The sequence below is a fragment of the Bubalus bubalis genome, chromosome 12 (assembly GCF_019923935.1).
Source record: "Bubalus bubalis isolate 160015118507 breed Murrah chromosome 12, NDDB_SH_1, whole genome shotgun sequence".
In the NCBI taxonomy this organism is placed as follows: Eukaryota; Metazoa; Chordata; class Mammalia; order Artiodactyla; family Bovidae; genus Bubalus; species Bubalus bubalis.
The window spans coordinates 39,018,730-39,090,818 of NC_059168.1; positions in this window are offsets into that span (position 1 = coordinate 39,018,730).

Consider the following 72,089-nt stretch of genomic DNA (forward strand, 5'->3'; position numbering starts at 1 on the left):
GGCAATGCCAAAGAATGATCAAACTACCTCACAGTTTCCCTCATCTCACATGCTAGTAAAGTACTGCTCAAAATTCTCCAGGCCAGGATCAATAGTAGGTGAAATGTGAACTTTCAGATGTCAAGCTGGATTAAGAAGAGGCAGAGATCAAATTGCCAACATCCGTTAGATCATCAAAAAAGGAAAATAACTCCTGAAAAACATTTATTTCTGCTTTATTGATCCAAAGCCAAATCCTTTGACTATGTGGCTCAAAACAAACTCTAGACATTTTTAAAGAGATGGGAATACCAGATCACCTGACCTGCCTCTTGAGAAATCTGTAGGCAGGTCAGGAAGCAACGTTTAGAACTGCACATGAACAACAGACTGGTTCCAAATAAGACAAAGGAGTACATCAAGGCTGTATATTGTCACCACTTATTTAACTTCTAGGCAGAGTACACCATGAGAAACGCTGGGCTGGATGAAGTACGAGCTGGAATCAAGATCGCCAGGAGAAATATCAGTAACCTCAGATATGCAGATGACACCACCCTTATTGCAGAAAGTGAAGAGGAGCTAAAGAGCCTCTTGATGAAAGTGAAAGAGGAGAGTGAAAAAGTTGGCTTAATATTCAACATTCAGAAAACTAAGATCATGGCATCCGGTCCCATCACTTCATGGCAAATAGATGGGGAAACAGTGACAGACTTTACTCTTTTGGGGCTCCAAAATCACTGCAGAAGGTGACTGCAGCCATGAAATTAAAAGACGTTTGCTCCTTGGAAGAAGAGTTATGACCAACATAGACAGCATATTAAAAAGAGGAGACATTTCTTTGCTAACAAAGGTCCATCCAGTCTAGCCTATGGTTTTTCCAGTAGTCATGTATGGATGTGAGAGTCGGACTATAAAGAAAGCTGAGAGCTGAAGAATTGATGGTTTTGAACTGTGGTGTTGAAGATTCTTGAGAGTCCCTTGGACTGCAAGGAGATCCAACCAGTCCATCCTAAAGGAAATAAGTCCTGAATATTCATTCGAAAGACTGATGCTAAAGCTGAAACTCCAATACTTTGGCTACCTGATGGGAAGAACTGATTCATTTGAAAAGACCCTGATGCTGGGAAAGATTGAAGGCGGGAGGAGAAGGGGATGACAGAGAATGAGATGGCTGGATGGCATCACCAACTCAATGGACATGAGTTCAAATAAGCTCTGGGAGTTGGCAATATATAGGGAGGCCTGGCATGCTGCAGTCCATGGGGTTGCAAATAGTCGGACACAACTGAGTGACTGAACTGAACTGAACAGATAATTGATTAAAATTTAGAGCAGAAGAGAGTTTGAATTGGGTGTGGAGGCTCATTTCTAACAGCTTTGTTTGTGGAATTTTGATTATTATTTAAGAAGGTCCATTTTAATTTCCGGTCCTCTTACAAGCTGTGTGATCATAGAAGACTCACATATACTTTATCTTCTTTCACAGCACCGTGCTCTACAAGTTTCTCAGTTTCTGTTTGCTCGAATTGTAAGGCACATGATTGTGTTGCTACAGAGCTAACTCTGGAAATAAGTCTTTACAGAGTTAGCACTCATACTATCTTAATTATAAATTCTGTGTTTCAGGTCCTTGCAATCAGAAGTATGGCTCATGAATGGACAATATTCACATCATCTGAGAGCTTCTTAGAGAAGCAGAATCTCTTATCTTAATTTACTGAACTTACTCTAATTTACTGAAAGATAATTTGCATTGTAATAAGATGCTCAGCTAATTTGTATGCATATTGCAGTCTGAGAAGCACTGCCCTAACGTAAAGTATAAACAGGGAAAACTGAATCAGTACAAGGCAGGTGTTTATCCTGGTATCATTCACTGCATCCAAGGGGTCATTTGATAAATAATCATAAAAAAATGACAACTAAATGCAATGTGTTATCCTGGATTGGACTTCAGACACCAAAAGGACCTAAGGGGAAAAAACAATGAAATCCAATAAAGTTTGTGCCAATGATAATTTCCTAATTTTGGTAAATGTAACACAGTTATTTGGGATGCTAACATTAGGAGAAGCTTACTGAAGAGTATGTAGGAACTCTGCACAACATTTATAATTCTTCAGTAAATATACAATTTGATTGTTTCAAAATAAAAAGTTTAAAAATAATACTGCATAGCAATTAATCACAAAAATCTTTGTGAAATATAACATATACATTTTCTTTATTTAAAAGTTTAACTATATATTATTCAGTAAAAAAATAAAGTATTAAAAAAAAAAGTTTAACTATTCTCAGTGGGCCCACTCATGAGATAGAGAGTTCAGCTCATCTTAGCTTGACTCATCCACATATCTGGGGATGGACTCTCTACTGGCTTATCTATATTATGGCCTTGTCCAAGACAGTTGGGTCAATATACAACTGTCCTACATTTCTTTCATCATGGCCATTTATCATGGTCACAGTAGAGATCAATAACAGGCAAGTGAAAACAGAGTTTGATTTCATGCTAGGAATACTCTAATAATGGGCCAAATAAAGTTACAAACTGGCCAATTCAAGGGGTGGAAAACTGGTGCTACCTCTGTTTTAAGAAGAATAGCAAAACAGATTGACAAAGGTGTGGACATGCAGAAGTTTAAATAACTGATGCTATTATGGCAATTTATCATGTATGCTATTAATCTATGTAGATAAGATACACACTACAAATCTAATCTTACCTGATCAAAATAAATTCAGTGCTAACAACAAAAATAGTGCTACAAGGGAGGAGACAAACAGAAGGACATGAGCTCACCTCTTCCAAGGAAAACACTAAAATCACAACTAACTGCTCACCTACCATCAACAAAAAATGCTGGAAACAACCCAAAAGGATACCCTAGATCCAAAGACAAAGAAGAAGCCACAGTGAGATGGTCAATCAGTCAGTTCAGTCAATCAATCATGTCTGACTCTTTGGGACCCCATGGCCTGCAGCATGCCAGGCTTCCCTGTCCATTGCCAACTCTGGGAGTTTACACAAACTCAAGTCCATTGAGTCGGTGATGCCATCAAGCCATCTCATCCTCTGCCATCCCCTTCTCCTCCCACCTTCAATCTTTCCCAGCATCAGGGTCTTTTCAAATGACCATCAGGTGGCCAGCTTTAGCATCAGTCTTTCGAATGAATATTCAGGACTGATTTCCTTTAGGATGGACTGGTTGGATCTCCTTGCAGTCCAAGAGACTCTCAAGAGTCTTCTCCAACACCAAAGTTCAAAACCATCAATTCTTCAGTGCTCAGCTTTCTTTATAGTCCAACTCTCACATCCATACATGATGCCTGGATAAACCATACCCTTGACTAGATGGATCTTTGGACGGCAAAGAAATGTCTCCACTCTTATATGCTATCTAGGTTGGTCATAACTTTTCTTCAAAGGAGCAAGCGTTTTTTAATTTCATGGCTGCAGGCACCATCTGCAGTGATTTTGGAGGCCCCCCAAAATAGGTCCATACAATTCTGTTAGGTCCATACCATTTCTGCCCTTTATTTTTCCCATCTTTGCATGAAATGTTTCCTTGGTGTCTCTAATTTTCTTGAATAGATCTCTAGTCTTCCCCATGCTCTTGTTTTCCTCCATTTCTTTGCATTGATCACACTGAGGAAGGCTTTCTGATCTCTCCTTGCTATTCTTTGGAACTCTGCATTCAAATGGGTATATATTTCTTTTTTCCTTTGCCTTTCACTTCTTCTCTATTCACAGCTATTTGTACAGCCTCTTCAGCAACCATTTTGCCTTTTTGCATTTCTTTTCCTTGGGGATGGTCTTGATTCCTGCCTCCTGTATAATGTCACGAACCTCTGTCCATAGTTCTTCAGGCTATGTATATCAGATCTTTATATCAGATCTAATCCCTTGAATCTATTTGTCATTTCCACTGTATAATTGTAAGGGATTTGATGTATGTCATACCTGAATGGTCTGGAGAAGGCAATGGCATCCCACTCCAGTACTCTTGCCTGGCAAATCCCATGGATGGAGCAGCCTGGAAGGCTGCAGTCCATGGGGTCGCTGGGAGTCGGACACGACTGAGCGACTTCACTTTTACTTTTCACTTTCATGCATTGGAGAAGGAAATGGCAACCCACTCCAGTGTTCTTGCCTGGAGAATCCCAGGGATGGGGGAGCCTGGTGGGCTGCCGTCTCTGGGGTCGCGCAGAGTCGGACACGACTGAAGTGACTTAGCAGCAGTAGTAGCAGCATACCTGAATGGTCTAGTGGTTTTCCCTATGTTCTTCAATTTAAGTCTGAATTTGGCAATAAGGAGTTCATGGTCTGTGCCACAGTCAGCTCCCAGTCTTGTTTCTGCTGACTGTATAGAACTTGTCCATCTTTGGTTGCAAAGAATATAATCAGTCTAACTTCGGTATTGACCATCTGGTGATGTCCATGTGTTGAGTCTTCTCTTGTGTTGTTGGAAGAGGGTGTTTGCTATGACCAGAGTGTTCTCTTGGTATAACTCTATTAGCCTTTGCCCTACTTCATTTTGTACTCCAAGGCCAAATTTGCCTGTTACTCCAGGTATCAACTTCCTGTCTTTGCATTCCAGTCACCTATAATGAAAAGGACATCTTTTTTGGGTGAGATGGTAGGAGGAGTGAAATCTTTATAAAATCAAATCCCATACACACTGTATGGGTGACTCACAAACTGAAAAATAATTATGCCAAAGAAGTTTTCCCACAGAAAAAGTTCTGAGCTCCACGCCAGGTTCCTCAGCCTAGAAGTCTAGCAACCAGGAAGAGGATCCCCCAGAGAATCTGACTTTTAAGGCCAAGGGGGTTTGCTCTCAGGAATTCCACAAGACTGGGGGAAACAGAAACTCTTCTCTTGGAGGGCACACAAAGAGTCTTGTATACACCAGGATCCAGGGAATAAAAGTGGTGACCTCATAAGAAACTGGGCCAGACTTACCTGTTAGTATTGGAGGGTCTCCTGCAAAGGTGGTGGGTTATGCCTATGGTTCACTGCAGAAACAATGCCACTGGTTGCAGTAGTTCTGGAGAGTACTCATAAGCATGAGCCCTCTTAGGAGCTGTCGCTGTTTACTCACTAAGACCTGTCCCCACCCAATAGCCTGTAGGTACCAGTGCTGGGATGCCTTAGACTAAACAAGCAACAGGGCAGGAACAGCAGACAGGCTGTTTAAAGTATTCGTGAGCACACAGCTGCCTGATAAACACACCCCTTTACATGGACTTGCCCACCAGAGGGACAAGACCAAAACTAGACAAAGATACTACAACAAAAGAAAATTGTGGAACAATATCACTGATGAACATAGGATCAGAAATCCTCAACAAAATACTAGTGACCCAAACCCAACAATACAATAAAAGGATCATATACTGCTGAGGTCCAGCCCTGGTTGATCGAGGGAGTTCGAAGCGGGGACGGCGTTGGCGAGGATCAGGATACAATAGCTTCAATTAGATATTAATTGTAATATCTAATTGTAATTGTATCTAATTGTAATAGAATGAGGATAGCTCAGAAGGAAAATTCAGTGGAGAAAAGAGGCTGAGTAGCTTGGTTTACGCGGGAAACCAATAAAACTTCAAGACAAGAAGCTTGCACCACTTACGTAGGCCGCAGGCGTCCTTCTGTTATCCCGAAGGAGAGGAGACACTGAGGCCTGCCCGGTCGGATCCTAGAAGCCCAGGCATAATTAGTAAGCATGGCGGGCTCCGCGCTCCAGATGGAGACTCAGCCAGAGTTTGAGAGAGAGAACGACATGGGGAGACCAGTATTTCGAGGAACTGATCCCAATTCTTTATTTTCCATGGTCTACTTTTATACACTGAAATGTTATGCAAAAGTCACATGGGGTCAGCAGTCCTGACTTTTATCAAAGTCAGGTGCTTCATACAAATGTATACAGAGGTCTTAGGGGTGTTACATCATCTTCTGGCCAGGGGGCCTGCTGACAATTTATGACCCTCTCCTTGTGACAGCGGTCAGTCAACCAGGACACTTATTTCGCCAGGGGTGATTATTAAAAAAGACTCAACCTTCCAAAGGTACCAGATAAAGTTACATTCCTATAGGGTGAGGGTGTAGTGGGTTTTAATTAAGGAAAGAATTTACTTAGCCTAAGGTCTAACGTGATTAATATCAAAGGTTAATACTTATTTCTTCTATATATTCATTAATGTGTGTAAGGGCAGGGGATGTGGAGACTTAGCAGCAAACATTGGCTCAACAAATGAAAAACCCTTCAACAATACAATTTCTAATCCACCCACTATACTTATACTAATGGTTTTTTTAAGTTTTCTGAGGAACCTGTTTTTAGAAGGTTTAAAGCATCTCATGCCTCTCACGGTTGGGAGGCTGTGAGCAATCACATGTGGCCGGACAAGCCTGTCAGGCAGGCTAGAGAACCTTCAGAGGAGTTTGTAGGTTAAAACACTCTTTGTCATGCCCAGGAGTTTTTATTAACTGGAGCTCTAAGTTAACTCCTTCTCCGAAAGAGGTGGTGGGGGACAGCCCTCCGTAAAGTCAAAGGTGTAGGTGAGAGCACAAAGTAGTAAAGTAGGCAGGCTCTGGTTATGGGGGTAGATGCTCGAGGATTTCCAGGGGGACTCCTGAGGCTCGATCCCGTCTTTGCGTATGTTGAGCCTCCTTCCTCATGACTTTTGCCACGGGCGGAGTGCCTCACGCTGGCCCCCAACAATATACCACGATCAAGTGTGATTTATCTCACAGATGCAAGGATTTTTCAAAATATGCGACTCAATCACCTTTATACATGATATCAACAAACTGAAGAATAAAAACCATATTATCATCTAATTAGATGCAGAAAGTTTTTGAAAAAAATTCAACACCTATTTAGGATAAAAATCTCCAGAAAGTGTCATGGAGGGAACATACTTCAACATAATAAACACCATCTATGACAAATCTAGAGCTAACATTGTACTCAGTGGTGAAAAGCTAAAAGCATTTCTACTAAGATCACGAATGAGACAATGATGCCCACTCTTACCACTTTAAATGATCATAGTATTGGAAGTTCCAGGCATGGCGATTACAGAAGAAAAAGAAAAGGAATCCAAATTGGAAAAGAAGTAATACTGTCACTATTTGCAGATGACATCATACTACACATAGAAAATCATAAAGATGCTGCCAGAACATTACAAGAAATCATCAATGAATTTGGTCAAGTTGCAGGATATAAATAAATACACAGAAATCTGCTGCCTTTCTATACACTAACAATAAAGATTCAGAAAGGGAAATCAAAGAAAAAGAACCTGTCTACCATTGCATCAAAAAGAATAAGATCTATATTAATTAGCCTACCTAAGGAGGCAAAAAACTTGTACTCCAAAAACTATAACATTCTGATGAAAGAAATCAAAAAGACACAAACAGATGAAAAGATATACCATGTTCTTTGGAAAAATTAATATTATAAAAATGACTATACTACCCAAGCCATCTACAGATTTAATACAATTCCTATCAAATTACCAATGTCATTTTTCATAGAACTAGAAAGAAAAAAAAATCTTGAAATTTGTATGGAGACTCAAATGACTGCAAATAACTTAATTAATCTTAAGAAAGTAAAAAGGAGCTGGAGAGATCAGACTTCTTGACTTCAGACTATGGTACAGAGCTACAGTCAGAAAAATAGTATGGTACTGGCACAAAAACAGAAATACAAATCAATGGAACAGGATAGAAATCCCAGAAATAAACCCACACACTTATGGCCAATTAATCTATGACAAAGGAGATAAGAATATTCAATGGAGAAAAGACAGTCTCTTCAATAAATGTTGCTGAGAAGATTATACAGTTACATGTAAAAAATGGAATTAGAATATTATTTAACATCACATACAAAAATAAATTCAAAAGGATTAAAGGCCTAAGTATAACACTGGACACTATAAAATTCTTAGAGGAAAACATAGGCAGAACACTGACAAAAACTGCGGCAATATCCTTCTTGATGCATCTCCTACAGTAATGGAAATAAAAACAGAAATAAAGAAACAGGCTCCACTGATAAAATGAAATGAAAATCCACATAATGGGAGAATATATATTTGACATTAGAAAATTACAGAGGATTAATCTCCAAAATTTACAAATGGCTCATGTGGCTCAACAACAAAAAAACAATCAAAAAATGAGCAGAAGACCAAGATAGACATTTCTCTGAAGAAGACATTCAGATGGTCAAGAAACACATGGAAAGATACTCAACATCACTAATTCACTAATTATTAGAAACAAATCGAAACTTAATGAGGCATCTCCTCACACTAGTCAGAATGGCCATCATCAAAAATCTATAAACAGTAAGTACTAGAGAAAGAAAGAAAGTGAAGTTGCTCAGTTGCGTCCAACTCTTTGCGACCCCATGGACTGTAGCTTACCAGGCTTCTTTGTGGAGAAAAGGGAACTTCCTATACTGTTGGTGGGAATGTAAATGGTACAGCCACTATGGAGAACAATATGTAAATTCCTTAGAAAACTAAAAATAGAGTTACCACATGATCCAGCAATCCTACTCCTGGGCATATATCTGGAAAAAATACAGTTCAAAAATATATATGCACCCCAATATTCATTGCAGTACTGTTTCCAATAGCCAAAATGTGGAAGCAACTTAAATGTCCATCAACAGATGAATGGATAAAGATTATGTGATACATATGCACAATAGATAGTACTCAGTGATGAAAAAGAATGAAATAATGCCAATTACAGCAACATAGATAGATCTATTAAGTGAAGTAAGTCCAACAGAGAAAGACAAATATCAAATGACACAATTGAATTTATTTATAAAACAGAAACAGTCCTACAGACATAGAATATGAACTTATGGTTACCAGGGGGATTGAACTGGGGTGAGGGAGAGGATAGATTGGGAATCTGGGATTGATATGTACACATGGCTATATTTACAATAGATAACCAACCAGAACCTACTGTATAACACAATACTATATATAACTGAATCACTTTGCTTTAACTTGAAACTAATACAATGCTGTTAATCAACTATGTGTGCTCAGTTGCTCAGTTGTACCTGACTCTTTGCAATTCCATGGACTGTAAGCCTATCAGGGTCTTCCATTCATGTAATCTCCCAGGCAGAATACTGGAGTGAGTTGCCATTTTCTACTCCAGTTAGTCAACTATACTCCAATATAAAATTAAAAACAATAAATTTCTTTTGGATTAAAAAATAATCAGTGCTAATATTCTTGCCTGGAAAATCCCATGGAAGAAGGAGCCTGGAGGGCTGCAGTCCATGGGGTCGCTGAGGGTCAGGCACGACTGAGCGACTTCACTTTCACTTTTCACTTTCATGCATTGGAGAAGGAAATGGCAACCCACTCCAGTGTTCTTGCCTGGAGAATCCCAGGGACGGGGGAGCCTGGTGGGCTGCCGTCTATGGGGTCGCACAGAGTCGGACACGACTGAAGTGACTTAGCAGCAGCAGCAGCAGCAGCAGCAATATTCCCATCATTTCATTCTTTAAAAGTTTTATTACAAGGAAAAGATAAATTGTTTTTCTAATAAACTTTATATCATTATTTGTCTTGAAAACTTTAAAAATTTAAGCATAAAACAAAAACAAATAGAAGTCAAGTTCAACTTAAACATCATTTTCTGGACTGGCGACTCGTTTCATACATGATATTATACATGTTTCAATGCCATTCTCCCAAATCTTCCCACCCTCTCCCTCTCCCACAGAGTCCATAAGACTGTTCTATACATCAGTGTCTCTTTTGCTGTCTCGTACACAGGGTTATTGTTACCATCTTTCTAAATTCCATATATATGCGTTAGTATACTGTATTGGTGTTTTTCTTTCTGGCTTACTTCACTATGTATAATAGGTTCCAGTTTCATCCACCTCATTAGAACTGATTCAAATGTATTCTTTTTAATGGCTGACTAATACTCCATTGTGTATTTGTACCACAGCTTTCTTATCCATTCATCTGCTGATGAGCATCTAGGTTGCTTCCATGTCCTGGCTATTATAAACAGTGCTGCAATGAACATTGGGGTACATGTGTCTCTTTCCCTTCTGGTTTCCTCAGTGTGTATGCCCAGTAGGTTCGATGCACGATACTGGATGCTTGGGGCTGGTGCACTGGGACGACCCAGAGGGAGGGTATGGGGAGGGAGGAGGCAGGAGGGTTCAGGATGGGGAAGACAGGTATACCTGTGGCGGATTCATTTCGATGTTGGGCAAAACTAATACAATATTGTAAAGTTTAAAAAAACAAAACAAAACATCATTTCCTTTGTTCTCTTCTTAACCAAATCTATACAATTAAAAAACATAATGATTCAAATTTATACTTATTACAATTTTGTCTCTGAACTATTGAAATTAGGAATGGATACAAATAAAAACTTTGTAATTTTAAAATTACATTAAAAAATAGAAATAAATAAGTATTGGACATCTCCCAAGATAGAACTACTGAAATATCTATCAACAAATCCCCTCCCATCTCACACTTTGCTCTCATTTATATTAAACAAATACATATGTTTTACTAAGGTGTATGATTTTCATTGGACTTCCCAGGGTGGTGGTAGTTGGTAAAGAACCCATCTGCCAATGCAGGAGATATAAGAGACGTGGGTTCAATCCATGGGTTGGGAAGATCCCCTGAAAGAGGGCACAGCAACTCATTCTAGTATTCTTGCCTGGAGGATTCCATAGACAGAGGAAACTGGCGGGCTATAATCCATGGGGTCACAAAGTGTCGAACATGACTGAAACAACACGTAGGTGCATGCATGATTTTCAGAATAGGTAAAATTTAATGAACATCTATAATTGATCTCTTAGGTAAATTTTGAGTGCTTCCCAGGTGGCTCGGTAGTAAAGAGTCCGCCTGCCAAAGCAGGAGATGTGAGTTCGATCCTTGGGTTGGAAAGATCCCTTGGAGGAAGAAATGGCAATCCACTCCAGTATTCTTCTTTCTAAGATCCCATGGATAGAGGAGCCTGGTGGGCTCCAGTCCATGGGGTCACAAAGAGTCAGACACAACTGAGTAAATGAGCAAGCAGGTATAAACCCTGAGAACATATCCTTGCTCTATTAAAATTGACATCTGTTTAAATGACCTTAGAAGAGTTCCTTTGGAAGGAAATAGAAGAGAAAAGAATGTTTCATAGCCTGTCACACCAAGTTAGTTGCAAAGCAAAGCATGACTGGGATATAGAGCAAAACAACCAAATCCCCCAAATTATTTACGTGGGCATCATTATATTTCCTTTGCTGGAGTCCAAAAATATACAAGGATGATAAAATTGTTTTTTTCAAATGTGCCATGCAATTGGGTCAATGTTCCTATTTGGGTCAGATGTTACTCTGTTTACGGTAAGAATACTGCAAAGTCGTATGGTTTTTTGTAATGAATAAAGAGTTTTTTTTGTTTGTTTGTTTTTTAATACAGATACACTTACATGTCATAAGCACAAATACATTTACTTTTGTAGTATAGTGATGAATGTAGAGCAGTTTCACAATACAGAGAGGAAACAGTGGGATTCTGACTGTGTAATCTTCCTTTTTTGAAATTTGAATGTTCACAAACTATAGGTTCACATTTTAGTAATGAATAGAAGACATACCATCTTTGGATCCATAGAAATTTCTAACTAAATACTGGCCCCTAAAATGAAACTAAATTTAAAGCACACATACATAGCTTTGTGCTCATAAATGTTTGAAGACAGAGATATTAAAAATAGATTTAATCAATTAAATTAATTCTTATTACATAACTACTCCAAAATCACTGCAGATGGTGATTACAGCCATGAAATTAAAGGACGCTTACTCCTTGGAAGGAAAGTTATGACCAACCTAGACAGCATATTAAAAAGCAGAGGCATTACTTTGCCAACAAAGGTCCATCTAGTCAAGACTATGGTTTTTCCAGTGGTCATGTATACATGTGAGAGTTGAACTGTGAAGAAAGCTGAGCACTGAAGAATTGATGCTTTTGAACTGTGGTGTTGTTGAAGACTCTTGAGAGTCCCTTGGACTGCAAGGAGATCCAACCAGTCCATTCTAAAGGAGATCAGTCCTGGATATTCATTGGAAGGACTGATGCTGAAGCTGAAACTCCAATCCTTTGCCACCTCATGCGAAGAGTTGACTCATTGGAAAAGATTCTGATGCTGGGAGGGATTGGGGGCAGGAGGAGAAGGGGACAACAGAGGATGAGATGGCTGGATGTCATCACCAACTTGATGGACATGAATTTGAGTAAACTCCGGGAGTTGGTGATGGACAGGGAGGCCTGGCGTGCTGCAATTCATGGAGTCACAAAGAGTTGGACATGACTGAATGACTGAACTAAGCTGAACTGAACTACTCTGTGTCAAATATTCTAGATGCTAGTATTGTTGATATTTCTCTTATTTTAATGTTTGGTAGAATTCATCAGTGAAGTCATCTGACTGGAAGTTTTCTATGTAGAAATATTTTTAAGCAAAAACTTTAATTCCTCTAATAGGTACATGGTTTTTCAGATTATCTCTTGCTTTTTGAGTGAGAGTTGGTTGTTTGTGTCTTTCAGGAAATTTGAATCATCTAAGTTTCAAACTGTTAGTATAAATTTGTTTATAAATTTCCCTTATCTTCTTCAGCTTCATAGGATTTATACTGCTGTTCCTTATCTTAGTCTTGTTTCTCATCTTAATATTAGTAACACAGGTTCTTTTTCATGATCAATCTGGCTAAAACCTTTGACCAATTTATTGACACTCTCAAAAAGTCAGCTTTCGATTTCACTGATTTTCATTCTTGATTTTTAGTTTTCCATTTTATTTGTTTTTATCTTTGTTATTTTGCTATTTCTTTAATTCTGCTTATTTTGGATTAAACTTAACTTTTTTTTTTCTAATGTCTTAAGAAGAAAGCATATGTAGGTCACAATATAAGACTAATTTTTTCTTTTACTTATGTGTTTTAAGTTCAAAATTTCCTTTATGTACCACTTTAAAACTTTCAGATCCCAAGAATTTTGATGTATCTTGTTTTCAATTTCATTCAGTCCCAAATAAATTCTCATTCCCTTCAGATGGAAAGATTTATCATGTTTGTGGACCAGAAGAATCAGTACTATTAAAATGATCATACTACTCAAGGTAATCTATAGATTTGATGCTATTCATATATATATGGTGTTTCACACAGAACTAGAAAAAAAATTAATCTTGTATGAATGAGGCATAGTTCTTGAGGTATTAGCCTATTGTGTTTCCATTTTGCCTGGCAAAGAGATAAAGCCACTATTATCCTTTTCATCAAAAAAAAAAAAAAAAAAAGTTATGGAAACAATTCTGAGAAAGAAGAACAGAGATGGAGGAAAACACTCCTTGACCTAAGACTACCCTACAAAGCTACAGTAATCAAAACAGTATGGTACTGGCACAAAAATAGATACATATATCAATGGAACAGGATAAAGAGCCCATGACTAAATCTACACACTTATGATCAATTTATCTATGACAAAAGAGGCAAGAATATACAATGGAGAGAAGACAGTCCCTTCAATAAACAGTACTGAGAAAATTAAACAGCTACATGTAAAAGAAAATGAAATTAGAACATTCTCTAACACTATGTACAAAAATAAACTCTTTGACCCAAATCTTATTTACAGATGTTGGTTTATTTTGTTTAGAAATTTTCCAAATTTCTTACATTATGGTTATCTAATTTAATCTCATGTTTGTTATACAGTATACTTTGCAAGATCTGAATGCTTTGCAATTTACTGAGATATGCATATAATCATGTACAGTCTATCCTGGTAAAAGTTCTATGTGCAATTAAGAGGAATGACTATTTTGCTACTGTGGAGTAAAAGGTTCTAAAACTATTTATTAGATAAAATTTGTTTATATTGTTCAAGTCTTCTAAATCCTTATTTATTTTTGTTTTGTTTATATCCAGTATAAAAATCTTTCACTGTAGTTGAGAATCTGCCCATTTCTCCTTTCAATTCCATTAATTAAAATAAAAATATCTATAAACTTTGGTAATAGGAACATAAACATTTAGGGCTATTATTATATGTTCTTTATAATTAGAAATAACTCACATTATTGATGGCATTATTCTTTGCTTCAAATTTATCTCATCTCATATTATTATAGCCATTGTAGCTTTCTTTATATTAGCTTCAGATCAGATAAGATCAGTCGCTCAGTCGTGTCCGACTCTTTGCGACCCCATGAATCGCAGCACGCCAGGCCCACCTGTCCATCACCAACTCCTGGAGTTCACTGAGACTCACGTCCGTAGAGTCAGCGATGCCATCCAGCCATCTCATCCTCTGTCATCCCCTTCTCCTCCTGCCCCCAATCCCTCCCAGCATCAGAGTCTTTTCCAATGAGTCAACTCTTCTCATGAGGTGGCCAAAGGACTGGAGTTTCAGCTTTAGCATCATTCCTTCCAAAGAAATCCCAGGGATGATCTCCTTCAGAATGGACTGGTTGGATCTCCTTGCAGTCCAAGGGACTCTCAAGAGTCTTCTCCAACACCACAGTTCAAAAGCATCAATTCTTCAGCACTCAGCTTTCTTCACAGTCCAACTCTCACATCCATACATGGCCACAGGAAAAACCATAGCCCTGACTAGATGGACCTTTGTTGGCAAAGTGATGTCTCTGCTTTTGAATATGCTATCTAGGTTGGTCATAACTTTCCTTCCAAGGAGTAAGCGTCTTTTAATTTCATGGCTGCAGTCACCATCTGTAGTGATTTTGGAGCCCAGAAAAATAAAGTCTGACACTGTTTCCACTGTTTCCCCATCTATTTCCCATGAAGTGGTGGTACCAGATGCCATGATCTTCGTTTTCTGAATGTTGAGCTTTAAGCCAACTTTTTCACTCTCCACTTTCACTTTCATCAAGAGGCTTTTGAGTACTATATATATTTTCTCATTATTTGACTTTGACCCATTTATGTCTCTATGCTTGAAAGGAGCTGACTGCATACCACATACATTTATTTGCATCTTGCTTTTTATGCAATCTGACTTATCTGTCATTTAATAGGATATCATGACCATTTGTATATTTAATGTGATTTATTAATATTTTAAGGTTTAGTTCTACCACCTCACTTATCATTTTTATTTGTCCTATCTGATCTTTGTATCCTTTTTCCTCTTCACTCCTGTCTTCTGGAATTAGCAGTTATTTTTTTCAGTCCATTGTATCTTCTTTATTGACTTATTAATTGTTCATCTCTTTAAATGATTACTTTATCATTAGCTATTACTGACATATAATTAACTTTTCACAACTGTATTACTTAAGAGGATAGTAGAAAAATATTGTGACATTATTATTTCCTCTTCCCTTTACTGGACTTTGTCTTATTGTTTTCATACATTTGCTTTTCCAAATGGTATAAATGTCACAATGCTAAACTGGTGATATTTTACTGGGCTGCTACTGCTGCTAAATCGTTTCAGTCGTGTCCGACTCTGTGCGACCCCATAGACGGCAGCCCACCAGGCTCCCCTGTCCCTGGGATTCTCCAGGCAAGAACACTGGAGTGGGTTGTTATTTCCTTCTCCAATGCATGAAAGTGAAAAGTGAAAGTGAAGTTGTTCAGTCATGTCCAACTCTTAGCGACCCCACGGACTGCAGACTACCAGGCTCCTCTGTCCATGGGATTTTCCAGGCAAGAGTACTGAAGTAGGGTGGACAGCAAATGTTTTAAACGTTGCCAGTCACATGAGATCTGTTGCACATAATTGGTATTCATTTTTACTTATGTCTTATTATTGTTAAATATGTAAAAATTACTCTTAGCTCACAAAGCATATAAAGTAGGTTGTAGGAAATAGATAACGTCCATAGACCTTATTTTGTTAACTACTGTCTTAAACAGTCCAACTTTTCATTGAAAATCCAAAATAAGAAAAAAAGTCTTTATATTTACCCACATATTTCCCATTTCCAGTGTTATTTATTCCATGTCAATACTGATTTCTATCTCTTTTCTTCTTTTTTTTTTTGTTTTTCTTTTTTTTTTTTTTATTTTATTTTTTTTTTAAATTTTATTTTATTTTTAAACTTAACATAACTGTATTAGATTTGCCAAATATCAAAATGAATCCACCACAGGTATAAATGTGTTCCCCATCCTGAACCCTGATAGTATGATTTTCTTTAACATTGCTTATAGCATTGATCTGCTGATGGTACATTTTTTCACCTTTTATATTCAAAAAGCATAAGCTGCTGTCGTGTTCAACTCTTTGTGACCTCATGGACTGTACAGTCCATGGTATTCTCCAGGCCAGAATACTGGAGTGCATAGCCTTTCCCTTCTCCAGGGGATCTTCCCAACCCAGGGATTGAGCCCAGGTATCCCACACTGCAAGCAGATTCTTTACCAGCTGAGCCACCAGGGAAGCCTGATATTGAGAAATGTGTTTGTCAATTATCCAATTGTAAGTTGGCAGGGTTGTTTTTTTTTTTTTTTTCCTTTTAATGTGTTAAAACTGTTTCAAAATATGTTTTCATTTGTATTATTTCTCACAAAGGCAGTTGTCAGTCTTTGTTCTTTCATATCTAACATATTGGGAGGATAATTTTAAGGAAAAGAAGAATATTACATTCTTTTACTTATATGTAGAATTTAAAGAAGAAAACAAATGAATAAACACAACAGAAACAGACTCATAGATACACAGAACAATCCTGTGATCACTGGAGAAGGGGAGGGTGAAAGGCAAGCAGAATGGGTGAAAGGGTTTAAGGGTACAAATTTTCTGTTATAATAAAAATAAATCATGATGATGTAATGTAAAGCCTAGGGAATATAGTCAATAATACTGTAGTAATTTTATATGGTTACTAGACTGACGGTGGCTAATTTGTAATGAATATAAATGTTGAATCACTATACTGTATATCTGAAGTATATCTGACTATTATTTGTCAACTATACTTCAATTAAAAAAAGACTTAAAGAACTTTAAGGGATGTAACAACAAAATGCAATGTGTAGACTCTCAATATGTAGTTAAAAAAACAGTACTGCAGCAAACTAAAGATAACTAAAAATCTCAGTATACCAACAAACTAAAGATACTTGGGATGCAGTTCAAGACACTTCAATACGGTCTACATGTTAGATAATAGTTAGGCAAGAAGACCAGGAGCTGACTCAGGCTCAGCTCATGAAAGCCTTATTGCAAAATTTAGACTTAAATTGAAGAAATTAGGGAAAACCACTAAATAATTCAGGTATGACCTAAATCAAATCCCTTATGATTATACAGTGGAAGTGAGAAATAGATTCAAGTGATTAGATCTGATAGAGTGTCTGAAGAACTATGGATGGTGGTTCTTGACATTGTACAGGAGGTGGAGATCAAGACCATCCCCAAGAAAAAGAAATGCAAAAAGGCAAATGTTGTCTGAGGAGGCCTTACAAATAACTGAGAAAAGAATAGAAGCAAAAGGCAAAGGAGAAAAGGAAAGATATATCCATCTGAATGCAGAGTTCCAAAGAATAGCAAAGAGAGATGAGAAAGCCTTCTTCAGTGATCAGTGCAAAGAAATAGAGGAAAACAACAGAATGGGAAGACTAGAGATCTCTTCAAGAAAATTAGATACCAAGGGAACATTTCATGCAAAGATGAGTACAATAAAAGGATGGAAACGATATGGACTCAACAGAAGCAGATTAAGAAGAGGTGGCAAAAATACACAAAGCTATACAAAAAAGATCTTCATGACCCAGATAACCATGATGGTGTGGTCACTCACCTAGAGCCAGGCATCCTGGAGTATGAAGTCAAGTGGGCCTTGGGAAGCATCACTATGATCAAAGTTCATGGAGGTGATGGAATTCCAGTTGAGCTATTTCAAATCCTAGAAGATGATGCTGTTAAAGTGCTGCACACAATATGCCAGCAAATTTGGGAAACTCCACAGTGGCCACAGGACTGAAAAAGTTCAGTTTTCATTCCAATCCCAAAGAAGGGCAATGCCAAAGATGTTCAAACTATTGCATGATTGCACTAGTCTCACACACTAGCAAAGTAATGCTCAAAATTCTCCATGGCAGGCTTCAACTGTATGTGAACCAGGAATTTCCAGATGTTCCAGTGGGATTTAGAAAAGGCAGAGGAACCAGATTGCCAACATCAAATTGCCAACATCTGCTGGATCATAGAAAAAGCAAGAGAGTTCCAGAAAAACATCTATTTCTGCTTTATTGACTATGCCAAAACCTTTAACTTTGTGGATCAAAACAAGCTGTGGAAAATTCTGAAAGAGATGGGAATACCAGACCACCTTACCTGCCTCCTGAGAAATTTGTGTGCAGGTCAAGAAGCAACAGCTAGAACCAAAAGTGGAATAACAAACTGGTTCCAACTTGGGAAAGGAGTATGTCAAGACTGTATATTGTCACCCTGCTTATTTAACCTATATGCAGAGTGCATTATGTGAAATGACAGGCTGGATGAAGCACAAGCTGGAATTAAATTGCCAGGAGTAAATATCAGTAACCTCACATATGCAGATGATACCACCCTTATGGCAGAAAGCAAAGAACTAAAGAGCCTCTTGATGAAATTGAAAGAGGAGAGTGAAAAAGCTGGCTTAAAAATCAACATTCAGAAAACTAAGATCATGGCATCTGGTCCCATCATGGCAAATAGATGGGGAAACAGTGGAAACAGTGACAGACCTTACATTTTTGGGCTCCAAAATCACTGCAGATGGTGACGCAGCCATGAAATTAAAAGATGCTTGTTCCTTGGAAGAAAAGTTATGACCAACCTAGACAGTATATGACCCAGACGGTAAAGCGTCTGCCTACAATGCAGGAGACCTGGGTTCGATCCCTGGTTGGGAAGATCCTCTGGAGAAGGAAATGGCAACCCACTCCAATATTCTTGCCTGGAAAAATCCCATGGATGGAGAAGTGTGGTAGGCTAGTCCATGGGGTCACAAATAGTCGGACACAAGTGAGCAACTTCATTCACTCAGACAGCGTATTAAAAAGCAGAGACATTTCTTTGCAACATAGGTCCATCTAGTCTAAGCTATGGTTTTTCCAGTAGTCATGTATGGATGTGAGAGTTGGACTATAAAGAAAGCTGAGTGCAGAATTGATGCTTTTGAACTGTGGTGTTGGAGAAGACTCTTGAGAGTCCCTTGGACTGCATGGAGATCCAACCGGTCCATCCTAAAGGAAATTAGTCCTGACTAGTCTTTGGAAGGACTGATGTTGAAGCTGAAGCTCCAATACTTTGGCCACCTGATGCAAAGAACTGACTCATTTGAAAAGACCATGATTCTGGGAAAAAGTGAAGGTGGGGGAAAAGGGGATGACAGAGGATGAGATGGTTGGATGGCATCCCCCACTCAATGGACATGAGTTTGGGCAAGCTCTGGGAGTTGGTGATGGACAGGGAAGCCTGGTGTACTGCAATCCATGGGGTCATGAAGAATCTGACACACTGAGTGAGTGAACTGAACTGATGTTTAATATTGGTATTATAATGACCATATATATATGAGAGCATTTCTCACAGTTAGGTAGTTAGAATAGGAAAAAGGAGTCCAGAATGGTGGTGGCTAAAAGACAAGGAAGGAAAAAGCCTGTGAAAATAGAACAAAGGAAGGTCTGAGGACTGGAGTGAGGACCTCAGGTAAAACAAACAGTACTCCTGCCTAGCCCAATTTACATAGGGCAGGCCCCCGGGGGAGGAGAAAAAACATAGAAAAAAAGGAGCCAAAATGGGGCCAGTGGCCTCTCTTCTCTTTGCGTCTTTTGGGTTGGCCTGTCCTCATGCCTCAAGGATGTATTTTCCTTTACTTTCTGAATAGAACTGAGCTGTAACACGGAGCTGTAACACTAGTCCATCCAAGGGCTTTGACACTGGTCCATCCAAGGGCTGTAATGCTGGTCTGTCCATCGCTTCACATTTTTGTTGTGATGAGACAGAGCCAAGGAAATTTCAAACTCCCCCGACATCACTTTTCGAAATAATATGCTGAAGTATGAATTCTGTATATGACAGAAAGTTATTAAAAAAATCATTGGGAGGAGGAAAAAAATCAATGACAGTTAACTAGACTTATGATTATTAAAACATACCATTAGGCCTCTTTAAACAAAAGGTTGTGATTTTAACTTTTCATGTTGCTTAAGCAATAAAGCAGAGGAAGGATGATTTTCAGATTACTAACATATAGTATTAGTATAACATAGATTCAAGGTCCCTGGTCATCAGAAACATAATTTCACTGAAGAGATGAAATAATATTAAATTATAGCTCAGATCTTGCTGTGATATGCCACAAGTCCTGACCTGTGGATGTGTATTTAGAAGTTTAGCTTTGCCTGTAATTCAAAGGTGTGTATTTGTGGCTCTTGCTAAGCTCTAGGCAAACACAAATCTCCTTTGCTCCACAGAGCATGTCAAATGACAGTGAAGCTTGGGCTCTGAAGTCTGACAATGAGGACTACCCTCTGATTCCACATAACAGCAGTTTTAGGACAGAAATCCAAGCCAAGGTGAAACAGAGTCAAGAGTTAGGACTAGTCCAATGTTGGGGATTATGGCCAGAAATATTTCATTCACAAAATAATTGATACTATGTAGAAATCCATATATCACTGAATTAGTAAAAAGTTTTAGAGGCAATTATTTTTGGCTCTTTAAATCCACAGACAAGAATCTGAATTCAAAAGACAGTTTCAGTCAGTTCAGTTGCTCAGTCATGTCTGACTCATTGCGACCCCATGAATCGCAGCACACCAGGCCTCCCTGTCCATCACCAACTCCCGGAGTTCACCCAGACTCACGTCCATCAAGTCAGTGATGCCATCCAGCCATCTCATCCTCTGTCGTCCCCTTCTCCTCCTGCCCCCAATCCCTCCCAGCATCAAAGTCTTTTCCAATGAGTCAACTCTTCGCATGAGGTGGCCAAAGTACTGGAGTTTCAGCTTTAGCATCATTCCTTCCAAAGAAATCCCAGGGCTGATCTCCTTCAGAATGGACTGGTTGGATCTCCTTGCAGTCCAAGGGACTCTCAAGAGTCTTCTCCAATACCACAGTTCAAAAGCATCAATTCTTCGGGGCTCAGCTTTCTTCACAGTTCAACTCTCACATCCATACATGACCACTGGAAAAACCATAGCCTTGACTAGACGGACCTTTGTTGGCAAAGTAATGTCTCTGCTTTTCAACATGTTATCTAGGTTGGTCATAACTTTCCTTCCAAGGAGTAAGCGTCTTTTAATTTCATGGCTGCAGTCACCATCTGCAGTGATTTTGGAGCCCAGTTTAGTCCCCTTCAAATATGCAAATGAACCCTAGAGAGTACAAAAGACATAATACCTTTCACATGGTTAGTCTTTGAATTTTAATAAAATAGTCTTCTAGAAGGTAACTCCAAAATCATATGCTTCCAGGTAAAAGCAACATACGACAGCACTGACGTCATGGTTCATAGATTGTATTAGGACATAAATAATACATTTCTTCATTTCCAGTTTTCTGATCACACAAGGTAGAATTCATAATAAAGTGATTTCAAAAGACATACCCATTGCCTTAATGCTCTGTGTTATCATTTAAATGACTCTAGAGAGTATTTCAGAGAAGGCGATGGCACCCCACTCCAGTACTCTTGCCTGGAAAGTCCCATGGATGGAGGAGACTCGTAGGCTGCAGTCCATGGTGTCGCTAGGAGTCGGACACGACTGAGCGACTTCACTTTCACTTTTCACTTTCATGCATTGGAGAAGGAAATGGCAACCCACTCCAGTGTTCTTGCCTGGAGAATCCCAAGGACGGGGGAGCCTGATGGCCTGCCGTCTGTGGGGTCGCACAGAGTTGGACACGACTGAAGCAACTTAGTAGCAGCAGCAGCAGTAGCAGAGAGTATTTACCCATTCAGACTTTCTCAGTGGCTCAGATGGTAAAGCAGCATCTGCCTACAATGTAGGAAACTCGGATTTAATCCTTGGGTCGGGAAGATCTTCTGGAGAAGGAAATGGCAACCCACTACAGTATTCTTGCCTGGAAAATCCCATGAATGGAGGAACTTGGTAGGCTACAATATATGGGGGCACAAAGAGTCAGACACGACTGAGCGACTTCACACAGAGAGTATTTTAAACTTAGTGTTTCTAATGTTTAGAGTGTTTGCTGTTCTTACTTGGATTTCAACATCTGCAAAATTCAGTATTTCAATTCAGGCTACTTTTTTATGAACTTCTAAACATCTCTCTATTATATCTCACAAGGATGTCAAAAACTAGATTCACCACATTTGTCCACACAGCTGTTCTTTCTTCTTCCACACAGAGATGGCATTAGTTCCCTGTCATTCAAACAGAAATCTGAGAGATATATGCAAACTTCCCTCTGCTTCACTTTCCATTTGGATAGCATCAAATGAGCTTTTAGCTCATCTATATCTCTGCAATCTTTCCCCTCTTCTCTGATACTCTTTATTTTTTTCCCTAAGGTCTAATTTTCATAACCTCAGATCAATGAAATAGTCTCCTTACTTGTTATGTCTCTCTTTACAGTTCATCCTACATATTACTGCCCTCACACTCTGTGCAATGCCACTCTGTCACTCCACTGACTGTAAGAGGAAGTCATTCAGAAATCTCTTCTTGCTGCTTCATCTCCCAGATACCCTACAAGTAGATCCTAAGTTCCAGGGGCTTAGGAGCCATGGGACTCCTTGAGCATCTATCACTTCTGAATTCACCCTGCACACAGCTATTTGTCCTTATTACTCAATTCCAACATCTCCTTCCTCTTGGAAGTCTCCATAGACTATTCCTTCCCCTCTCCACTTCCTTTAGGTGGAAGCCAGCCTCTTTACTGTGTGTTTATGCAACCTGTTTCTACTTCAATGCTGATGCAATTTTTTCATTGTTTTAAACATTTGTTTCTTCCTTCAAAAGTGACCTATCTCTAGGCAGCAGTGGCTTTTTGTCAGTTTATTTTAAAACTCATATTGTCTAATGCAGGGTTTGCTATATAATACGATCTAAAAGTATTGTTGAATAAATTGAATTTGGTGTGAAACTGGAAAGTAAAAATTAGTTGTGAGATTTAAACCTACCTAAGATTGAAATGTTTTCCCTGCTTTATACATTTATTTCATGAGAATCATAAGCTTGTTGTTTTATCAAGGAAAAGATTTTATAGAAATATATGCCAAGTAGTGTCATCACAGCCTGCATATGAAGAGTAAAACTTCAGCTCATGAGCCAGATGTTTTATCTGCTTGTTGCCAAACATCTGAATGTTTATATAATCAGCAATGATTGGTTAATTTTGTTCTAATTTTTCATCCAGTGCTCTGTATCATGTAGCAACAACGTATATTTCTAATTAATATAACATGTTTTATATACACAGAAAAAAATACTGTGTTTGTGTTTAGTAAAATAGCAGATGGTCCCAATTTTCCTTCTTATATTTTTGTTTCTACAGTTTTGACCTTGAGGTATTATACACGGAAGACATTCACACCCTCCCACACATCAATAATCATGCATTTTAATCCCTATTTTATAAGTGAGGAGGCTATATATGTTGTCCTAGCACATACAACCTTGTGGAGAGCTATGACTTGAAACTAGGTCTTTCTGACTTTAACTTCCAAGGTATTAATATCTACATCACACCAAATTTTAGACTTATGTCCTGAGTCCATCTCAATACAGATCACTTTAATGCTGCATTTACTATTACTAATAAAAAATGCACTGAAAGTCCTTGGCATCATGCCATGATGATATCTCTGATCCCCCCTTTATATTTTAAAATGTTTTATTCATACACTCCTCAAATATGATCTTCACTAAGGTGTAGTCTTATTGTTGGCATAACAGGTGAAAAGGAGCCTCTCTTCCATCAAGACATCATATCAGATTTGAAAAGCTATCAGGATGGCCTCTCACAATTAATTTTTACTTTTCAATTTCATAACCAATTCAATGTATTCAATAAGAATTTTGAATCTTATTATATACCAAACCTTGCATTAGACAATAGAGATTTACAAACAAATAAAAAGAACTTGAAGTTTGAAACTGAAGATGTTTTACTCAATCACTACAAAAGCCTTCACTATTCCTTGTTTAACATTTGCCAGAGCAAATTCTAATCTCCTTAGGAAAATTTTAGGCTGTATATGCTGGCCTTATTCAGTGTTCCATATCTCCATGTCCATTTGTTGTAATTTGTGGCTGACTCCAATATTTCTGTTAATACAACAGACCAGATAAGATTAAGCTATTTGGACTATCTTTGAAGTATTTGAGTTAACAGTATTTTTCCCTAAAATATTTTGTATTCATCTCCACTATGTTAGAGTCTCTACAAAAAGGAATATTCATTTTAAAAACAATTTTTATCTACAAAGTATTCAAGTGAAGGCTCTGTAGTCATACAGAAGAGGGATTGAATTCTGCCTCTATCACTTTCTAATTGCTGTGACCTTGGGAAAGTATCTCAGTTCTCTAGGCTTGTTTCTATGTATTCATATGACTCATGTGATCCTAATTTATAGGATTGTTGTGAAGATTAAAGAAGATAAAGCAAGAAAAGTGCAGTACCCTGCCAAGTAAACTCTCAATAAATTCTAGCTATTATGATGCTGATGATAGCGATCATGATGGAACCAATGTAAATCAATAATGCTAGAAAGGATATTAGATTAGAATTAGTGATTTGCAAACCCTTAGTGTGTAGTTAAATAATTATCTAGTGTGCCCTATAGCCTGGGCACACAACCCTACAGAGACTGACTAGGTAGGGAGGATTCTGCCAGGAAAGCTCACTCAGACAACACTTTGAGAAAACACTGGATGAGTGAACTCCAAGTCCACTACATACCTTTTCATTACGATTTTGAATTTATCCTCCCATGTTTTTATATAACCCCTGCCCTTGCTTGTACCCCTAATCTCTCTCTCTTAAGGTGTGGCAGGTGGTGGGACTGCACCTTTGGGGAGGAAAGTGAGGCAGCCAGCATCTCTGATGTCCATCCAGGGAGCACTCCTCTTCTCCCTCATTTTTAGCATCAGTTAGGGCTTCCCTGGCAGCTCAGCTGGTAAAGAATCCACCTGCAATGCAGGAGACCCTGGTTAGATTCCTGGGTCAGGAGTTCTCAAAAATATACAAGCAACTCCTATGGCTCAACTCCAGAAAAATAAATGACTCAATCAAAAAATGGGCCAAAGAACTAAATAGACATTTCTCCAAAGAAGACATACAGATGGCTAACAAACACATGAAAAGATGCTCAACATCACTCATTATCAGAGAAATGCTAATCAAAACCACTATGAGGTACCATTTCACACCAGTCAGAATGGCTGCGATCCAAAAGTCTACAAGCAATAAATGCTGGAGAGGGTGTGGAGAAAAGGGAACCCTCTTACACTGTTGGTGGAATGCAAACTAGTACAGCCACTATGGAGAACAGTGTGGAGATTCCTTAAAAAACTGGAAATAGACCTGCCTTATGATCCAGCAATCCCACTGCTGGGCATACACACTGAGGAAACCAGAAGGGAAAGAGACAAATGTACCCCAATGTTCATCGCAACACTGTTTATAATAGCCAGGACATGGAAGTAACCTAGATGTCCATCAGCAGATGAATGGATAAGAAAGCTATGGTACATATACACGATGGAGTATTACTCAGCCATTAAAAAGAATACATTTGAATCAGTTCTAATGAGGTGGATGAAACTGGAGCCTATTATACATAGTGAAGTAAGCCAGAAAGAAAAACACCAATACAGTATACTAACGCATATATATGGAATTTAGAAAGATGGTAACAATAACCCTGTGTACGAGACAGCAAGAGACACTGATGTATAGAACAGTCTTATGGACTCTGTGGGAGATGGAGAGGGTGGGAAGATTTGGGAGAATGGCATTGAAACATGTATAATATCATGTATGAAACGAGTTGCCAGTCCAGGTTCGGTGCACAATACTGGATGCTTGGGGCTAGTGCACTGGGATGACCCAGAGGGATGGTATGGGGAGGGAGGAGGGAGGAGGGTTCAGGGTGGGTAACACATGTATACCTGTGGTGGATTCATTTTGATATTTGACAAAACTAATACAATTATGTAAAGTTTAAAAATAAAATAAAATTAAAAATAAAATAAAATAAAATATCAAAAAAAAAAAAAAAAAAAAAAGGAAGGGATAGGAGGCCTACTCCAGTATTCTTGGGCTTCCCTGGTGGCTCAGAAGGTAAACAGCACTCCTGCAATGTATGAGACCTGGGTTCAACCCCTGGGTTGGGAAGATAACCTGGAGGAGGGCATTGGCAACTCACTCCAGTATTCTTGCCTGGAGAATCCCATGGGCAGAGGAGCCTGGTGAGCTATAGCCCATGAAGTTGCAAAAAGTCGGACATGACTAAGCAACTAGGCATAGCACACACAGTTTATCTGTAATCAGAGTAGCTCTGGTTGCTTGCTAAAATATATATATTTACTTGGGTATGACTTATAAAGGGATTATAACAAATGAATGAACAAAAACTACTTTCTAGCTGGTAACAGAGCTTTAGCAGATGATAAGAACAAGAGCAAACCAAAGCCAGAAATGCATTAAAATAGCAACTCTCACCTTAATTATTCAAAAGGCCAAAATTAAGTTATTGATCTAAATGGACTTAAAGTGGGTAGAAAGAAATAACTATAGCTGTGCATATATACATTATACAGGAATACATCTTAGAAATACATACATATACTATATTAATACAATATTTTGAATACAATAAAACAGTTTGTGTGTGTATCTTTTAAAACTCCAATTGATATCACTATCTATGATATGTAAATAACTGTTTCAATTCTCCAGTTTTACTTAAGGCAGCGTTTTATAAATCTTTCTGCAAAGAGGAAGCTGAGGGACTTTTTCATTTTTCATTTTGCAAATAAACCTTATCCTGATTTTTTTTTTTTTTTTGACAAACTACCTTTCTTGACAAATACCTTTGAATTTTGATGAACTCATTTAGGATCAAGTGCATTTGTTCCCTCCTATGCATTCAGAGGAGGTAAAATGTAGACTATGACAAAATGACGGCCTCAGGAAAAGGCCCATAGGTGGATTCAAGACCTAGCTCTGGTTACCACCTGCAATTTGTTCTATGAATCTCAAGTCAGAGTCCAGCTGTGAAAAGAATGGCAGAAAACCTGGCCTCACTTTTAATAGCTACAAGCCAAGAGAATATATAGTCAACAGAGGTCACAGTTCCCTCAGTCAAGAATAGCAAGGTAGCTCTTTCTCCACGTCTCATATTGGTTCTCCAGCTAGGAGGAGGTTAGAACCCAGACAGGGAAGAGACCATCACTCTACCAAGGGGAAACCAGAGCTTGTGAGGAAAAATGACATCCCTGAAACATACCCCCTTGAAGAATAAATAATAATGTCTTAATATCAGCCTTTGTTATTGTGAGTTATATATATATATATATATATATATATATATATATATATATATATTAATGCTTTGTCTCAGGATCAGCTTTGAGTAGTAACTCTTTCTGCTTTCCAGAGGACTGAGTGCCTTGTAAATGAAAACACTAATCGAGCAGGTTATGAGGGCCCAGTCATTCTCTTGATAATTCCAAGGGGATGAGCTATCATGACTGTGGAAACATGGAACACGGCAAGCTTATCAAAATTTTTATGTGACAGAAATTATTTATGATCAAAGCCAACTCCCAAAATAAATTTAAATTACACAGCCACTCTTATGGATTATGTAAAGCAGTCTGGCAATGAGAGCTGTAGGGTCTTTGCACTAATATTAGCTCAAATTAGACCTATGTTTGACTCTAAAAGCCAGTTGCAATTTAAGTTTAAGAATTACAGTATTAATAGTGATTTTCCAAAATGAATCAGCTGTCAAGCTCTGTATGAATATATACATCAAAGGAAGTATTTTCTGGTACAGTGGTTACTTTTTTCAATAGATCATCATTGTGTGGCAAAACAATGTTTCCTTATATACTTACAAAACTAATATTTTTCACATTCACATGCTAACTTCAAATATGTCAGATCTCAATGTTCACTGCTGAGATGTCAAATAAAAGTGATTTGTTGGGAGAGATACTTTATTTCTAAATTTATTACATTTCAAGCACATATTCTGGTATTGCTCAAAATTGCTCACAACATCCCAGATTGTCCCTATGACTCAAATCAAAAAGTTTATATCTATATTAAGCAAGAAAGTACATTTCATGATCATTGAAAAATCATATTAATATTTTATGAAAAGGACTTTATTTTTATTTTACTTTGTATTGTTGCTGAATATTTTTTCAGACAATTACAAATACTGAGCAATAAGCTAAGCTTATTTTTACTTGTAAAAATATTTTCCCCTAACTGACTATGTGGCGTGAGGCTGGATCAAGGCATCTTTCAAAATGTTATCCAGGGCTCATATAGTTTGCTGATGGGCTTACAGAAATATTTGTAAATAAGGAAGGCTTCTATATATCCTTTCTCACAGACTCAGTTTTAAAATCTGTATGGAAATACAAAAAACCCCCAATAGCCAAAGCAATCCTGAAAAAGAAAAATGGACCTGGAATAAGGCTTCCTGGCTTCAGACTATACTACAAAGCTACAGTAATCAAAACAGTATGGCACTGGCCCTAGGACAGAAATGCCAATCATCACTGAAAAGATAAAAAGCCCGGAAATAAATGCACCCACCTATGGTCAATTAATCTATGACAAAAGAGGTCATAGAGAAAAGACAGTCTCTTCAATAAGTGGTGCTGGGAACACTGGACAGCAATATGTAAAAGAATGAAATTAGAACATTCCCTAAAACTACACACAAAAACAAAATGAAAATGGATCAAAGACCTAAATGTAAGGCCAGATACTATTAAATTCTTAGAGGAAAACACAGGCAGAAAATTCTTTGACATAAATCATAGCATTATCTTCTTTGATCTACCCCCAAGAGTATGAAAATAAAATAAAAAATAAACAAAGGGGACCTAATTAAACATAAAAGCTCCTGCACAGCAAAAGAAATCTCAAACAAAACAAAAAGGCAACCCACAGAATGGGAGAAAATATTTGCAAGTGAAGCTACTGATGAGGGATTAATGTCCAAATATACAAAAACTCATGCATTTCTATTAAAAAAAGAAAAAAAAAACTAGGTAGAAGATATGAATAGACAGTTCTCCAAAGAAGACACAGAGATGGACAAATAGCATATGAAAAGATGTGTACTATCACTAATTATCAGAGAAATAAGAATCAAAACTATAATGAGGTATTACCTTACAGCAGTCAGCATGCTGCTGCTGCTAAATCACTTCAGTCATGTCCGACTCTGTGTGACCCTATAGACAGCAGCCCACCAGACTTCCCCATCCCTGGGATTCTCCAGGCAAGAACACTGGAGTGGGTTGCCATTTCCTTCTCCAATGCATGAAAGTGAAAAGTGAAAGTGAAGTCACTCAGTCATGTCTGATTCTTAGCGACCCCATGGACTGCAGCCTACCAGGCCCCTCCGTCCATGGGATTTTCCAGGCAAGAGTACTGGAGTGGGGTGCCATTGCCTTCTCTGAGCAGTCAGCATACTACTGCTACTGCTAAGTAGCTTCAGTCGTGTCCGACTCTGTGTGACCCCATAGACGGCAGCCCACCAGGCTCCCCTGTCCCTGGGATTCTCCAGGCAAGAACACTGGAGTGGGTTGACATTTTCTTCTCCAATGCATGAAAGTGAAAAGTGAAAGTGAAGTCACTCAGTCGTGTCTGACTCTTCGCGACCCCATGGATTGCAGCCTACCAAGCTCCTCCATCCATGGTATTTTCCGGGCAAGAGTACTGGAGTGGGGTGCCATTGCCTTCTCCGAGCAGTCAGCATAGTCATCATCAAAAAGTCTACTAATGATAAATGCTGGAGAAGGTGTGGAGAAAAGGGAACCCTCTTGCACTGTTGGTGGAAATGTAAACTTGCAAAACCACTATGGAAAACAGTATGGAGTTTCCTTAAAAAACTAAAATAATAAAATTATCATATAATCCAGTGATCCTATGCTGGGAGCCGGCATATTGCATATTGAGTGAGGATCTGTAATAGCTCAACTGGAATTCTATCACTGCTGGGAGCCAGCGTGAGGCACTCCGCCCATGACAAAGGTCATGAGGAAGGAGGCTCGACATACGCAAAGGCGGGATCGAGCCTCAGGAGTCCCCCTGGAAATTCTCGAGCATCTACCCCCAAAACCAGAGTCTGCCTACTTTCTGCTTTGTGCTTTCACCTACACCTCTGACTTTACGGGGGGCTGTCTCCCACTACCTCTCTCTGAAAAAAGAGTTAGCTTACAGCTCCAGTTAATAATTCTTGGATGTGACAGTGTTTCAACCTACAAACTCCTTTGGAAATCCTCTAGCCTGCCTGAATGGGTTTTTCCGGCCACATGTGATTGTTCAGAGCCTCCCAACTGTGAGAGGCAAGAGATGTTCTAAACTGCCTAAACACAGATTCCTTTGAGTAGTTAAAAGATTGATTAGAAATTGTATTGGTGAAGGGTTTTTCACTTGTTGGGCCAATGTTTGCTGCTAAGTCTCCATACTCCTTACCTACTGTGTCCTTGGCAGTGTATTGATTGATATAATGGGTGTATAGAAATGTAAAATGCAGCTTTGTCCAATGCTTTTTGGCAATCCTACTCCTGGGCATACATCTGGAAACAACCATAATCAAAAAGACACATGCAACTCAATGTTCACTGCAACACTACAATATCCAGGACATGAAAGCAACAGAGAAATGGATAAAGAAGATATGTTATGCACAACATATAAAATAGAATACTACTCAGCCATATAAAAGAACAAAATAATGCCACTTGCCTCAGTGTTGACAGACTCAGAGATTATCATACTAAGTGAAGTAAATCAGACAAAGAAAGACAAATGTCATATGATATCACTCATATGTGGAATTTATTTTTTTAATGACACAAATGAACTTATTTACCAAATAGAAACAAACTTACAGATGTGAAAAACAAACTTATGGTTACCAAAGGGGAAATGTGGGTAGGGGGAAGCAAACTCATGAGCTTGGGATTAGCATATTAAACTACTATATGTAAGATAGATAACCACCAAGGACTTACTGTATAGTACAAGGAACTCTACTTAATATTCTTGTGACAGTCTATATTAGAAAAGAATCTGAATAATAAATATATATGTAAAACAATCAATTTACTGTACACCAAAAACTAATACAACATTGTAAATCAACTATAATAAAATATAAAAAAATAAAAGACTCAGAAAACCCCTCGATAACAATTTTGGATGAGTTTTATATATAATATTTAAAAATCAAAACCTTCCTAATTAAGAAAAGAGATAAATAAATGAGGCCAAGACATCTTTCAGTGCTTTGATTTGAATGTGTTAATTCAAAATGATAGCATTCTTTAGAATAGACCTCCCTGGAGAAGGAAATGGCAACCCACTCAAATATTCTTGCCTAGAGAATCCCATGGACAGAGGAGCCTGGTGGGCTACAGTTCACAGGGTGGCAAAGAGTCAGACATGACTTAGTGACTGGATAACTAGAAATAGACCTAGAAAGATACTGTACTTTCTATTCTAAGTTTCAAATCCTCTTCTCTAGCTGTTCTTTACCCTTTCATCAACTATTACCTTGGGGCAAAGTTACAGGTAAAAGCAACAGCTATATCTGATATTTTTGAGTGACCCACAGAGGAACAATGAACAGCAAAAGGGATGGGGTTTCAAGAACTAACAGCCCTAGGCACGTGGGGAATGCTAAAATGCTGACATCGTCAACAGGTAAAGGAATATATACATAGAAGTTACAAAAGAAACAAGTAGAGGCTGCCTAAATAGTTTTGGGCACCACTACTTGAGGAAACTCAAAGGTATCAGTTTTTATGCTGTTCCAAATACAAGTAAGTTTTTCTTAGACAAATTTTGTTCTTCATTGACAAGAACATTCTCAGGAATGTAATGAAAATTTACAGATAATCAGAATTTTAAAATCCATTTTCTGTAAAAACAGACCTAAGTTCTTTAAATGTTAATCTATTTCTAATGAAAAGGTCTTTACTAAGACCATCTTTTTTCTGTCCACATATATTTGCATTTGGATGTCATTTTATGAGAGAAAAAAACATAAAGGCAAAAAATTTTTTTTAAAGATCTTAAACCATGAGAAAATCTTTTGGAAAGCCTCATAGACAACTTGCATCTGTTTTATAATAATATTGATATTTATTTCTAAAGATTGAGCTGGAAAGTCTCCTAGAAAACTTGCATCTATATTATAATAATATTAACATTTGTTTTTAAAATTTGAGCTGGAAATAAAGTTAATGCCACTTTATTTCACAATAATGTACGGTAATTTCTTCCTAAATGAAATGCGAACTTTTACACATATATGGTTAATAATTTAGCTTGTGCAATATCAACAGCTGCTACCCAATTTCTCAGTGTTTTTAACACCTGAAGAATTGGGCCCTTACTTTTAATCACTGTAGAAATAACTGACATTGGATTACCTACAATAAAGTGCTTATGTCATTGATAGCCTTGGTTATTTTCTGAAGATGTCTTATTATATAATAATGAACTCATATTGATGATAATCCAACAACAAATTTTATCAATACCCAGAACTATACTTGATGCTTGAAGGAAAAATGGATATTTTATAGTTTATAAAACTGAGACAGAGATAAAATTGACTTACCCCAAATCCCATAATCAGTGAGAAACAGAAAGAGAATTAAAATGCATGCCTCTTGAGTCTCAGGGCCTAACAGTGGTAGACATCCATAGAGATTTCCTAAGCATAAAAAAAAATTGATGATATCTGCCAGCAATTATTCTGTTGAAGAAGTATGTTATAAATTTCTATCTGCACCTCAAGGTTTTCTCTGCTAAAATGGCTCTAAAAATTGTATGAGCTGTATCATAAAGTGTTTGAAATATCACAAAAAATTGATGTTTGAAAAAAATAGATGTATATGAAAATATAAAGATCTTTTAAATAATATAATGTATCCTGGGTTTATTTTTTGATTAATGCATCTGTGAAAATAGTGAACTTTAACTGTCTTAATCTTTCAAGTTTTCTCTCAAATGCTGCACCTATTACACTATCTTATTATCCAGGTTATTAACCAGCACTTGCTGACTAATCCAAGGAAACTCAGTTTATCTTACATGTCTCAATATTCCAAGCTATAAAAATATAGGGTTAAACTATATAATCTCTGAAAGCCTCTTCTGCTTCATGTAAATACAAACATAAATGATCATGCCTAATATTTTAGAGTATCTACTATGTACCCATCAGTGGGTTAAGTACTTTGTAAGCTTTATCTCATGTATTGGACACAGGAATTCCATGATTTAGGACCAGGTATTATATACTTTTTATATAATGGGGAACTTGGGCTTAGAAACATTTAATAGTTTAGTCATAGCTAAGTAAAGGTGAAGTCAAGCTGGAAGTCAAACTCAGATCACCTGACACTAGAACCCACGGTCTTAATCATTATATTTCACCATCCCTATTGGTCCTGAAATAAGGAGGTCAACTAGCTTACTACAATAGCTATAGAAATAGTAACTATTACATAATAAAAACTAGAAGAATGGTCTGCAGATCAGCAGCATAGGCATTAGCTGGGTGCTTTTTAGAAATCTAAAAATTTCCAGATTCTGCATTTTAATAAGATGCATAAATGATTCATGTTCATATTAAAGTTTTGAAGCACTGTCCTAAAGAACATTTAAGAAAGAACAGACTTGAAGAAAAGAAAATGATCACATATTACCCAATTTTAAGACGTGGACAATGTCATTCTTTAACAGTAATTTTTTCCCCCCTTAGGCCTTCAAGTTAAGTGTATCTGGGGTAAACACTAAAATTGCCAAATGTGAAATGAAAGCAGCCACAAAACTCAAAGCATGTAATCAACAATATGGAACTAGTGGCAACTAGACTAACCATCTTAAGTCCTGGAAAATTAATTTTGTCTTTAAGCTGATTCTGCTACTTAAATCACTGAAAATGAGGCCAAATTTGTATCTGTGTTCATATGGTATCACATACAGAGAAGGCAATGGCACCCCACTCCAGTACTCTTGCCTAGAAAATCCCATGGACGGAGGAGCCTGGTAGGCTATAGTCCATGGGATCACGAAGAGTCAGACACGACTGAGCGACTTCACTTTCATTTCTCACTTTCATGCATTGGAGAAGGAAATGGCAACCCACTCCAGTGTTCTTGCCTGGAGAATCCCAGAGACAAAAGAGCCTGGTGGGCTGAGGTCTATGGGGTTGCACAGAGTTGGACACGACTGATGCGACTTCGTAGCAGCAGCAGCATAGAAAAGGTAAAAATAAAAACAATAATTGCCAATGAATATTTTTGTACTATCACTTAGGTATTATTCTTTGCTTTCCATATTCAAATATCATGGATTCTATCCAATAAAAAGGAATATAAGTAGAGAAAGCCTGCTTAATTTATCAGACTTTTATATATGTATGTGGTATTACCAGGTGGTGCAGTGGTAAAGAATCTGCCTACCAGAGTAGGAGATAAAAGAGATGTGGGTTTGATCCTTGGGTCAAGAAGATCCCTTGGAGGAGGAAATGGCAACCCACTCCAGTATTCTTGCCTCAAAAATTCCATGGACAGAGGAGCTTGGCAGGTTACAGTCCATGGGGGTGCAAAGAGTCAGATATGACTGAACATACACATGAGAAGTTTCAGTTCAGTTCAGTTCAGTCACTCAGTCATGTCTGACTCTTTGTGATCCCATGAATCACAGCACGCCAGGCCTCCCTGTCCATCACCAACTCCCAGACTTCACCCAAACTCATGTCCATCAAGTCAGTGATGCCATCCAGCCATTTCATCCTCTGTCATTCCCTTCTCCTCTTGTCCCCCAATCCCTCGCAGCATCAGAGTCTTTTCTAATAGTCAACTCTTCGCATGAGTGCCAAAGTATCGGAGTTTCAGCTTTATCATCAGTCCTTCCAAAGAACACCCAGGACTGATCTCCTTTAGAATGGACTGGTTAGATCTCCTGCAGTCCAAGGGACTCCCAAGAGTCTTCTCCAACACCACAGTTCAAAAGCATCAATTCTTCAGCGCTTAGCCTTCTTCACAGTCCAACTCTCACATCCATACATGACCACAGGAAAAACCATAGCCTTGACTAGACAGACCTTTATTGGCAAAGTAAGGTCTCTGCTTTTTAATATGCTATCTAGGTTGGTCATAACTTTCCTTCCAAGGAGTAAGTGTCTTTTAATTTCATGGCAGCAATCACCATCTGCAGTGATTTTGGAGCCCAAAAAAATCAAGTCTGAAACTGTTTCCACTGTTTCCCTATCTATTTCCTATGAGGTGATGGGACCAGATGCCATGATCTTAGTTTTCTGAATATTTAGTTTTTTGGGCTTTAAACCAACTTTTCCCCTCTCCTCTTTCACTTTTATCAAGAGGCTTTTTAGTTCCTCTTCACTTTCTGCCATAAGGGTGGTGTCATCTGCATATCTGAGCTTATTGATATTTCTCCTGGCAATCTTGATTCCAGCTTGTGCTTCTTCTAGCCCAGTGTTTCTCATGATGTACTCTGCATATAAGTTAAATAAGCAGGGTGACAATATACAGCCTTGACATACTCCTTTTCCTATTTGGAACCAGTCTGTTGTTCCATGTCCAGTTCTAACTGTTGCTTTCTGACCTGCATATAGGTTTCTCAAGAGGCAGGTCAGGTGGTCTGGTATTCCCATCTCTTTCAGAATTTTCCACAGTTTATTGTGATCCACACAGTCAAAGGCTTTGGCATAGTCAATAAAGCAGAAATAGATGTTTTTCTGGAACTCTCTTGCTTTTTCCACGATCCAGTGGATGTTGGCAATTTGATCTCTGGTTCCTCTGCCTTTTTTAAAACCAGTTTGAACATCTGGAAGTTCATGGTTCACATATTGCTGAAGCCTGGCTTGGAGAATTTTGAGCATTACTTTACTTGCATGTGAGATGAGTGAAATCGTGCGGTATTTTGAGCATTCTTTGGCATTACCTTTCTTTGGGATTGGAGTGAAAACTGACCTTTTCCAGTCCTGTGGCCACTGCTGAGTTTTCCAAATTTGCTGGCATATTGAGTGCAGCACTCTCACAGCATCATCTTCCAAGATTTGAAATAGCTCAACTGGAATTCCATCACCTCCACTAGCTTTGTTCGTAGTGATGCTTTCTAAGGCCCACTTGACTTCACATTCCAGGATGTCTGGCTCTAGGTCAGTGATCACACCATCATGATTATCTGGGTCGTGAAGATCTTTTTTGTACAGTTCTTCTGTGTATTCTTGCCACCTCTTCTTAATATCTTCTGCTTCTGTTAGGTCCATACCATTTCTGTCCTTTATCGAGCCCATCTTTGCATGAAATGTTCCCTTGCTATCTCTAATTTTCTTGAAGAGATCTCTAGTCTTTCCCATTCTGTTGTTTTCCTCTATTTCTTTGCATTGATCACTGAGGAAGGCTTTCTTATCACATTTCTTTCACACACTTCATAGGCTTAAAAGTTGTTGAAGAGAATAATCAAACCACAATGCCAAAAAAGAATTCTCATCTTTCCTTTTCTTATTTCCAAAGTAGGATATGTACATGACAGTGAAATCTGTGAGATAACGTAGTAAGAATCAAAGTAGCCCATGTGATGTCATCATCTGTTAAAATATTATTGTATTCTGCTGGGATTCTTGGCTGAGATAAGAAATCTGAACAATCAGTAAACTTCTTATGGGAAGTTTACCAAGGGGAAATATACATGTGCTTGTAAATGCTGCAAAGCTTAGTAGTGGTACTACTGTTAATTTAATGAAATAGATTAAAAAATATTTTAAAATTTTATATTCATTAAGAGATGTAAACATCAAGTTTATTTTTATGTCATATTTTGGAAAAAAAGGTCAATCGGATGCAATGAAAATAATGTCTTAGGTAAATCATCTTCCTGCCAGTTACTCCATTTTCCCTTACTTTGAGAATACTTGATTTAATCTAAATTAATTCTTAGGTAAGTTAGAGGTCCTGTTACCCTAGTATGTTCTGTTTTGTTTTAAGGAATCTGCCTAGTGTTCTTGCTACTGGATTTGATTCTTATTGGGCAGCAAACATACACTTTCTGGTCAGTGTCAATGCTGCAATTCCCCCTGATGAGTACTCCTCAAGTTGGCTTATTTGTGCCCTTGGCTGTTAAAAACTGACTCTTTAATTGGAATCAACTCTGTGAATTACTGTTCTTTTTAGTACAGGTAACGAGTTTCGTGTGCTTGCCATAAATTATACACTTCATAGGCTTAAAAGTTGTTGAAGAGAATAATTAAACCACAATGCCAAAACAGAATTCTCATCTTTCCTTTTCTTATTTCCAAAGTAGAGCATTTACATGACAGTGGAATCTGTGAGATAACATAGTAAGAATCAACGTAGCCCATGTGATGTCATCTGTTAAAATATTATTTTACTCTGCTGGGATTCTTGGCTGAGATAGGAAACCTGAACAATCAGTAGAAGTACTAATTTTCAAGCAAATCACTGCTCATATAATATATCAAGTTATTCATAAGATTTACCTGTGTTTCACAATCAGGTTCTTCTCAAATACTTAAAAATGTCACAAACCATAAAAATAAATTTGATTTACGCTATAGTTATTGATTCCTTATGAAAGTAATTCTCTGACCACTGGCAATATACACAATATATGCTTTACCTGTTGTGTAATTAATCCAGTGTGAAAGCAGAATGTAGGGTCTGGGCCATATCCGGGGAATGTGAAGATCAGGCTAGACATTGACTAACTTAGGCAGCAAAGTAACTCATTAACTTATGAAGGTTAATGGAAGTTAGGTTGGAATCCATTTGAGGTATACAAATATTTCTCAGATTAGTTTTGGTCTGGAGCACAGTGATAATTAAAGGCAGTTATAATCAGGAGGATAATGTTCAAGGCAAATATTGTATCAAGAATAAGGATACTGGCCCTTGGATGCAGAAAGGTTAGAAATTGAGTATCAGAACCATGGATAGTTTCCTTGAGAGCCTTGTACTGAGGCATCCAATCTTCGTAACTCTTCCAATCTCCATCAGAGAAAACTTATAAAAAGTCATCTTCTTTTGAGAGAGTAGCATTGAAACATATATATTACCCAATGTAAAACAGACAGCTAGTGGGAAGTTGCTTTGTTATATAGGGAGCTCAACCTGGTGCTCTGTGACAACTTAAAGAGATTGGATTGCAGGGCTGGATGAGAGGGAGGTTTAAGAGGGAGGGGACATATGTAAACTTATGGCTGATTCACACTGTTGTATGGCAGAAACCAACACAACACTATAAAGCAATTATCCTCCAATTAAAAATAAATTTTAAAAATTTAATCTTCCTTATAGTTTACCTATTATCACAGAGGCGTTTATAGTCTTTGCATCATAAAGGAGATTCCTGTTATACAGCCCAACTGAAGTCTCCACAAATATGTCCAAATATTCCCTGGGTTCACTGATTGCCATGCAGCTTTTAAGACTGTTTGTCCTCAGATAATTCAGAGTCTTTCTCTCTAATGGAGAGTAGACCAGTATGTAACCAGTCACCAGCTCGACACTACTCACAATAAGCAGTGTGATACAAATATATCTTGAAGTTAGCTACAATGCAGAATTTTTCAAATAAACTTTATAACATAATTCTCCTTTGAATCCCCTGTAAGCATGTTAAGAGACATGGTTTTATGCCTATTACATATGCAGAAAAGTCATGCTGGAAAATTCAATGTCCTGCGCAAATGATAAACCAGGTAGTACAGACTCAAAATCCAATTTCAGACTTCTGTTCTTTTAAAACCAGTGTATGGTAGAGCATATTAAATTAAAAAAATACACATTTAAATTATTTTTGGATGAATATATAATATGGTAGACATTGATGTGTCTCAAAAAATCTGTTTATTATTAGCCTAATTGTGGAACTCAATTTCTCCAAGCCAGGCTTCAACAGTACATGAACCAAGAACTTCCAGATGTTCAAGCTGGATTTAGAAAATGCGGAGGAACCAGAGATCAAATTGCCAACATCTGTTGGATCATAGAAAAAGCAAGAGAATTCAAGAAAAACATCTACTTCTGTTTCATTGACTATACTAAAGCCTTTGACTATGTCAATCACAATATGCTGTAGGAAATTCTTCAACAGATGGGGATACTAGACTACCTCACCTGCCTCCAGAGAAACCTGTATGCGGATCAGGAAGCAACAGTTAGAACCAGACATGGAACAATGGACTTTTCCAAATTGCGAAAGGAATATGTCAAGGCTATATATTGTCATCTTGCTTATTTAACTTCTATACAGAGTACAGAGTACATCATGTGGAATTCTGGGCTTAATGAAGCTCAAGCTGGAATCAAAATTGCTGGAAGAAATATCAATAACCTCAGATGACACCACCATTATGGCACACAGCAAGAGGAACTAAAGAGCCTCTTGATGAAAGTGAAAGAGGAGAGTGAAAAAGCTGGCTTAAAACTCAACATTCAGAAAACTAAGATCAGGGCATCTGGTCCCATCACTTTATAGCAAATAGATGGGGAAACAATGGAAACAGTGACAGACTTTATTTTTGGGGCTCCAAAATCACTGCAGATGGTTACTGCAGCCACAAATTAAAAGATGCTTGCTCCTTGGAAGAAAAGCTATGACTAACCTAGACAGCATATTAAAAAGCAGAGACATAACTTTGCCAACAAAACTACGTTTTTCAAGGAGTCATGTATGGATGTGAATGTTGAACCATAAACGGAGCTGAGTGCCAGAGAACTGATGCTTTTGAACTGTGGTGTTGTAGAAGACTCTCGAGAGTCCCTTGGACAGCAAGGAGATACAACCGATCCTAAAAGAAATCAATCCTGAATATTTATTAGAAGGACTGATGCTGAAGCTGAAGCTCCAATCCTTTGGCCACCTGATGGGAAGAGCTGACTCATTAGAAAAGACCCTGATGCTGGGAAAGATTGAAGGCAGGAGGAGAAGGGATGACAGAGGACAAGATGGTTGGTTGGCATCACTGACACAATGGGCATGAGTTTGAGTAAGCTCTGAGAGGTGGTTAAGGACAGGAAAGCCTGGCATGCTGCAGTCCATGGGGTTGCAAAGGAGTCAGACACCACTGAGCAACAACAAACTGTTGAACTATAGTGTCTATAGGTTTCAAAGACTGTTTTCCTTCTCTTTAGGGTAAATATCTTAGAATGCCTTCTGCCAGTGGCACCTCAATTTAGTTCCTCTCCCAAACATCTATCAACAGTCCCAACTAAAGGGGTCCATGGGGAAGAAAAAATTACTCTATGGTAATGCAGCAAAGGGTAAGTGACATACCACTTATTTCTCAAGGATTAATGTTTTGCTCTTTTTTCTTTGTGGGTAGGGTGGAATAATTGCTTGGAAATGGTTGCCCACTTAGGGACTAGATTTTCCAGTTCATATTCATCTATGTGATGCCAAGGGCTACTTTTCTCAATGGAATGTAAGCAGATACAATGTGCATGCCCTTTCCTTACCAATGTAGTTAACAATTGAGCAGTTTTTTCCCCTGATATTTTTTTCCATTCACTGGATAGAAAAGACTCAAAGCCCCTTGCAAAAGTTAGATCTATTAAATATAAGGGGCTTATATTTCTTCATTACATTATGGAAGGCCGTCTGACAAGGAATATATACATATAATGGTAAAGTGAACATAAACTTTAACTGTGCTGAACAACTGAGATCTGAAGAGAGCAGCTAGATCACCACACTTAATGCAGTTTTTAGAATTATTCTTTTAGTACAATAGTTCTCAACCAGGGGTGACTTGGAGGGATCTTTTGCAAATATCTCAAGGAATATCTGGTAATGTCTCTCTCTCTCTCTCTCTCTCTCTCTCTATATATATATATATATATATATATATATATTTGCTCCTAGTAAGGAAAGCTATGGCAAATCTAGGAAGAATATTAAAAATCAGAAACATCGCTTTGCTAACAAAGCTCCATATACTCAAAGCTATGGTATTTCCAGTAGTCATGTGCGGATGTGAGAGAAGGACCATGAAGAAGGCTGAGTACCGAAGAATTGATGTTTTTGAATTGTGGTGCTGGAGAACTCTTGAGAGTCCCTTGGACTGCAAGGAGATCAAATCAATCAATCCTAAAGGAAATCAACCCTGAATTTTCATTGGGGACTGATGCTGAAGCTCCAATACTTTGGCCATGTGATTCGAAGAGCCAACTCACTGGAAAAGACCCTGATGCTGGGAAAGACTGAAGACAAAACGGGAAGGAGGTAGCAGAGAATAAGGTAGTTCGACAGCATCACTGCCTCAATGGACATGAATTTGAGCAAACTACAGGAGAGAGTGGTAGATAGAGGAGCCTGGCATGCTGCAGTGCATTGGGTCACAGAGAGTCAGACGCGACTTAGCAACTGAATAGCAACAAAGAGATATTTTTGGTTGTCATAACTAGGGTAGGGAAGAACTGTGTTATTCAGATCTAGTAGACAAAAGTCAGAGTTGCTACTTAGCAGGGTATAATGCCCAAAACAGCCCAGTCTTCACTTCTCAGAAAAGAATTAACTCATCCAAAATGTCAGTAGTACCACTTCTGAGAAGCTCCATTTGAGTATAAATGAACAAATGGCAGAACACAGCATGCCAGAGGATATACAAGAGAAAAAGATAAGAAAATCTTCACAATGAGTATATGAGCTCTTGATGGTTCTTAATTGGTTTCATCCTATCTGTGAAATGGAGAAGTTGTTCAATACTAAAGCTAAGATCAGAAGGAACATATTCTCTTTAAGGATATATAATTCTTTTTCCTCTTTTGGCCACAGAATTTACCAACTGAATCTCCACGTCCTCATCCTCTCGTCACAAGTATCAGATTTGAGCCCAAGAGACGTACTAGAATGGACCACTCACAAACAAGCCAGCTGATTTCAAAGCTTCTTTCATTGCTTGCCCATACACTTCCCTTCTGGGACCTAATCTGTCTGAGAAACACACAGAAGCTTGTATCTGTGTAGATACAAAAACAGTGTAAAAAATAGAACACCGTTAGGTCATGTTGGGCAAGTAGATTACTCTAACAAACACTTCTTGTTTACTGCCATCAAGTGAGTTATATTGCTTCAGCATCTGAAAACATGGGCAATGCAGACAAAAATCTATAGGATTTCAGTTGCAATTTTGAGGTTTGTTTTCTGAAAGTTATGTGGCCATTTAAAAAATAGTTTTAATTAATACAGTGATAATATCCATTAATTTTCTTCTACCTATTTATATTTCTTCTGTTTAAAGTGTAATGACTGAATACAAAACTACAAATGACAAATGAGTTTACAAGTTTATGGTAAATAACTACTTTATCATAAATGTGGATCACTTCTCTTTGACACTATGGAGATTGCCACCATAGTCTCCTGAAGTTGTTTTGCAGCATTTTACATCAACCTCAGAATAAGAAACATTAACTGCCTTGACAGGAATTGAGAATTTCTTAAATGCATGATAAAGAAAGAATACAATAGAATCTTCAAGAACTTTAATTCATTTCAAATAAATGCCCTGAATATAGTGCAGGTACTTTCCAGGGTTCATTATCTCAAAATGCCATCCTCCAAAAATTAAGTAGTTTGGAGAAATCATAAAGAGGTAAAATGAGCAAACAAAGAGTGATTTTCTCCCTTTATTCTCATCCATAAATAATATATTCAGATCAGAAATAAATTCAATAGGGAATAATTACACACTAATAATATATTTTCAACTGGATACAAAATTATCATTGTATACTTTCTGAACACTTATAATAGGATAAGTGGTAACTCTTTTCTAGAACAGATATTAAAGTTCTTACACTACTGAAGCACTCAGGATTTGATGCCATTTTTGGTGATTTTGGAGGCAAAAGCCTAAGTGCTAATTTGAAAAAAAAGCTGATAAATGAGAAGCATAATATGCTGACAAATGATGATGTTCTGGACATTGGTAGACATTTCTCTAACTCTTTGGGAGTTATGCAGTGTCTGGCTTTAGACAAGCAAGTAGCCTGTAGCATAGAAATGAGAAGTGACACCTACAAATCAGAACAATAACTATTATACTAGGTGGCTATGGAGGTTGGAACAGAGAAATATTTTAGAGAGGAAGCTGTGAATAAATTAATATGTGCTTAGAAATCTATACTGAATCTGTATCTGAAGCTGCAAATAAAATTTCTTTATTGTCATCTCAGTTACTGGGGAAATAACAGCAAAATCTCTACCAAGCCCAAACAAGGCAGCAATGTAGGTTCAATTCTCAACTAAAACAATAGAAGTCACTTCTCCAAAGCATACAGTGTTTTAACTTTGAACAAGTAACCTCAGAGTCCATTGCTTAATCAGGGGCATTTGTCTGTTTTCTTTCTCATTCTCAAAAGGATAGTACATACTGACAATAGAGAGAGAGAGGTATGCAGGACATAACTAGCTAGCAGGAAGATAAAATACATAGGTAAATAAAATACTTTTAGATATTCAATATGAATACATAATTGGTACACAGTTACATGACAGGTGCTTATACAGTATAAGTCTACAAATCTTAGATATTTCACTGCATTCACAGAAGCCACATAACTAGAACATGGTCTTAATATTAAATTTTTACTTAATTCATTCCATTAAAAAATAATGGAGAACAAGATGGCAGAAGAATAGGTGATGTGGAATACATCTCTCTCCATGGATACCTCAGAGGTACACCTTCAGACACAGAGATGCAAGGAGAACATTAGCTGAGAGTGAAAGGACCACCTGATCAATGGAAAAGAATATATAGACCCACACAAAACTCAGCAGGACAAAAGAACTAGGGGGAAAAATGGGAATGCTACAGTAACACAATAATAGTAGGAGACATTAAGACCCTATTCACACCAATGGACAGATCATCAAAACAGAAAATTAATAAGGAAACACAAGTCTTAAATGATACATTACATGAAATGGATCTCATCGATATCTTCAGGACATTCCATCCAAATGCGGAATACACCTTCTTCTCAACTGCACATGGAACATTCTCCAGGATAGACCACCTCATGGGTCACAAATCAAACGTCAGTAAATTTAAGAAAATTGAAATCACATCAAGCGTCTTCTCTGACCACAACACTATGAGACTAGATATCAATTACAAGAAAAGAACTGTAAGAAACACAAGCACATGGAGATTAAACAACACATTTCTAAGTAATGAACAGGTTGTTGAAGAAATCAAAAGGGAAATCAAAGAATTTCTAGAAACAAATGACAATGAAAACATGACAACTCAAAACCTATTTGATACAGCAAAGGCAGTGCTAAGAGGGAAGTTTATAGCCATACAATCCTACCTCAAAAAAACAAGAAAAACATCAATAGGCAACCTAACTTTACACCTAAAACAACTGGAAAAAGAAGAACAAAAGAACCTCCAAATTAGTAGAAGAAAAGAAATCATAAAGATGTGAGCAGAGATAAATGAAAAAGAAAGAAACAATAGTCAAGATTAATAAAACTAAAAGCTGGTTCTTTGAGAAGATAAACAAAATTGACAAGCCTTTAGCTAGACTCATCAAGAAAAAAAGAGAGAAGAATCAAATCAACAAAATTAGGAATGAAAAAGGAGAGGTTACAACAAACAATGCAGATATACAAAGGATTATAAGAGACTATTATGAACAACTATATCACAATAAAATGGATAACCTGGAAGAAATGGACAGATTCTTAGAAAAGTTCAATCTTCCAAGGACTGAACCAGGAAGAAATAGGAATTATGAACAATCCAACCACAAGCACTGAAATTGAAGCTAGGATCAAAAATCTCATAAAAAACAAAGGCCCAGGACCAGATGGCTTTAGGTGAGAATTCTATCAAACATTTAGAGAAGAGCTGATGCCTATATTCTAAAACTCTTTCAAAAAATTGTAGACGAAGGAATGCTTTAAACTCATTCTATGAGGCCACCATCAAACTGATACCAAAATCAGACAAAGATACTACAAAAAAAACAGAAAACTAAAGGCCAATATCACTGATGAACATAGATGAAAAAATCCGCAACAAAATTTTAGCAAACAATTCAGCAACATATCAAAAAGCTCACACACCATGATCAAGTTGGGTTTATTCCAGGAATGCAAGGATTCTTCACTATATGCAAATCAATCAATGTGGTACACCAGTATACCTGTGGCGGATTCATTTTGATATTTGGCAAAACTAATACAATTATGTAAAATTTAAAAATAAAATAAAATTAAAAAAACAAATTGAAAGATAAAAATCATATGATAATGTCAATAGCTGCAGAAAAAAACTTTGACAAAATGCATCACCCATTTATGATTAAAAATCTTCAAAAAATGGGCAAAGAAGGAACCTACCTCACATAGTAAAGGCCATATATGATAAAACTACAGCAAACATTATTCTCAATGGTGAAAATCTGAAAGCAGTTCCCTAATATCAGGAACAAGACAAGGGTGTCCATTTTCACCATTACACAACATAGTTTTGGGAATCCTAGCTACAGCAATTAGAGAAGAAAAAGAAATAAATGAAATTCAGATCAGAAAAAAAGAATCAATGCTCTCATTGTCTACAGATGACATGATACTGTACATAGAAAACCCTAAAGATAGTTTCAGAAAATTACTAGAGCTAATCAGTGAGTTTAGCAAAGTTGCAGGATACAAAATCAATACACAGAAATCACTTGCATTTCTATATAATAACAATGAAAAATCAGAAAGAGAAATTAAGGAATTAATCCTATTCACCATTTCAACAAAAACAATTAAATATCTAGGAATAAACTTACCTAAGGAGACAAAAGAACTGTACACAGAAAATTATAAGACACTCATGAAAGAAATAAAAGATGACATAAACAGATGGAGAGATATTTCATGTTCCTGGGTAGGAAGAATCAATATTGTGAAAATGACTATACTACCAAATGCAATCTACAGATTCAATGTGATCCCTATCAAATTAACAGTGGTATTTTTCACAAAACTAGAACAAAAAAATCACAAATCATGTGGAAACATGAAAGACCCCGAACAGCCAAAGCAGTGTTGAAAAAGAAGAATGGAGCTGAAGGAATCACCATTCCTGACTTCAGATTATACTACAAACCTACAGTCATCAAGACAGTATGGTACTGGCACAAAACAGAAATATAGATCAATGGAATAAGATAGAGAGCCCAGAAATAAACCCAGGCACCTATGGGTACCTTATTTTTGACAAAGAAGCCAAGAACATGCAATGGGGCAAAGACAGCCTCTTCAATAAATAGTGCTGGGAAAACTGGACAACTACATACAAAAGAATGAAAGTATAACACTTCCTAACACCATACACAAAGATAAACACAAAATGGATTAAAGACCTAAATGTAAGACCAGAAACTATAAAACTCTTAGAGGAAATTATAGGCAGAACACTTGATGGCATAAATCAGAGCAAGATCCTCTATGACTTACCTCCTAGAGTATTGGAAATACAAACAAAAGTAAACAAGTGGGACCTGATTAAACTTTAAAGCTTTTTCACAGCAAAGGAAACTGTAAGCAAGGTGAAAAGACAACCCTCAGAATGGGAGAAAATAATAGCAAATGAAACAACTGGCAAAGGATTAATTTCCAAAATATACAAGCAGCTCATGTAACTCACCAGAAAAACAAACAACCCAATCAAGAAGTGGGAAAAATACCTAAACAGATATTTCTCCAAAGAAAACATACAGATGGCTAACAAACACATGAAAAGATGTTCAACATTGCTCATTATTAGAGAAATGCAAATCAAAACCGTAATGAGATATCACCTCACACCAGTCAGAATGGCCCTCATCAAAAAGTCTACAAACAATAAATGCTGGAGAGGGTGTGGAGGAAAGGGAACATACTTGCACTGTTGGTGGGAATCTAAATTTATACAGCCATTATAGAAGACAGTAAAAACTAGGAATAAAACCACCATATGACCTAGCAATCCCAGTCCTAGGCATATACCCTGAGGAAACCAGAGCTGAAAAAGACACATGTATCCCATTGTTCATTGCATCACTATTTATAATAGCTAGGACATGGAAGCAACCTAGATGTCCATTGACAGATGAATGGATAAAGAAGTTGTGATACATATACACAATGGAATATTACTCGGCCATAAAAAGGAACACATTTGAGTCAGTTTTGATGAGGTGGATAAACCTAAAACCTATTATACAGAGTGAAGTGAGTCAGAAACAGAAAGATAAATATCATATTCCAATGCACATATACAGAATCTAGAAAAATGGTTCTGAAGAATTTGTTTACAGGACAGCAATGGAGAAACAGACATAGAGAATAGACGTATGGACATGGGGAGAGGGGAGGAGAGGGTGAGATGTATGGAAAGAGTAACATGGAAACTTACATTCAGTTCAGTTCAGTTCAGTTCAGTCGCTCAGTTGTGTCCGACTCTTTGCGACCCCATGAATTGCAGCACGCCAGGCCTCCCTATCCCTCACTAACTCCCGGACTCACATCCATTGAGTCAGTTATGCCATCCAGCCATCTCATCCTCTAACGTCCCCTTCTCCTCCTGCCCTGAATCCCTCCCAGCATCAGAGTCTTTTCCAATGAGTCAACTCTTCGCATGAGGTGGCCAAAGTACTGGAGTTTCAGCTTTAGCATCATTCCTTCCAAAGAACACCCAGGGCTGATCTCCTTTAGAATGGACTGGTTGGCTCTCCTTGCAGTCCAAGACACTCTCAAGAGTCTTCTCCAATACCACAGTTCAAAAGCATCAACTCTTCGGTACTCAGCTTTCTTCACAGTCCAACTCTCACATTCATACATGACCACAGGAAAAACCATAGCCTTGACTAGACGGACCTTTGTTGGCAAAGTAATGTCTCTGCTTTTGAATATGCTATCTAGGTTGGTCATAACTTTTCTTCCAAGGAGTAAGCATCTTTTAATTTATGGCTGCAGTCACCATCTGCAGTGATTTTGGAGCCCCCAAGTCTGACACTGTTTCCACTGTTTCCCCATCTACTTCCATGAAGTGATGGGACCGGATGCCATGATCTTCATTTTCTGAATGTTGAGCTTTAAGTCAACTTTTTCCCTCTCCACTTTCACTTTCATCAAGAGGCTTTTTAGTTCCTCTTCACTTTCTGCCATAAGGGTGGTGTCATCTGCATATCTGAGGTTATTGATATTTCTCCTCACAATCTTGGTTCCAGCTTGTGTTTCTTCCAGCCCAGCATTTCTCATGATGTACTCTGCATATAAGTTAAATAAGTAGGGTGACAGCCTTGACGTACTCCTTTTCCTATTTACCATATGTAAAATAGATAGCCAATGGGAATTTGCTGTATGGCTCAGGAAATTCAACAGGGACTCTGTATCAACCTACAGGGGTGGGATGGGGAGGGAGATGGGAGGGATGTTCAAAAGGGAGGGGATATATCTATACCTATGACTGATTCATGTTGAGGTTTGACAGAAAACAACAAAATTCTGTAAAGCAATTATCCTTCAATAAAAAAATAATGATTACCTACTAAGTCTCAGAGACCATTAATGATATAGAAGATATAAAGAAGCATAAGATATGGCTCTCAAGGAGCTCATGTTTAATCAGCAATACAAACTATTATAAAACACATGGTAAATATAATGTAAACATATGTGCTAGAAAGCTAACAGTAACATAATGGAGAAAATGATTAATTCTTGAGTGGATCAAGATTTATAGCTGGTCCACTGAAATAAGACTTGAAGAATGATCAGGAGTTTGCTACTCAAGTAAGAAAAAAGAAAATCAGTGTAGGTATAAGAAATAGATACATGTGTCTGAGGCATGTGATATATTAGGTTACTTTTTCTAGAATCAAAGCTTAAGGCAAAACTGCATATGTGAATACTTTATTGGTGAGAGAAACCCAGGACTTCAAAAGGGAAGAAAATCAAAGGGAGGTGTCAAATGAAGGAGTAAATAGGAAAGAACTATAGAGCTGGTCAATGCTTGAAATCCAGCACAACTGATTTTGCTTCATCTCGTAGGTCTGTTTTCTGAGGGCATAGTTACTACTGCATTTAAAAAAATTATATTTATTTATTTATTTGGAGTATAATTGTTTTTACAATGTTGTGCTAGTTTCTGCTGAACCACAAAATGAATCAGCTATATGCATACAAGTATCTCCCTCCTCTTGGACCTTCCTCCCACCAATGTCCCCAGCCCACCCATCTAGGTCATCATAGAGCCTCCTGTGCTTTATAGCAGGTTTCCACTAGCTATCTATTTTGTACATGGTAGTGTACATAAATCAATCTTAATCTCCCAATTCATCCCACCATCCCTTCCCCACCATGTGCATTTTAAGAGAGTCCTTCAGGTAGAGAAGAATACAGTCACCATTTCCCACTTCTGCTCAATCTAAAGTTCAACTTCAGAGCTGTATAAGCATAGGTGCCAGTGTATTTTCTTACACTTCACTTCATATGGCACTTCCAACTCAGTGGAAACCAGAAAGTCTCAGGCAAGAGACAAGATATAGAGTACAGGCACGAGACAAGATGCTTATCATGTGAAGTTAGTCATCACAGAACTAGGGATAAAACAAGTGGCCACAGACTTGTCACAGATGAGGTCACAAGCAAATGGAAGTGGTACTTGGAAGGGGTCTCATCTAGCCCATTCTTTGCATTACTCAGATCCATTCATACCCTCCTATTTTTTTCCAGTTGTCATACTTCAGAATGACCCACCATGTTTATAAAGACAAAATCCCCTCACTTCTCCAAAATAGGAAGTGGTATTCACAGAAACATTATCTGCAAAGACTTCACGTAAGGAAGGTAGCAAAACAAGCCATGATACTTACTGCCACAACCAGTCCACCATCGACCTCTAACCAGAAGACCATGATGCTGTCTCAGACATTCTGTGTCAGTGTCAATTCAGATCCCCTATTGAAAAGTCTAGGTAAGGGGTCTTTCCAGGGCACTGTAAGCCTTACAAAGGTCACAGATCTTTTGGAGAATAAAACAATGGACTGTATAATATACAAACCTATTTGTGGTATTGTTAGGGACTTAGAATCTCCTTCTATCAATGAACTGTGAGTCTGCAGATGGATTTAAATCTGGAAATTGACAGGACAAGAGTTTTCATTTTAATGACTGATACTAATTTCTTTATTCTACAATTCAAGAAATGCCATAGTCTCCTGTCAATGTATATAACACCTGGGATTCTCAGATCCCTACAACCTGGGCATCCTGATTACCATTCTGGACTTCAGTGTCAATTATGGCAGTTACATCCACCTTACATCTGATGAGTGAGTGCTGTCATTGAGCCCCTGCATTTCTGACATTTATCTTATCCGTATTTATTAAAGAAGCTAGTTTCATGACAGCATTTCTCAACATTCTAGCCTGCAGATAATAACCACATTTAACCTCAAAAATTCTACCACCTCCCCTTCCCATGACTGATCGGTGTATTCCCTATTATCTTAGAGAAGAAAATGTATCCTTTAGGAACTTCTTGGAAGCCTATTGGATAGTGGCTTCTCAGATCTTCCCAAGTAAGTCCATTTTGGCTTTCTCACCTCTCTTTCCCTCTGACATCTGCCTCAGCTCTATACCTAATTTATCTTAGATCACCATGTGTAAGCTTCAGAGTCATCACTGCAGATCATTAGGGTTACCCACTTGCCAGGATATTTAAATCTGAGTCATGGGTGAGACTATCATGTAAATACATTATATTGTCCAGTCTAATATTCTGCTTCCCAGGTCCGACATCCTCAATAATCACCCCTCCACCTGTTTTCTATGTCCCTGCTAATATATATAGCCATATCAAGCAATTTCTTTCATTGATAGGATAATTTCTACAAGATGGGACCTTATCTCTTCCCTGAACATATACTAAGAAACTTATCCCTGGTAATTGTCCTAAATGGAATTAGTCTTGATGAAAACAGATCCAAAGGAGAACAAATATCCTCTTAAAAGGCTCTTCTCTAGGCTGAAGTCAATACAGTGTCATACAAGGAAAGGCTGTGGTATTTTGGAAGAAGGGAAAGGGCTGTTTTTAGTTCTCCTAAGTATTCAAAGAAATTTGGGGACTTAATATTCTCAGGCTTGTTCTTGTAAATGTCCCTAATCTTGTTTTGAGAGTCCTACTTATTATAATCATGGCTCTGAATTTGATGCAGGAGACCTGGTGAGCCTGTGAATTCAGCTTTCTTTTGCAGCTTTACCATTCTATAATCAGATCCTAGGACTGATTTTCAGCAGAGGAGTTAAGAAAGCTATAACTTGAATTTTAAAATTTTCTTCCAGTCACAGCAGGACTATTATTATAATTTGTTTTATACCTGCTTAAGAACACTCCCACTGAATCTTCCTGGGATAGGCATGTCCAACGGTACCAGTAAACTTGTAATGCAGAACTTGGATGTGCCTCTTCACTGAATTAGAGAAGGAAATTTCTAGCCTCCAGTTAATAAGAGACTGGCCAAAAAGAGGAAGCATAAGCTCCCATGGAGAGTAGCATGACTGAAGAAATCCAGAAAAGTGCTCTCCAGAGCAGACGACCACTTTTTCCTGGATCTAAGGATATTATTGTTTGAGAACAGTAACCATTATTTATATAACTTTGTATCCCTGGATGTCTGACAAGGTGATGCGGTATTCCAATGTGTATTTCTTAAAACTGTGACCATGAAGATAATAAACACAGATGGCCATATGAATGTTAGAATAGAGAAAGAGGTAGAGATTGGATACCAGAGTCTTCCCCTTCATGAATCACTGCCTTGTCATGGAGAAAAGGCTTGAGTAACTCAATGAAGCTATGAGCCATGCTGTGCAGGGCCATCTTACAGACGGGTCATAGCAGAGAGTTCTGACAAAATGTGATCCGCTGGAGGAGGGAATGGGAAACCACTTCAGTATACTTGCTGTGAGAACCTCATGAACTGTATGAAAGGCCAAAAAGATATGACACCAAAAGATCAGTCCCCCAGATCTGAAGATATCCAATATGCTACTGGGTGGCATATTGGAGAGTGGAGGAGAGTTACCAAAAGCCCCAGAATGAATGAAGTGGCTGGGCAAAGTGAATATGAAACTCAGTTGTTGATGAGTCTGGTGACAAAAGTAAAATCTGATGCTGCAAAGAACAGTACTGTATGGGAACCTGGAATATTAGATCCACGAATCAAGGAAAATTGGATGTGGTCAAGCAGGAGATGGTAAGAATAAATATCAACATCCTAGATCAGCAAACTAAAATTGATGGGAATGGGTGAATTTAATTTAGATGAACATTATATCTACTACTGCAGGCAAGAATCCCATAGAAGAAATGGAGTACCCTTATAATCAACAAAAGAGTCCAAAATATAGTACTTGAGTGCAACCTAAAAAATAACAGAATGATCTTGGTTCATTTCCAAGGCAAGCCATTCAACATCAAAGTAATCCAAGTCTATGCTCCTATCACCGATGCCAAAGCAGCTGAAGTTGAGCATTTCTATGAAGACCTACAAGATCTCCTGAGTTCAGATCAGTCGCTCAGTCATGTCCAACTCTTTGCGATCCCATGGACTATAGCATGCCAGGCTTCCCTGTAAATCACCAACTCCCAGAGCTTAATTCAAACTCATGCCCATTGAGTCGGTGATACCATCTAACCACCTCATCCTCCATTGTCCCCTTCTCCTCCTGCCTTCAATCTTTCCCAGCATCAGGGTCTTTTCAAATGAGTCAGTTCTTCGCATCAGGTGGCCAAAGTATTGAAGCTTCAGCTTCAGCATCAGTGCTTCCAATGAATATTCAGAACTGATTTCCTTTAGGATGGACTGGTAGGATCTCCTTGCAGTCCAGGGGACTCTCAAAAGGCTCCAACACCACAGTTCAAAAGCATCAATTCTTCAAAACTCAGCTTTCTTTATAGTCTAACTCTCACATCCATACATGACTACTGGAAAAACCATAGTCTTGACCAGACAGACCTATGATGGCAAAGAAATGTCTCTGCTCTTTAATATGCTGTCTAGGTTGGTCATAACTTTTCTTCCAAGGAGCAAGCATCTTTTAATTTCATGGCTGTTGTCACCATCTGTATTGATTTTGGAGCCCCCAAAATTAAGTCAGTCACTATTTCCAATGTTCCCCCATCTATTTGCCATGAACAGATGGGACTGGATGCCATGATATTAGTTTTCTGAATGTTGAGTTTTAAGCCAACTTTTTTCACTGTCCTCTTTCACTTTCATCAAGGGGCTTTTTAGTTCTTTGCTTTCTTCCATAAGGGTGGTGTCATCTGCATATCTGAGGTTATTGATATTTCTCCCAGCAATCTTGATTCCAGATTGTGCTTCATCTAGCCCAGCATTTTGCATGATGCACTCTGCATATAAGTTAAATAAGCAGGGTGAAAATATACAACCTTGATGTACTCTTTTCCCGATTTGGAACCAGTCTATTGTTCCATGTCCAGTTCTAACTGTTGCTTCCTGGCCTGCATACAGATTTCTTATGAGGCAGGTAAGGTGGTCTGGTATTCCCATCTCTTGAAGAATTTTCCACAGTTTTTTGTGATCCACACAGTCAAAGACTTTGGCATAATAAATAAAGCAGAAATAGATGATTTTCTGGAACTCGATTGCTTTTTTGATGATCCAAAGGATGTTTGCAATTTGATCTCTGGTTCTTCTGACTATTCTGAATACAGCTTGATCATCTGAAAGAGCATAGTTCATGTACTGTTTAAGCCTGGCTTGGAGAATTTTGACTGTTATTTTGCTAACATGTGAGATGAATGCAGTTGTGTGGTAGTTTGAGCATTCTTTTGCATTGCCTTTCTTTGGGATTGGGATGAAAACTACCTTTTCCAGTCCTGTGGCCTCTGTTGAGTTTTCCAAATTTGCTAGCATGTTGTGTGCAGCACTTTAACAGCATTATCTTTTAGGATTTGAAATGGCTCAATTGGAATTCCATCATCTCCACTAGCTTTGTTTGTAGTGATGCTTCCTAAGGTCCATTTGACTTTGCCTTCCAGGATGTCTGGCTCTAGGTGAGTGATCACACCATCATGGTTATCTGGGTCATGAAGATATTTTTTGTATAGTTCTTCTGTGTATTCTTGCCACCTCTTCTTAATATCTTCTGCTTCTGTTAGGTACATACCATTTCTGTCAAGAAATGGTATAGACCTCCTAGAACTAACACTTAAAAAAAAAGATGATCTATTCATCATTGGAAATTGGAATGCAAAAGTAGGAAATCAAGAGATACCTGAAATAACAGGTAACTTTGGCCTTGGTGAACAGAATGAAGCAGGGAAAGGCTACCAGATTCTGCCAAGAAAATGCACTAGTCATAGAAAATGCTCTTTTTCAACAACACAAGGAACGACTTAACACATGGACATCACCAAACGGTCAATACCAAAATCAAATTGATTACATTCTTTGTAGTCAAAGATGGAGAAGCTGTATACAGTCAGCAAAAACAAGTCCTGACCTGTGGCTGACTGTAACTCATCAGCTTCTCAGAAAAATTCAGACTTAAACTAAAGAAAACTAGGAAAAACACTAGGCCAGTGAGGTATGACTTAAAACAAATCCTGTATGAATTCTCAGTAGAGGTAATGAATAGAGTCAAGGGACTAGATATAGATAATGATGTGCCTGAAGAACTATGGACAGAGACCTGTAATATTCTACAGGAGGAGGCAAACAAAACCATCCCAAAGAAAAAGAAAAGCAAGAGGGCAAAGTGATTATCTGAGGAGGCTTTACAAATAATGAAGAATGAAAAGAAGTGAAAAGCTAGGGAAAGAGGGAAAGGTATATCCAATTAAACAGGGTTTCAAAGAATAGCTAGAAGAGACTAGATAGCTAGAAGGTCCTCTTCAATGAACGGTGTTTAATAATAGAAGAAAATAACAAAAGGGGAAAGACTAAAGATCTCTTCAGGAAAATTGGAAACATCAAGGCAGAATTCCACCCAAAGATGGGCACAATAAAGGATAAAAATGGTATAGACCTAGTAGATGCTGAAGCAGTCATGAAGACATGAAAATAATACACAGAACTGTATAAGAAAAAATCTTAATGAACCTGATTACTACAATGGTTTGATTAGTCTCCCAGAGCCAGACATTCTGGAGTGCAAAGTCAAGTGGGCCTTAAGAAGCACTGCTATTAATAAAATTAGTGGATGTGATGAAATTCCAGAAGAACTATTCAAATCCTTAAAAGAGGATGCCATCAAGGTTTTGCATTCATTATGTCAGCAAATCTGGAAGACCCAGCAGTGGCACAGGACTGGAAAAGGCCAGTCCTCATCCCAATTCCCAAGAAGGGTAGTACCAAAGAATGTGCTAACCATTGGACAATTGCATTCATTTCCACTCAAATGCTAGTAAGGTCATGCTTAAAATCTTACATGCTAGGCTTCAGGATTATGTGAACCAAGAACTTCCAGATGTCCATGCTGGATTTAGAAAAGGAAGAGGAACTAGAGATCAAATTGCCAGCATCTGCTGTATTACAGAGAAGGCAATTATCCATTTATTTTCTCAGTTAAATATGACTTATTGTCCAACTTACTATTTCTTTCTAGATTAAGTTTTGAAATTAGAGTTTCACTAAGAATTTATTTTTAGCAAGGAATGCTGCTAAATAGACTCTCATCTACTTTTATTATTATTATTATTTGTAGTTTGAGACATATTTCATTGATTCAAAATTATTTTCTATCTGATGCAATTAGTTCTAAACATAATCACAAGAATAGCAGAATGAAAAGACAAGGGTTCTGGTAGGGTAAGAAAGAGTGAAAATGAATTGGATTGGAAGAAACAACAAAGAATTATCTGACTGTCACAAGAGCAAAGATTTAAAGCTATGAAAAATTTTCAGAAATAGCTGATAAAAACAGTAGCTAGCACTTCCAGTCTGGTAATAAATATATTACTTCTTGATATTTTCCTTTAATACTTACTAAGAGATATGTACCCCTCATATATCACTATATTTTGTAGATATTGGTTTGTTGAAACTTTTTCTTCTCCCTAAGAGGAGAGAACTGTGATCTTTTAATATTTTATAGAAGATATGAAATATTAAGGTATATATTCTGACATTAGACTTTTCCAAGTGAGGTAACTTCTATAGAACTTAACTTTTAATGTATATTGGCCACATTTCAACTTACAATTTTATTTTCTGTCTGCATGTCTTGCAGTAGGGTGTAAGATGCTGTTGGTAATGAGGATATTTTAAAACAGTACAAACTTAATTAAGTATCCCCAAGAATTATGGCATAAAAAAACTTTGGAACTGCAAAGTTTTAGAGAAAATAAAAGGAGAATTCACCTTATGTCTACAGACATGGATTTAATTAACTAGTGTGTGAAAGTATAGATGACACATTTAATTAAACATGTTCAGTAACAGCAGAGATGTTAGCCACCAAAGAACAAACAAAACTCAACAGTAATACCTGAAACTACCCACTCATCACATCAAAATTACACAAGACTTAATAAAATGCCCTGAAATTGAATGTCTCAGTTTTAAAATTAATCTAGTTTATTTCATAACTGTTAAGAGGCTTTTATTTGTTCTTCAATATATATATATTGAAATGTTTGCAGACAACATTCATTTATAAAGGAACAGGGAGGAAACAGGACAAAATGGCAGAGTAGAAAGACATTGACTCATGCCCTCTCAAAAACAACAACAACAACAACAATATTACAACTGAATGCTGAACAACCATCAAGAAGAGAAGACTGGAACCTACCAAAAATGATATTTTTCATCCAGAGACAAAGTATAAGCCACAATGAGATGATATAAAGAACACAATCATGATCAAATCAAATCACACACCTGCTGGTTGGGCAACCCCAAAATTGGAACATAATAATCATATTGCAGATGCTCTCCCACAGGAGAACTCTAAGAAATTGTTCAAATTCAAGTCCATCAAATCGGTGATGCTATTCAACCATCTCATTCTCTGTTGTCCCCTTCTCCTGCCTTCAATTTTTGCCAGCATCTGAGTCTTTTTTAAGGAGTCAGTTCTTTGCATCCGGTAGCCAAAGTATTAGAGCTTCAGCTTCAGCATCAGTCCATCCAATGAATATTCAGGACTGATTTCCTTTAGGATGGTCTGGTTTATCTCCTTGCAGTCCAAGAGTCTTCTCCAACACCACAGTTCAAAAGCATCAATTCTTCAGCACTCAGCTTTCTTTATAAACCAACTCTCACATCCACATGTGACTCCTGGAAAAATCATAGGTTTGATTAGACAGACCTTTGTTGGCAAAGTAATGCTTCTGCTTTTTAATATGCTGTCTAGTTTGATCATATTTTTTCTTCCAAGGAGCAAGCGTCTTTTAATTTAATGGCTGCAGTAACCATCTGCAGTGATTTTGGAGCCCAAGAAAATAAACTCTCATTATTTCCATTGTTTTCCCATCTATTTGCCATGAAGGGATGTGACTGGATGCCATGTTCTTAGTTTTCTGAATGTTGAGTTCTAAACCAACTTTTTCACTATCTTCTTTCACTTTCATCAAGAGGCTCTTTAGTTCTTCGCTTTCTGCCATAATGGTGGTATCATCTGCATATCTGAGGTTATTGATATTTTTCCTGGAAATCTTGATTCCAGCCTGTGCTTTATCCAGCCTGGCATTTAGTACGATATACTCTGCCTATAAGTTAAATAAGCAGGGTGACAATATACAGCCTTGATGTACTCCTTTCCCTATTTTGAACCAGTCCATTGTTCCATGTCTGGTTCTAACTGTTGCTTCTTGACCTGCATACAGATTTCTTAGGAGGCAGGTAAGGTGGTCTGGTATTCCCATCTCTTTAAGAATGCTCCACATTTGTTGTGATCCACACAGTCAAAGCCTTTGGCGTAGTCAATAAAGCAGAAATAGATGTTTTTCTGGAATTCCCTTGCTTTTTCTATGACCCAACGGATGTTGGCAGTTTGATCTCTGGTTCCTCTGCCTTTTCTAAATCCATCTTGAACATCTGGAAGTTCTCGGTTCATGTTCTATTGAAGCCTAGCTTGGAGAATTTTGAGCATGACTTTGCTGGTGATTGGGACTGATCTACCTGCTGGTTTAGAGGGTCTCCTGGGGAGGCAGGGGCAGCTATGGCTGACTGGGCAGTCATACATTGGTGGCAGACCTACTGGGAAGTACTCATTTGTGTGTACTCCTTAGGAGGTCTTTATTTTGACCTGGCCTCATCTAAGACCTTGATCTACCTAACAGCTGTAGGCTCCCATGCTGGGATACTTCAGGTCAAACATCCAAAAAGTTAGGAACCCAGCTCTACCCCAGCCTACAGTCACATCTCAACACACCCCTTGACACAGCCCTGCCTGCCAGAGAAAGAAGATTCAGCAGTCACCAGTGGGCAGGAAGCAGCCTCTGCCACTAGCAGAGGCTGTACAAACCTCTGAGATGATCTTCATGCACCAGATGGCAGACATCAGAAGCAAGTGGAAATAAAAACCTGCAGCCTGTGCAGTGGAGACAATAATCAGAGAAAAATAAAAGGTGAAAGCAGAGGAATATTTTCCAGAAGGAGGGACAAGATAAAACCCCAGAAAAACAACTAAGTGAGATAGAGATAGGAAACCAACCTAAGAAAGAATTTGGACTGCTGACAGTAAAGGTAATCCAAGATCTCAGGTAAAGAATGGAGGCAGAGAATGAGAACATGCAAGAACTATTTAACAAAGACCTAGAAGAACTAAAGAACCAACAAATCAAGATGAATAGTACAGAAATTGCAATGAAAAGTACACTAGAACAAATCAACAGCAGAATAAGTGAGGCAGAAGAATGAGTAAGTGAGCTGGAAGACAGAATGGTTGAAATCACTGCCATAAAACAAAATTGTAAAAGACGTATGAAAATAAATGAAGACAGTTTAAGAGACGTCTGAGACAACATTAAACACATCAACATTCTCATTACTGATATCCCAGAAGTAGAGAGAAAGAGCCTGAGAAGATATTTGAAGAGATAATAGCTGAAAACTTCCCTAACGTGGAAAAGAGTCACCCGAGTCCAGGAAGCGGAGAATCTCATCCAGTATAAATCCAAGGAGGAACACACCAAGATATATATCAATCAAAGTGATAAAAATTAAAGAATAGAGAAAATATTAAAAACAACAAATTTCATACAATGAAATTCCTGTAAGTTTATCAGCTAATTTTTCAGCAGAAACTCTTCATTCCAGAAGGGAATGGCACAATATATTTAAAGTGATGAGGTTGGTGAAAGATGGTGGTGGAGTAGGACGGGGAGAACACTTTCTTCCCCACAAATTCATCAAAAGAGCATTTAAACGTCGAGTAAATTCCACAAAACAACTTCTGAATGCCGGCAGAGGACATCAGGCACCCAGAAAAGCAACCCAACTCTTCGAAAGGAGGTAGGGAAAAATATAAAAGACAAAAAAAGAGACAAAAGAGGGAGGGACGGAGTTCCATCCTGGGAAGGGAGTCTTAAAAAGAGAGAAGTTTCCAAACACCAGGAAACCTTCTCACTGCCGAATCTGTGCCGAGCTTTGGAAGCACAGAGGGCAACATAACAGGGAGAAAAATAAATAAATAAATAAATAAACAATTAAAAATCGCATATTGCGAGCCCTACGGTAATTCCCCCAGCGGAGAAGCAGCGCAGATGCCTGCACACGCCATTAGCAAGCGGGGGCTGGGCAGGGAAGCGCAGCGCCGGCTGCGTCGCTTAGAGTAAGAATCTGGCTCAAATGTCCTGAGCACTATCTGAACGAAATAATTTGGGCTAGCAAACCAGACTGTGGGATATCTACCACGCGAAAAGCCAGCCCTAACCTAAGACACCGCCAGGCCCTCGCACGGAACAAAGGACTGAACAGAGATAGCCAGCTGCAGACCTTCCCCCTCCGGTGACAGGCAGCCAGAGCTGGAAGGGGGCAATCGCAGCCCCAGAGAGACACTATCTATAAAACTGTAAGCAGGCTTCTTTGCTAACTAAAACTTCTTGGGGGTCTGGACGGTCAACATCTGCCTGAGAAGGTGCGCCGGTTTTACACCCAGATAACCGAGTGGCGGGGAGGCGATAAGTCACAGCATTGGCGCCCGCCAAACACCTCATCACCTGAGCTGCTCGGACCTGGGAAGAGCACAAAATGCAGGCCCAACCAAGTCTGCGCCTCTGAGGACTACCCGAGTGCCTGAACCTGAGTGGCTTGGACCTGGGAGGTCAGCCCAGGGCCGGCCTCTGATTGTTCCCGGCGGAACAACCTAGAGCCCGAGCAGTGTGGGCAGGGAGGCTACACGCGCCGTGAGCGGGGGCAGACCCAGTGTGGCTGAGGCACTGCGAGCGCACGCCAGTGTTATCTGTTTGCAGCATCCCTCCCTCCCTCCCCACAGCGCGGCTGAACAAGTGAGCTTAAATTTAAAAAAAAAAAAAAAAAGTGTCCTCCACCGTCCCCTTTGTGTCAGGGCGGGAACCAGACACTGAAGAGACCAGCAAACAGAAGAAGCTATAACAGAGGGAAACGCCTTGGAAGCTACAGGCCATAGATTAAAACCCTGTGGTTACTACGGACTACATAGGAAGGGGCCTATAGATCTTGAGAAATATAGGTCGGACCAAGGAACTAGCCAAAATGAACTGAACCCACAATACTCACAACAAAACCAGAGAAAGACCTAGATATATTTTTACTATTTTTACGATCAATCTTTCTTTCTTTTTTTTTTTAATTTAAAAAAAAAAATTTTAAGTCCTCTATTGTCCTTTAATTTTCACTTTTATAACCTATTACTTTGCAAAAAAAAAAAAGACCCCATTTTTTTTCTTCAGCAAACTTCATATATATATTTTATAATTTTTTGACCGTGTTTTGTTTTTTTTTTCTTTTTCTTCTTTTCTTTAACATTGTATTTTTGAAATTCCAAACTCTACTCTAGATTTTTAATTTTAGCCTTTTGGTATATGTTATCAATTTTGTACCTATAGGTTTTTTTATAATTTCTGTGACTTTTTTTTTTCCTCTGTTTCTTTCTCTTCTTCTTTTATATAACATCGTATATCTGCAATTCCAAACTCTACTCAAGATTTTTAATTTATGCTTTTTGGTATTTGATATCAATTTTGTACCTGTATTTTCTTTATAATTTTTGCAACATTGTTTTTGTTGGTTTGTTTGTTTTCTCTCTTTATTTTTCTTCTTCTTTTTTTTAACATTGTATTTTTGAAATTCCAAACTCTACTCTAGATTTTTAACTTTTGCTTTTTGGTATTAGTTATCAATTTTGTACCTGTAGTTTCTTTAGAATTTTCACGACCTTGTTTGTTTTTCTTTGTTCGTTTTTTCTCTCTTTCTTTTCCTTCTTCTTTTCATTAACATCGTATTTTTGAAATTCCAAACTCTACTCTAGATTTTTAATTTTTGCTTTTATGTATTTGTTACCAATTTTGTACCTTTAAGAACCCAATCTTCAGGACCCATTTTTCACTAGGGAGCGAGATTACTGGCTTGACTGCTCTCTCTCTCCCTTTGGACTTTCCGTTTTCTCCACCAGGTCGCCTGTATCTCCTCCCTAACCCCTCTCTATTCTACCCAACTCTGTGAATTTCTGTGTGTTCCAGATGGTGGAGAACACTTAGGGAACTGATTACTGGCTGGATCTGTCTCCCTCCTTTTCATTTCCCCCTTTTATCCTTCTGGCCACCTCTGTCTCCTGCCTCCTTCTTCTCTTCCCTGTATAACTCCATGAACATCTCTGAGTGGTCCAGTTGTGGAGTGCACATAAGGAAGTGACTGCTGGCTAGCCCACTCTCTCCACTATTGATTCCATCTCATCTCATTTGGGTCACCTCTAACTCCCTCCTCCCTCTTCTCTTCTCCATGTAACGCTGGTGAACCTCTCTGAGTGACCCTCACAGTAGAGAAACTTTTCATCTTTAACGTAGATGTTTTATCAATGGTGCTGTATAGAAGGAGAAGTTTTGAAACTACTTTAAAAATAAGACCGATACCTGGAAGTAGGAGGCTTAAGTCCAAACCCTGACTCCAGGGAACTCCTGACTCCAAGGAACATTAATTGACAGGAGCTCATCAAATGCCTCCATACCGACACTGAAACCAAGCACCACAAAAGGGCCAACAAGTTCCAGGGCAAGACATACCAAGCAAATTCTCCAGCAACAAAGGAACACAGCCCTGAGCTTCAAGATACAGGCTCCCCAAAGTCACCCCAAAACCATAGACATCTCATAACTCATTACTGGACATTTCATTACACTCCAGAGAGAAGAAATACAGCTCCATCCACCAGAACATCGACACAAGCTTCCCTAACCAGGAAACCTTGACAAGCCATCTGTGCAAACCCACACACAGCGAGGAAACACCACAATAAAGAGAACTCCACAAACTGCCAGAATACAGAAAGGACACCCCAAACTCAGCAATTTAAACAAGATGAAGAGACAGAGGAATAGCCAGCAGATAAAGGAACAGGATAAATGCCCACCAAACCAAACAAAAGAGGAAGAGATAGGGAATCTACCTGCTAAAGAATTCCAAATAATGATAGTGAAATTGATCCAAAATCTTGAAATTAAAATGGAATCACAGATAAATAGCCTGGAGGCAAGGATTGAGAAGATGCAAGAAAGTTTTAACAAGGACTTAGAAGAAATAAAAAAGAGTCAATATATAATGAATAATGCAATAAGTGAAATTAAAAACACTCTGGAGGCAACAAATAGTAGAATAACAGAGGCAGAAGATAGGATTAGTGAATTAGAAGATAGAATGGTAGAAATAAATGAATCAGAGAGGATAAAAGAAAAACGAATTAAAAGAAATGAGGACAATCTCAGAGACCTCCAGGACAATATTAAATGCTACAACATTCGAATCATAGGAGTCCCAGAAGAAGAAGACAAAAAGAAAGACCATGAGAAAATACTTGAGGAGATAATAGTCGAAAACTTCCCTAAAACGGGGAAGGAAATAATCACCCAAGTCCAAGAAACCCAGAGAGTCCCAAACAGGATAAACCCAAGGCGAAACACCCCAAGACACATATTAATCAAATTAACAAAGATCAAACACAAAGAACAAATATTAAAAGCAGCAAGGGAAAAACAACAAATAATACACAAGGGAAGACCCGTAAGGATAACAGCTGATCTTTCAACAGAAACTCTTCAAGCCAGGAGGGAATGGCAAGACATACTTAAAATGATGAAAGAAAATAACCTACAGCCCAGATTATTGTACCCAGCAAGGATCTCATTCAAGTATGAAAGAGAAATCAAAAGCTTTTCAGACAAGCAAAAGCTGAGAGAATTCTGCACCACCAAACCAGCTCTCCAACAAATACTAAAGGATATTCTCTAGACAGGAAACACAAAAACGGTGTATAAATTCGAACTCAAAACAATAAAGTAAATGGCAATGGGATCATACTTATCAGTAATTACCTTAAATGTAAATGGGTTGAATGCCCCAACCAAAAGACAAAGACTGGCTGAATGGATACAAAAACAAGACCCCTACATATGTTGTCTACAAGAGACCCACCTCAAAACAGGGGACACATACAGACTGAAAGTGAAGGGCTGGAAAAAGATATTCCATGCAAATAGGGACCAAAAGAAAGCAGGAGTAGCAATACTCATATCAGATAAAATAGACTTTAAAACAAAGGCTGTGAAAAGAGACAAAGAAGGTCACTATATAATGATCAAAGGATCAATCCAAGAAGAAGATATAACAATTATAAATATATATGCACCCAACACGGGAGCACCGCAGTATGTAAGACAAATGCTAACAAGTATGAAAGGAGAAATTAACAATAACACAATAATAGTGGGAGACTTTAATACCCCACACACACCTATGGATAGATCAACTAAACAGAAATTTAACAAGGAAACACAAACTTTAAACGATACAATAGACCAGTTAGACCTAATTGATATCTATAGGACATTTCATCCCAGAACAATGAATTTCACCTTTTTCTCAAGTGCACATGGAACCTTCTCCAGGATAGATCACATCCTGGGCCATAAAGCTAGCCTTGGTAAATTCAAAAACATTGAAATCATTCCAAGCATCTTTTCTGACCACAAAGCAGTAAGATTAGATCTCAATTACAGGAGAAAAACTATTAAAAATTCCAACATATGGAGGCTGAACAACACGCTGCTGAATAACCAACAAATCACAGAAGAAATCAAAAAAGAAATCAAAATTTGCATAGAAACGAATGAAAATGAAAACACAACAACCCAAAACCTGTGGGACACTGTAAAAGCAGTCCTAAGGGGAAAGTTCATAGCAATACAGGCACACCTCAAGAAACAAGAAAAAAGTCAAATAAATAACCTAACTCTATACCAAAGGCAACTAGAAAAGGAAGAAATGAAGAGCCCCAGGGTTAGTAGAAGGAAAGAAATCTTAAAACTTAGAGCAGAAATAAATGCAAAAGAAACAAAAGAGATCATAGCAAAAATCAACAAAACCAAAAGCTGGTTTTTTGAAAGGATAAATAAAATTGACAAACCATTAGCCAGACTCATCAAGAAACAAAGGGAGAAAAATCAAATCCATAAAATTAGAAATGAAAATGGAGAGATCACAACAGACAACACAGAAATACAAAGGATCATAAGAGAGTACTGTCAACAATTATATGCCAATAAAATGGACAATGTGGAAGAAATGGACAAATTCTTAGAAAAGTACAACCTTCCAAAACTCGACCAGGAAGAAATAGAAAATCTTAACAGACCCATCACAAGCACGGAAATTGAAACTGTAATCAAAAATCTTCCAGCAAACAAAAGCCCAGGTCCAGACGGCTTCACAGCTGAATTCTACCAAAAATTTAGAGAAGAGCTAACACCTATCCTGCTCAAACTCTTCCAGAAAATTGCAGAGGATGGCAAACTTCCAAACTCATTCTATGAGGCCACCATCACCCTAATACCAAAACCTGAAAAAGATCCCACAAAAAAAGAAAACTACAGGCCAATATCACTGATGAACATAGATGCAAAAATCCTTAACAAAATTCTAGCAATCAGAATCCAACAACACATTAAAAAGATCATACACCATGACCAAGTGGGCTTTATCCCAGGGATGCAAGGATTCTTCAATATCCGCAAATCAATCAATGTAATACACCACATTAACAAATTGAAAAATAAAAACCATATGATTATCTCAATAGATGCAGAGAAAGACTTTGACAAAATTCAACATCCATTTATGATAAAAATTCTCCAGAAAGCAGGAATAGAAGGAACATACCTCAACATAATAAAAGCTATATATGACAAACCCACAGCAAACATTATCCTCAATGGTGAAAAATTGAAAGCATTTCCTCTAAAGTCAGGAACAAGACAAGGGTGCCCACTTTCACCATTACTATTCAACATAGTTTTGGAAGTTTTGGCCACAGCAGTCAGAGCAGAAAAAGAAATAAAAGGAATCCAAATTGGAAAAGAAGAAGTAAAGCTCTCACTGTTTGCAGATGACATGATCCTCTACATAGAAAACCCTAAAGACTCCACCAGAAAATTACTAGAACTAATCAATGACTATAGTAAAGTTGCAGGATATAAAATCAACACACAGAAATCCCTTGCATTCCTATACACTAATAATGAGAAAACAGAAAGAGAAATTAAGGAAACAATTCCATTCACCATTGCAATGGAAAGAATAAAATACCTAGGAATATATCTACCTAAAGAAACTAAAGACCTATATATAGAAAACTATAAAACACTGGTGAAAGAAATCAAAGAGGACACTAACAGATGGAGAAATATACCATGTTCATGGATTGGAAGAATCAATATAGTGAAAATGAGTATACTACCCAAAGCAATTTATAGATTCAATGCAATCCCTATCAAGCTACCAACAGTATTCTTCACAGAGCTAGAACAAATAATTTCACAATTTGTATGGAAATACAAAAAACCTCGAATAGCCAAAGCGATCTTGAGAAAGAAGAATGGAACTGGAGGAATCAACCTACCTGACTTCAGGCTCTACTACAAAGCCACAGTTATCAAGACAGTATGGTACTGGCACAAAGACAGAAATATAGATGAATGGAACAAAATAGAAAGCCCAGAGATAAATCCACGCACATATGGACACCTTGTCTTTGACAAAGGAGGCAAGAATATACAATGGATTAAAGACAATCTCTTTAACAAGTGGTACTGGGAAATCTGGTCAACCACTTGTAAAAGAATGAAACTAGAACACTTTCTAACACCATTCACAAAAATAAACTCAAAATGGATTAAAGATCTAAATGTAAGACCAGAAACTATAAAACTCCTAGAGGAGAACATAGGCAAAACACTCTCTGACATACATCACAGCAGGATCCTCTATGACCTACCTCCCAGAATATTGGAATTAAAAGCAAAAATAAACAAATGGGACCTAATTAACCTTAAAAGCTTCTGCACATCAAAGGAAACTATTAGCAAGGTGAAAAGACAGCCTTCAGAATGGGAGAAGATAATAGCAAATGAAGCAACTGACAAACAACTAATCTCGAGAATATACAAGCAACTCCTACAGCTCAACTCCAGAAAAATAAATGACCCAATCAAAAAATGGGCCAAAGAACTAAATAGACATTTCTCCAAAGAAGACATACAGATGGCTAACAAACACATGAAAAGATGCTCAACATCACTCATTATCAGAGAAATGCAAATCAAAACCACTATGAGGTACCATTTCACACCAGTCAGAATGGCTGCAATCCAAAAGTCTACAAGCAATAAATGCTGGAGAGGGTGTGGAGAAAAGGGAACCCTCTTACACTGTTGGTGGGAATGCAAACTAGTACAGCCACTATGGAGAACAGTGTGGAGATTCCTTAAAAAACTGGAAATAGAACTGCCTTATGACCCAGCAATCCCACTGCTGGGCATACACACTGAGGAAACCAGAAGGGAAAGAGACACATGTACCCCAATGTTCATCGCAGCACTGTTTATGATAGCCAGGACATGGAAGCAACCTAGATGTCCATCAGCAGATGAATGGATAAGAAAGCTATGGTACATATATACAATGGAGTATTACTCATACGATGGAGTAATGAATGAGTTCTAATGAGGTGGATGAAACTGGAGCCTATTATACAGAGTGAAGTAAGCCAGAAAGAAGAACACCAATACAGTATACTAACGCATATATATGGAATTTAGAAAGATGGTAACAATAACCCTGTATACGAGACAGCAAAAGAGACACTGATGTATAGAACAGTCTTATGGACTCTGTGGGAGAGGGAGAGGGTGGGAAGATTTAGGAGAATGGCATTGAAACATGTAAAATATCATGTATGAAACGAGTTGCCAGTCCAGGTTCAATGCACGATACTGGACGCTTGGGGCTGGTGCACTGGGACGACCCAGAGGGATGGTATGGGGAGGGAGGAGGGAGGAGGGTTCAGGATGGGGAACACATGTATACCCGTGGCGGATTCATTTTGATATTTGGCAAAACTAATGCAATTATGTAAAGTTTAAAAATAAAATAAAATTAAAAAAAATAAAGTGATGAAAGAAAAAGCTTTAACACAAAATTCTATACCCAGTAAGACCCTCATTCACATTCAATTTATAGTTGAAAAAAATTTATAGTCAAGCAAAAGCTAAGATAATTCAACATCACCAATGAGCTTCACAACAAATGCTTAAGGAACTTCTCTAGGGAAAAAAAGAAAGATGACAACTAGAAACAAGATAATTATGAATGGAAAAGTTAATGGGTAAGGGCAAAAATACAGTAAAGGTAGGATATCATCTACACACAACTTTGATATCAAAACCAGCAATTGTGAGGAGAGCACAAATATAGAATATTGTAAGTAAATTTGAAATTAAAAGACCAGCAACTTAAAACAATCTTGTGTATGTGTGTGTATGTGTATCCGTGTATGTAGGTATGTATATACATAGACTGCTGTATCAAAGCTTCATGGTAACCACACACTGAAAATCAACAATAGACAACACACACACAGAAAAGAAAAAGGAATCTAAACACAACATTAATATTACTCATCAAATCACAAGAGAAGAGATTAAAAGACGAAGAGAAAAAAATATTTACAAAAACAAGTCTAAAACAATTAACAAAATAGGATTAGGAACTTGAATATTGATAATTACTTTGAATATAAACAAATTAAACACTCCAACCAAAAGTCATAGACTGGCTGAAGAGATACAAAACCAAGGCCTATATATATGCTGTCTACAAGAGGCCGAAGAATTGAGGCTTTTGGTGTTGGATAAGACTCTTGAGAGTCCCTTGGACTGCAAGGAGATCCAACGAGTTCATCCTAAAGGAAATCAGTCCTGGGTGTTCATTGGAAGGACTGATGTTGAAGCTGAAACTCCAATACTTTGGCCACCTGATGCGAAGAGCTGACTCATTGGAAAAGACCCTGATGCTGGGAAAGATTGAGGGCAGGAGGAGAAGGGAACAACAGAGAATGAGATGGCTGGATGGCATCCCCGGCTCAATAGACATGGGTTTGGGTAGACTCCAGCTGTTGGTGATGGACAGGGAGGCCTGGCATGCTACGGTTCATGGGATCACAAAGAGTAGGACATGACTGAGTGACTAAACTGAACTGAACTGAACAAGAGACCCACTTCAGATCTAGGGACACATAAAGATTGAAAGTGTGGGGATGGAAAAATGTAGTCCATGTAAACTGAAATTGAAAGAAATCTGGTATAGTGAAATTCATATCAGACAAATAGACTTTAAAGACTGAAAAAAGACAAAGACAGACACTACATGATGATGAAAGGTTCAATCCAAGGAGAAGATGTAACAATTGTAAATATATAAACACCCAACATAGAAGCACCTCCATATATAAGGCAAATGTTAAAACCATAAAAGGAGAAATTGACAGTGACATAATAATAATAGCAGACTTTAACAACTCACTTTCATCAATGGCCTGATCATCCAGATAGACAATCAATAAAGAACACAGGCCTAAATGACCAAAATATACAGAGGGTATTTCATTCCTGTATTCAATTGACAAATAGTTATTAGCTATCAAATAACTGCAAAGCATTGCATTATTTTTTGCTTCATAACAAATTACTACAAACTTATCAGCTTTAAACTCTGCACGTTTATTATCTCAATTTCTGTAAATCATGAATATCAGTATGGCTTAGCTGGGTCCTCTCCTTAAGTGTTTCTCACAAGGCTGAAATCGAGGCATTGATCAGTGCTGGGGTTCTCATCTGACGCTTGACTGGTGAAGGATCTACTGCTTCCAATCTTATGTGGCCATCAGCAAGATTCAGAACTTATAAGCTATCAGATAAAGGCCTTAGTGACTTGTTGAGTGTCAGCCAGAGATCACCCTTATGTCCTTGTCATGAGGATCTATCAATGTGGTAGCCTTCTTCATAAAAGTCAGCAAGTGCAAGAGTCAATTGTCAAAGTCTGCTAGCAAGATGGAAGTTACAATCTTTCATAAGGTAATTGTGGAAATGACATTCTACCACCTTTCCATGCTATATTGGTTAGAAACAGGCCACAGGTCCTATCTACAATCAAATCTGAACAGCTCAAAATACCATAAGGCAGAAGAGTTATCTTAGAGTCTGTCCATGGGAGTACTATTTTAGGTGCTAGGGATAAAGTAGTAAACAAGACACAAGATACCTGTTCTTATGAAAAATTAAAAAAATACAACAAAAATGCCACTGACATATTAGCAGTCTTTCTTTATTCTATATCTTGTCTGGTTGAGAATAATTATACATACATACATACATATATATATATGTGTGTGTGTGTGTGTGTGTGTATACACACGTGTGCATGCACACACACACACATGCACTGACTGTTGTTTGAATTTGCATGGTGAACTGAAAAGGATGGAGAAAATTAACTTCAAAATTATTAAAATCATCCAAAAATGAAGTAACAAAATTCTATCTTAGCCTGAAAACAGTGGCATGGAAAGGAATTAGCAATTGCAGAATATACTGGTGACTGGCTGTTCTGAGAAAGGGGAGAATAAAAAGAGTGAAACAGCAAAGATGGCTTAGTTTTCATCTTTAGCAACTGGGAAAATAATAATGTCTATAAAAATACTTCAAAAGAAAATTTATTTGGAAAGAAAGATAATAAATCCATTTTGCATGTGATAGGCTGAAAGTAAAATAAAAACTTCAGGGGAGACTGTTCTTCAAACAGTAAGAGAGACAGCACTTAAGGTTCAAAGAGAGATCAGAGTTGCAGAAATAGAAAACTCCTCACCAAAAGTAGTTATGCTTTGGTTGAACAGAAAAATCTGTTCCATAAAACTTGAAGAGTATGTAATGGGAATGATAGTTCTTTAAAATGGAATGATGTAGTTTGATGTTAGAAGAGGCTTTAATAATGATCTTGGTTTTATCTGCATCAAATCTGAGACACGAAAAACCTGAGATCTTGAGACTCCTTTTATACCCTGTATCTTTTCAGCTCTGTTGCCTTTGTCACTGCTCTTTTGGCAGCCCCTCCCCTCCCCCTGTCTAAATATGGGTCCAATACCTTGATGCTATCTGGTACTGGAGAAGGCAATGGCACCCCACCCCAGTACTCTTGCCTGGAAAATCCCATGGATGGAGCAGCCTCGTAGGCTCCCGTCCATGGGGTCGCTAAGAGTTGGGCACGACTGAGCGACTTCACTTTCACTTTTCACTTTCATGCATTGGAGAAGGAAATGGCGACCCACTCCAGTATTCTTGCCTGGAGAATCCAAGGGACAGAGGAGCCTAGTGGGCTGCTGTCTATGGGGTCGCACAGAGTCGGACACGACTGAAGCGACTTATCAGTAGCAGCAGCAGCAGCATCTGGTACTGCTTATCAGTCACAAAACACAGGCAAGTCATTTTACCTCTCCTTGTGTCATACTCTTCCAACAAATGGGGATAATTGTATATGTCCCCCAAACTTTGAGTCTTTATTAATGCAAATTGCCTAGTGGTGTGCAGTTATAATAAATTAAAATGTAATAAACTATTATTATTAAAGATTCTGGTGATTATGCTATTCTCTTCCCTTTATATTTGTTACAAATGTTGAAAACTGTATTGGTTTCTAATTGTTTCACCTTTAGTTTAAGTTTAGTTAAGACAGACTGAGTTTTAAGGGAAAAGACCAGGAGTGTACCAACTTTTAAGTATCATGGCACTTTACAAACAATGGGATATATTAAATATTCAGTAAATATTTAATTATTTGATTTCATATCACAAACATTTTTCCTGTATTTGCATCTACTATAAACTCCTTAAGGGCAAATATTGCTATCTTTTACTCACTTTTTATTCACATGCTCTCTTCCTAGAGGGGCATTCAACACATACTAGGCATTCACTAAATATTTATTGAATGAACATGACTAAATTAGTCATTCCTACATTCTTTAAGGTTAGATTTATTAAAAGAAAATATTCAGACAGTCAAGGTAACCATACACTGGTTTAATTATTTTGATGATTCAGAAAAAAATTATATTTTTGTCTCATGTTATATAGAATATTTGATGCATATGGACCCAGTCTAAAATGAGATGTAGGATTTGGGAAATATATTTGTTTGAAACACTAAGAGAAGTTA